This window comes from Brassica napus, chromosome C4 (genome assembly GCF_020379485.1).
Source record: "Brassica napus cultivar Da-Ae chromosome C4, Da-Ae, whole genome shotgun sequence".
In the NCBI taxonomy this organism is placed as follows: Eukaryota; Viridiplantae; Streptophyta; class Magnoliopsida; order Brassicales; family Brassicaceae; genus Brassica; species Brassica napus.
Window position 1 is genome coordinate 28,135,334 of NC_063447.1, and position 70,613 is coordinate 28,205,946.

General features: G+C 42.5%; 3 protein-coding genes and 2 non-coding genes across 7 annotated transcripts; 4 read left to right on the forward strand and 1 right to left on the reverse strand.

Moving 5' to 3' along the window:
- The first annotated feature begins 22,225 nt into the window (after positions 1-22,225).
- LOC125586516 lies at positions 22,226-22,332 on the forward strand. The gene has a single exon (XR_007323048.1). It is a non-coding gene; the product is annotated as a small nucleolar RNA R71 (small nucleolar RNA).
- A 9,833-nt stretch (positions 22,333-32,165) lies between these two features.
- On the reverse strand, positions 32,166-34,217 carry LOC125585962. Its single transcript, XM_048755704.1, has 2 exons — positions 34,055-34,217; positions 32,166-33,106 (listed from the first exon to the last, which is right to left on the reverse strand). Exons 1-2 carry the CDS (start codon positions 34,215-34,217, stop codon positions 32,166-32,168), a joined length of 1,104 nt encoding a protein of 367 aa, XP_048611661.1.
- Positions 34,218-40,442: 6,225 nt separating this feature from the next.
- Positions 40,443-42,410, forward strand: LOC106444134 (nuclear pore complex protein NUP98A). 3 transcript variants are annotated; one of them, XM_013885655.3, is made up of 3 exons: positions 40,443-40,659; positions 40,941-41,625; positions 41,708-42,410. In XM_013885655.3, the coding sequence occupies exons 2-3, from the start codon at positions 41,538-41,540 to the stop codon at positions 42,193-42,195; spliced, it is 576 nt and encodes a 191-aa protein (XP_013741109.2). In that variant the 5' UTR covers positions 40,443-40,659; positions 40,941-41,537; the 3' UTR covers positions 42,196-42,410. The 3 variants fall into 3 exon arrangements, with proteins under 3 accessions (XP_013741109.2, XP_013741108.2, XP_048609761.1); XM_013885654.3 differs by having other exon boundaries at positions 40,453-40,654; XM_048753804.1 differs by lacking the exon at positions 40,443-40,659 and adding an exon at positions 40,803-40,858.
- A 1,376-nt stretch (positions 42,411-43,786) lies between these two features.
- Positions 43,787-44,365, forward strand: LOC106444135 (cysteine-rich repeat secretory protein 9-like). Its single transcript, XM_048755705.1, has one exon. The coding sequence runs from the start codon at positions 43,787-43,789 to the stop codon at positions 44,363-44,365; it is 579 nt and encodes a 192-aa protein (XP_048611662.1).
- Positions 44,366-57,945: 13,580 nt separating this feature from the next.
- LOC125586591 lies at positions 57,946-58,052 on the forward strand. The gene has a single exon (XR_007323128.1). It is a non-coding gene; the product is annotated as a small nucleolar RNA R71 (small nucleolar RNA).
- The last annotated feature ends 12,561 nt before the right edge of the window (positions 58,053-70,613 follow it).

Sequence of the window (70,613 nt, forward strand, 5' to 3'; positions counted from 1 at the left end):
GATCGTATTATCATACAGGGTTTCCTTTAGATCCGGAGATCGTATCGGGACCCTGGTGTATTTGGACTCTGAGGTCGTGTGGGGCCCCAGAGGTCCTTTAGGGATGTAACGACCCCGATGCGCCCTAGGCTGCACAAGGGTTCTATCCTTTTTTTTTTCTAGAATCGCATTAGGCCTTTGTGGCCATGTTGGAACCTGGAGGTTTGGATCTGGAGATCGCTGGTTGGAACCCACAGGTTCTTTGAAGTTGTAATGACCCCGATGCGCCCTAGGCTGCACAGAGATTCTAACTTCTTTTTATCTTTGGAACCCTAAGGCCACATAGGAACCCGAAGGTTCTTCCTTAGATCCCGAGATTCTTTTGATTGGAACTCGGAGGCTATGGGGGAACCCGGAGGTTCTTCCTTAGATTTTATGCGTAGGACCCGGAATCGTTTGGGGAACCTTAGGTTTTCTCTTTAGATTGGGGGCTAGCATAAGGACCCGGAGTTCCTTGGGAACCCGGAATGTTTTGTTTTTCGCAGGGACCGTACTCCGCCTTCCTAGGCAAGACTACTACCGGTACCTGTTTGGATTTTGCATTCTACCACTCGGAAGCTGGCCACTATCAAGTTCCTATGCTGTATTCTACTTCTGCAGGAAGTCACTGACAGGCTTAGAGGGTGCTGGTGTGGGTGTTATGACCCAAGTGCCAGGCTTACGCTGTTTTCCACGTCTGGAGAAGCAAGATTTAGATTGCTCCCTGTATTTCACAGTACTTTTGCAATGAATATATACCATGTGTTCCCTGTATTGTGTAGCTCGTAGCGTTTTAATACAGGTTCTTTTCACGTTGGTACTCTGGGGACCCCAATGCGCCTTAGGCTGCACAGGGGTTTTAGGTAGTTTTTAGAGCATACTCAGGCTTGCGCATACCCATTCCTGCTTTATGTCTCATACCCGTTTTGATTCTTTGTGGGCGTGCCACTATGGTCGTGCCACTTTTGTGAGTGTTGGCCAGGATTGGAGGTCTCTGGAGACCTGATCCAGCTCGTATGCCCCTTTAAGTATAACTAGATTTTGACCCCCGCGCCCGCGCGAGTGTATTTTATAAAAAATATGATGCTACTTATTTTTTATGTCATTATTTAAGGTTGGGCACAAAACTCGAATTCGAAGAAACTGATTTCAATCCAAATAAGTAGTACCAAATTCGAACCGAAATTGATTAAATATCTGAATTATTCAAAATTTTGGTATTTGAAGAACTGAAACCTAATCCGATCCGAACAACCGAAGTATTTTGGGTATCTGAAATAGATTTATATACTTATATATATTAATTATTTTTAGATTTAATATATATAGAAACATCCAGAATATATATGATACTTTTAAGTTCGTTTAAATACTTGAAAATATATACAAATAATCAAACGTAAATATCTAAAATAGTTAAAATATACTCAAAACTCCAAAATACTTAAATAATTATTAATTCTCTATCCAAATATTTAAACCAAATCAATTTATATGTTAAGTTAAGTACTCTGACATATGTTATTCAAATTTATATGTAATATATTCTATTGTTTATAGATTTTTTAAAAATTAAAGCATATAATAAATTTTAAAATTTTTAAAATAATTTAAATTGGTTATCCAAATCTGAATCGAATCCTCAAAGATCTAAACCGAACACGAAATCCCAAACAGACCCGAAAACGAACCCGAACGTCCACCCCTAATCACTATTATATATCCTATATGTGTCATAATATGTTACAAAAATATGTGTTATCATATAATTAATCGTATTTTATACGTACCATTAAATAAGTAATCTTATAATTGATAATATTTTATACGTACAATACTATAAATAATCACATATATTATATTTTTAAATTTCTATGTGAAATATAAAAAACATAATTTAAGTTGGTGTTTGAAATTGGGCTTTGTATTGTATTTTTCTTATATATATATTGAAAACATTTTTACAATGGTTATTGGAAAATATGTTAGTAAAAATCAAATTTTGAATATATGTATATTTTTGAATGAATTTTTGATATAAATCAATTTTAAATTATTATTTTAATTTGAATAATATCATGTAACATAAGCCCATTACTTTTTAATATAATGTAATGAACTTCTAATATTTTTAGTAACATAAACCCATTACTTTTTTTTTCCTAACTTACTGCTATCCATGTTTCCAAACATCACTAATTTTTTAACTACTATCTAAGTTGCCAAACAAAAGCTTAAAGTACTTATACTTTAATAAGATAGATGATTTCCTCTCTGCTTTTATAGTCGGAACTATTTTATTATTGGCTTTGTCCGGAGACGTTTAGCATACATAGGAGTAGGAAATCATAATGCTTAAATAGTATATAGTAGTATAGAAATCGTGATCTGGAGACCATATTAAAATTGATAGGCTTTGAGGTGCAGGGCGTTCCAGCAGTTGGGTTATATTTTACCTTTGCTATCTTGCAGCCTGTAGGCGCCTGCTCTCCGCACATCGATGACCTTATAGGATCCTTCCCACCCTGGGGTGAGTTTCCCCGTCGTTTTTTCTGCTCGTCGTAGAACCCAGTCCCCTTGCTGGAAGGTTCTGGTTCTGACTTTCTTGTTATACGTCCTGGCGACGTCTTGCTGGTAGGACCAGTTTCTCAGTCGAGCGGCCTCTCTTTTTTCGTCGATCAGGTCGAGGCTTAGCGCCATCAGCTCGTTATTCTCCTCCTGAGAGGTAGATCCGGAGACCGTTGTTCTTACGTGCATCTCTGTAGGTACAATGGCCTCAGAGCCGTAGACTAGCGAGTAGGGGGTTTCCCCTGTTGCTGTTTTGGGAGTGGTCCGGTAGGCCCACAGGATTCCGTGTAGTTCTTCCGCCCACTTCCCGTGAGAGCCCTCCAGTCGCTTTCTAAGCATGTTGACCACTGTTTTGTTCGTGGACTCGGCTTGTCCGTTAGACTAGGGGTGTCGGGGTGTGGCGAAAGTTAGTTTTATGCCCCAGTCCTTGCAGAACTCCTTAAAGTTGTGGCTCGTGAACTGGGGTCCATTGTCGGTGACGATCTCGTGGGGGACCCCGAAGCCAGTGATTACGTAGGTCCACAGGAATTTGCGGATCTGGAGATCTGTTATGCGGCTGAGCGCTTCTGCTTCGACCCACTTGGAGAAGTAGTCAGTGACTATCAGAAGGAAGCCCTTCTGCCCCGGCGCCATAGGGAATTTTCCTACTATATCCATGCCCCACTTTCTGAAGGGCCATGGTGAGCTTATGGACTTGAGGTTCTCCGGGGGAAGCTTGGAGACTGGAGCGTGCCTTTGGGATTGGTCGCAGTGTTTGGCTTGTCTGTCGGCGTCGGCGGCCATCGTGGGCCAGTAGTAACCAGCCCTTCTGGCTCTGAGCACCAGGCTTCGCCCACTAGAGTGGGATCCACAATCTCCTTCATGTAGTTCTACAAGGATTCTAGCGGCCTCTCGGGGTGGGACACACCTCAGTGTAGAACCTAAAATCTACACTAAGTATTTGATAGTGATCGGGGTTTGATCTAGGGAAGACAAATGATGTAGGCAACAATATCTTTAAAATACAACGATGTTAAACAGTTTCCAGTAGGTAAAAATGGACTTTATTGATGAATAAGATCGAATACAATGAGTTGAACTAGATCGAGTGATACAAATGAGATCCGTAAAGAAAGAATCTAAGATTGGGATGTGAACAAGGTCGATGTAAGTGTGTAGCTCTCTCTAGGGTTTTCAACGTGTACCTCTTCGTGTCTCCTCTCCTTTCTTTACACTAAGTCGACTTCGTGATCTCCGTAACTGCTCCGCGATCTCCGGGACTACTCCGCGATCTCCGGGACCTCGGAGTCTTCGTTTGCGAGCTCGATATGTTTGCTATGGCCTTCAGTTCCTTACCGCCCATATCTTTGATCGCGGCCCATTAGTGTACTGACTGAAATTGGGTCCAACATTTTTCCGCCAGTCTCTTTTGATTTGATCGAAAAGAATAAAGAGGCGGTTAGTTATCAATTTGGGTTTTGTCGTTTGATAACCGATGCGATTTTGGTTTGATGGTTCTCGGAAAACTGTTGTTTGACGTGAAAATTTCATTCTCTCTTTTCCCTTTTTTTCCTTAAAACGTGTAATGGCTATATCAGCCGCCGCTAGGGCAAAACCTAGGTCATCATTATCTTTCTCGGGGATGCTGATAGAGCCGTTAGGATGGTTATAAATACGTGAGGTTTTACGTTTCCACTTCAATTCTTTTTTGCATCTTTCGTTTTACTTCTGGTCTTAAGATTTCCCTATCACCGAGCTTGAGATGTCTTCATCGTTTAGTTTTCCTCGTCCGACGACTACAACCGATGATCTCGAGGATCTTTATAAGACGTACGGGGTTGATTGCACCGTCGTTCTCGATTTGGCCGGTGATATCACTCAAATTACCCTAAGAAGTGAATTACTCTCTCAAATAAGAGGTTCAGATATAGTACTTAGGGATCGAATCCACAGAGACTCTAAGATTACTCAATAGATTATGGTCTAAAACTAAATCTAGATTGAATGGTTTATGGGTTTTAAAGCTGTAAATTGGTTGGTGAGCAAGTTTATTACTCGATTGATTATTTTGAGTTTGTTAACAGTTGGTTGAAGTAGCTAGATTCAGGTATATTCTTAGGTATGATAAATAATACTTAATTTGGGAAATTAGGAGTTTATTAATATTAATTATTCTTGAATTCCAACTAAGGTATAATCTTTTTGATTATCAAATCTGGATCTCGGACCTCAACTCTCGTTATTTTGGTCGCAAGAAAGTGTCGATCGATAATTCTTTGTGAATATCGATCGATACACCTTTAAAAATATCGATCGACAGGGCTATCGCTTTGTCGATCGATACTTCTTCCAGAAAGCTTTACGAACGGGTTTGATTTGTATTCTCTAACTCACTAGACCAACTCTCGTCTGTATCTAGTCAGTTAGATCATTCTAGTTATTTCCAGGTATTGAGTCAAGCAATGGCTTGATCCCAATTAATCCTAGGATCTAAGTTTAAAGGTTGATCACTCCTAAACTTAGCTTTAATGCATAACTAGATGATTGAACTATATTTCTAAACATCCTAACAATTGTTGTGTCAGTATTACATTTATCAACCTATTTGAGAAACCTAAATCTAACAGTAAAGACTACTCAGACATATTCACGTAACACATGGCTATGATGGTCTGAATAATACTTAAATAAATTAAATAGCAAAAGTAACAGAAATAATGAAAGCAAGGGAGTTCAAGATCTTCTCTGTTTTGCGGTAGATGATCTATCTCTCCAATCCTAAGCTCTCCTCTTTCAATGGTGGCTTCGTGCCTCCTCCAAACTAGGTCTCAAAGGTCTCTAGGCAAGTCTGCCTCTAAAACAATACAAAACCCTAATAAATAGCCTAACAGGGACTAATGATGTAATTATTGAGACTTTTGTGAAACTTGAAATCTTCTAATTTGTCATTAACTCTCTGATGGCTTCATAATCGATCGATTCGAGGGACTTGACATCGATCGATATTTGGTGGTGACTATCGGTCGATATTGAGCTGCGACCGTCGACCATCTCTTGCTTCCAGCGAAACTCAAAAGATCTCTAAATAGCTCCAAATACATCATTTCCTTGCAAATAATACCTGGACCTGTAAATACTCTAAATAGACTCTATATAATAATAAATGTATCTTAAAACACTTATAAACCATGGCTAATAGTAGGTAAAATCTATGGTCTATCATCCGGCGCAACTGAGACTCCCGAAACTGTACGGGAAGGTTATTGCGGAGCCTATCTTTCTTTCTTTCACTCCTGTGGTCTTATCTTCCCGGTCCTGGAGCCGATACTTGAGATTCTGGCGGAGCTTGGGTTATCGCTTACTCATATCCTCCCGAACTTTCTTAGGTATCTTATCGCCTTCTTGGTTAGGGCTAGGTAGGTAGGTCTTTCTTTTGGCCTTAGTGAGTTCCGACAACTCGTTCTGGTGAAGCGGAACCAGCAGAACCCTGGTACTTTCCTTGTGTCTCCGTGCCCAGGTCGCCACTTCATCGAGGACTGATGTTAAGAGTTTTCAAGGCTCTTAATCAAATGTTATAGTATAAAAGATGTCAAACCAGTTCTAAGTGATTCTAAAGCAAAGAGAATGCAAGACCATGCTTAATCTAAATGCTATCAATTGGTGAGATGATTTTTGAACTAGAATACTACTAAAATGCAATAAAGAACAAAGCTTTCCTTTCTTATGAAATAGAAGAACTCATGGGTTAAGGAAATTGACTTTGGGTGATCAAGTTTCAATCTAAAGGTGGTACCTTTCAATCAATCTATCAACCTTAGACCTAGACACAATCCTAAACAAACTCTATCTCTAGATGAATGCTCATTCACTAAGATAACTCAAGCATCAAATTTCTTTGGTTGAATATTATCTAAGCAATCATTAATTTCAAGTCCATTAGCCATCTTAACACCTTTAACATCAAATCTCTTTGGTAAAGAATGTTAAAAGCTTAGGAGAGTTGGTTCAGGCATTTCATCAAACACCTTTCGGGTATGAAATGCCTAGAGCTCAACTTTAGAGAGGTCAACTCTAAAATTGCAATAAAGCACTCTACTAGCAAGGAACAAGATGGATTTATACTAAAACACCTTAGATCTAGCTTAATCACCCTTAGTCTCCCTAACCCATGAATCCAAAGATGACTGACTACTCACTAATGTTCATGATAAACCCAAGAATCAATGATGATTTGGTGTTAATCATGATTGGTGTTCAATATAACTAAGCAATCACACAAGATAATGATCAATATTAGATCTTTTACCTAAAGGTTCTTTGTGATTAGATAGAAAAAAAATATTTCTTCTAACATTAGGTTTAGAGAGTATTTATATGACTTCTAAAACCTAATGGGCTCAGTCAACAACCTGAAAGGCCCAAATAAAACATAAATTATTGATTAGAAGAAAATACACGCCGCGGGTACAGCAGGTCGCTCCGCCAGGTCGCTCCACATCTGGAGTGGGTTAGTCACCTCGCTCCGCAACGTCGCTCCAATATGTTTGCTTCACGTCTTCAAATCGCGTGCGGGTCCATGACGTCGCTCCACCAGGTCGCTCCACATCTGGAGCGGGTTAATAACCCCGCTGCGGGACGTCGCTCTAAACGCCATCTTCACGTCTTCAACTCACGCGCGGGTTCATGACGTCGCTCCACCTGGTCGCTCCACTTCTCGAAAGTTGTCGACGAGAGGTTGAGCTTGGAGCGGGTGACTCACCCCGGTGCAAGAGGTCGCGCTGTCTTCGTTTCATCTAGAGCAGGTGTCGTAGGTCGCTCTCGTAACCCGCTCCGGTGCTCTACTCGATCAAACAACATTTTTCCACTCCCTTTTTCATCCCAAATGCTTACTGTTGGGGTCAAAATCGGTCACGAAGGAATGGATGTCCGAAAGTCCTCAGAAAAACCAAATTTCGGTCAAAACTTCAAAAGCCGAGAAAACAAATAGCCGAAACGGATCGCCCGGCGAGCTCGACCATGACACGAGCCAGCTCGCCCGGCGAGCACGACCGTGTTACCAGTCGGCTCGCCGGCGAGCTCGGCCGCAACACAATCCAGCTCGCCCGGCGAGCACGGCCGTGTTGCCGGTCGACTCGCCGGCGAGCTCAGCCATGACACGAGCCAGCTCGCTCGGCGAGCACGTCCGTGTTACCGGTCGACTCGCCGGCGAACTCGGCCGCGACACGAGCCAGCTCGCCCGGCGAGCACGGCCGTGTTACCGGTCGACTCGCCGGTGAGCTCGGCCGTGACACGAGCCAGCTCGCCCGGCGAGCACGACCGTGTTGCCGGTCTGCTCGCCCGGCGAGCGCGGCCAATTCTCCGTGGACCATTCCGAACCCGGTTCTATCCCATTACCATGCATCTTCGTCCGAAGTTTCCGTAACTCAGTCTTCGGGTCCGTGGATACGATACCAATGTTCCGTCTAAAAAACATCGTCGAACGTATTCGGGAAGTTGGGATGGTTATGTCTCTCGACCGGTTTCCTATTCTTCGTAGTAGAGCAGGTTACGGTTAACTTAACACCAACTGCCTCGGCTATGCGAAGAAACAGGGTTCCGTTGGAAGAACCATGCCTATACCAACGGCTACTTCGCGAGTAAAATCGTAAAAACGCTTAAGTCTCGATACGGCCCAAAGAGGGTCCGAATTGCGGACAACGGCCCATCTATGGTCCCAAAAGACTTGAGCCCAAAGACTATTATGACGATTTATCTCATCCGCGGGAAGAGATAAATGTCAAAGTTCCGAAGATAATCACAAAGAAGAAGGAAATATGGAAAAAGCCCGCTTCGCGACAAATCCGGCCCAAGAAGAGGTAAACCGACCTGAGGAGTATATAAGGAGGACCTAGGACGAAGAGGGAGCACAAGAGAGGAGACCACATCAGAGCAGCTTAGCACTTAGAGAAATTTAGGCTTCTTTTTCCGTTTTTACTAATCGAGCTGCGACTCAACTAGTTTAGATTTAGGTCGCTAGACTAGCGAACGTACCGACAGCTCTTGTAGCCTAGGTCTTTATTTGTTGTTCATGCTCAAACGCGAATTCAGAAATAAGATCCTCTTATTCTCTTTTTCTGCTTATTTTCATTTTATTCTTTCATATTGATCGTATCGTGTGTGGCCCAGCAGATAACCAGGACCTTCAGGGAAGGCTAGGTTAACTTGGCTTTCCTCCGATTAACAAAACTCGACGGTGTGAATTTCGGTTCCCACAGTTTGGCGCTAGAAGGAGGGGGGGGGGCACGGATCTATCTCTCTCGCAACCACACACGCTCAGTCCGATATGACGACCAACGCTGACAAAGACCCGCAAACGCACGACGGGACTCCCGTCGATGCCAACGCTGATAAACGTATCAACGGTCACTGCCGACAACGCGATACTAGACCAGATGAAGGAAATGTTCGCCTCCGCTCAGAAAAGTCGGACGAACAAGGAAAACTCGTGGCCTCTCTTGCAAAACAAGTGGAAACCTTAACGGCGAAGGCCAGGAGCAAAGCCCCGCGCGGGACCACAAGAGCCCCCAGCGGTAGAAGGCTTGATTTCGAGACTCCGGGCAATCAAGCTGCACACGCGGACAAGGCTTCCTCAGGACAAAACCCTGATGAAACTCTCCAGCCAGGTGCACAGGCAACTGCATAGAACCTTCCACCTCCTACCGGGAGCAACGAAGGAGAAGAAATCGAGCGCATTGACCTGGATATAAGCGACCAGTCCGATCACTCGGACGACGATGCTGACATCCACCCAAGAAGAACGCGAAGCCAGTCCGCTCGGCAGGACGCGTCCTTCGAAAGACCCATGGCCGAGGAAGAAGAAAACCTCTATTGGGTAGAACAGGAGGAGCTGGCCGAAAAGCAGGCCAGGATCCACCGCAGCCAACACAGACAAGCTCACAAGGCTGCCAGAAATCCTGATGAGATCCACGATCTCCGCGAGTACATCGCAAAAACCGCAGCGGAGGTGAAAGCGGTGAAATCACAAATCCACCACGCGACAAGCGCTGCGCCCGAGATCGACAGACTTCTCGAGGAAGCACGCAAAACCCCGTTCACTGCCCGGATTACTGCGACCAACGTCTCGGACCCAGGGAAGATCAAAATTCCCATCTACAATGGCACCACCGACCCGAAAGCGTATCTGCAGTCTTTCCAGATCGCGATGGGGAGGTGCAAACTCAAGGAACGCAAACGAGACGCTGGCTACTGCCTTCTCTTCGTCGAAAACCTCAAAGGAGCCGCGCTCGAATGGTTTTCTCGCCTAAAAAGAAATTCCATCGGAAGTTTCCGCCAACTTGCTTCAGAGTTTCTCAAACAGTATTCCATGTTCATGGACAGAGAAACCTCGGACGTCGATCTCTGGAGCCTGACTCAAAGAGAAGACGAGCCACTTCGCGAGTTTATGAACAGATTCAAGCTAGTAATGGCAAGAGTCACCGGGATCAGCGACAAAGTGGCGATCGATGCTCTGAAGAAAACTCTCTGGTACCGGTCGAAATTCCGGCAATGGATATCCCACGAAAAACCGAGAACGATTCAGGATGCTCTTCATAAGGAAACAGACTTCATCGTAATGGAAGAGGAGATGAAAATCCTTTCCCAGAAGTACAACCCGCAGAAGACGCCCACGAAAAAGAAAAGCTCTCGAAACGACAAGTATGTCCACCACGAGGGAGAAGACGTCCAGGGCGAGCACAACTACACTATCAATTCCGAACAAAGAAAGACCTCCAGAAACACCTGGACCAGGAACCAGTACAAGGATAACTCCTACTGCGAGTTCCACCAGACCAAAGGTCATTCCACTACGAACTGCAAAGTTCTCGGCGCAAGGCTAGCCGTAAAACTCCTCGCTGGCGACCTCTCGAAGGTCACTAGCATAAAAGACCTCATCCTGGATTCCGACCGCCCTCCCAGGACTGATAAAGAGTCTCCCGAGAGGGACGCACGCGCAAACCAGTCTGGCGAGAAACGCGGAAGAAGGCAGGATGACCTTGGAGACAATAGTACCCGCCGGAGGATAAACATGATCATCGGAGAATCACAATTCTACCGCGACTCTGTTTCATCCATCAAAGCCTACGGAAGAAAGGCGGAAACAAGTTCTAACTGGACGACTTGGTCCCTGACCGACAACGCTCCAAACGATACAATTGTTTTCGAGGAGGAGGAAACCGTCGGACTCGATAAACCTCACTGCGACCCGCTGGTCATCGACTTGGTGATTTGAGACCTCGAAGTGGGAAGAATCCTCATCGACACAGGCAGCACGGTCAATTTCATTTTCCGCGACACTCTCCGGAGAATGAACATCGAACTCGGGGAAGTCGTCCCGGAACCAAAACCACTGACCGGTTTTTCGGGCACAACATCAATGACCCTCGGATCGATCAAACTTCCGGTCATGGTAAGGGAAGTCACGAAAATCGTTGACTTCGCCGTAGTCGATAACCCGGCCATCTATAATGTTATCATGGGAACCCTATGGATCAACGCAATGAAGGCGGTACCGTCGACTTACCACCTTAGCATCAAGTTCCCAACACCAAACGGAACAGCAGTAATCTGGGGATGCCAGAAACAATCTAGGCTCTGCTTTTTGGCCGAGCATAAGCTACGACAAACTCGGAACACCCCTGCGGTTAGCTCGAAGCGAGTCAAAAAAACTCAGAGTACTCCCGAAGGTTCCACAAAGAGTGATTCGGAATCACTCGCCCAGGCAACGGCTCCGGACAGTGACGCGATCCCGGAGTCCATCTCCCTACCAGCAGAAAACCTGACTCACAGAACGGCCGCCGATTTAACTAAAGCCTCAACTGCCGAAGTAACAGAAACGGCCCTATCCAGCGAGTAGGAACGCCCGCAACAACAAAGCAGAACTACGAGATGGCTTGATCCTCGAAAGAGGTACGTAGGCAGCTTGTCCTATTGACAAGTTCAGCTATCCCCCTCTCCAAAAAGGGGGGGGGGAGTGGGTACGTATACTCGTATACTCCCACAAAGTTCGGAATATCCACACATGTACTCGATATTTTCGAAACTTTTCCAATAAAACTCATTTTATTTCGGTCTCCCTATTCACTTGCAATAAGACACAACAATCGGAAATTAACCTGAGAAACACCCAAGACAAGGGTCTCCAAACACGCATACCTTTCAAGCAGTCCTTGGATGGGAACTAACTTTAACAACATCACTGCGTTTCAATGGTCAAGCAAGACTAAATACATCTTCTCTAAAAGCGAAGATCGTAACTTTCTCACTATAAAGGATATACCTTTCGGAAAAAGCGAGACGTCGTAAATATTTTCGAGAGATATTATTCAAACACACAGTCCGTCCGCGACTCTAAAAAAACAAATTGCCCGGTTCGATTGGCCCCGACGGACAAACCCAAAACGTTCTCAAAAAAGAACTCGTAGTCTAACCTTTCGTAAAAGCAAAGGTTCTCTTACATCCGACGAGGATACCATAGCGCGCTATACAAGAAATCCGAAATTTTGGTCAGCACTCCAGACGGTCTCTGGAGAGTGCTCGGTTCGTTCCATACAAGCCATATAAGCCGGCGCCAAGTCGCGGACTTTAAATCGGAAAAACCAGGTGGAAATCGCCCACAGGCAAAACGAGAGCCGATCAGTCGTCGCACAGCCTTAGAGCCGAAAGTAAACCTAGGTCTTGCCCTAAACCCAGTCCTACTGGTCCAGTAACATCTCAAGACATGATACGAGATCTTAAAAACATGTCCCGTCGTCTATATCTTGTACGCTCACGAAACTTCGCGAAACTCCTAAACGTTTCCAAACGCCCTCGTTCAGTAAGAGCAAACGAACAAGACGATAAACTAAGAGTTAAGATACGAAGTGACTACTCGTATCTTTCCCTCACACTTGGCAGAAGTATAAACTAAAACGCACATAATGTCAATAATTCATCATATATATAGAAGCCACAAAAAACGGCTAGGACCCAAAGCCACCAAAAGGCCGGTCTCAAACACATAGTTCACATAACCTCGCAAGGCCATAACACACATAAATCAAATACGGCCACACTCGGCCTAGATACATCAAACCTCGAAATAAAACTAAGAGAAATAATCCCAACAATCCTCAAAGCTCAAAGTCGAAGAACCCGGACATGGAGACCCCGGACGAGCTCGTAGGCTGCTCCACCTCTCCGTCCGCGACTCCGGCACCTTCATGACCAACACCGGTTCCAGCTTCCGCTGTGTCCTCCGAGACCTCGTTGGAATCCCAAAGCTGTCGGGCCCTTCCTTCGATCGGAGGAACCAAGGATTCGGCATGGGCACACCCGTTCATAAGACCCGACATCTCAGCGACCTCACGGGCCTCTTAGGAATCGGAATGTCTTGGGAAGGCGGAGGCAAGCCGCAAAGAGCTTTGTAGTACGCATCCTTTGCTTCTTCCTCAACTTCAAACTCTTCTTTTGGGGCAATCACCTCATTGGCAGAAGAGTCACCCGAAGATGAGTGTGAGGAAGAATTCCTCTTTGAAGATCATTTTCTTGAAGACATTTTCTTTGAGCAAAGAGAGATCTTGGAGAAAAAATTTCTATCTTGGAGAAATCTTTTCTTAAGGGAAGAAGTGAGTAAAGAATTTGATAAACTTACTTCCCTTACTTATACAATTTTTTTTTTATTATTCACCTTCAATCTTTCGACAAACGATTACGTCTAATTCCACCTAGAACAGACCATACCGCAAGCTTGGACCTAACACCCAGGTCCACGGATGCTAGCTAGCTGGGGGGCTAACTGTTGGGGTCAAAATCGGTCACGACGGAATCGATGTCCGAAAGTCCTCAGAAAAACCGAATTTTGGTCAAAACTTCAAAAGCCGAGAAAACGAATAGCCGAAACGGATCGCCCGGCGAGCTCGACCATGACACGAGCCAGCTCGCCCGGCGAGCACGACCGTGTTGCCAGTTGGCTCGCCGGCGAGCTCGGCCGCGACACGGGCCAGCTCGCCCGGCGAGCACGGCCGTGTTGCCGGTCGACTCGCCGGCGAGCTCAGCCGTGACACGAGCCAGCTCGCCGGGCGAGCACGACCGTGTTGCCGGTCGACTCGCCGGCAAACTCGGCCGCGACACGAGCCAGCTCGCCCGGCGAGCACGACCGTGTTGCCGGTCGCCTCGCCGGCGAGCTCGGCCGCGACACGAGCCAGCTCGCCCGGCGAGCACGACCGTGTTGCCGGTCGGCTCGCCGGCGAGCTCGTCCGTGGCACGGATCAGATCGCCCGGCGAGCGCGGCCAATTCTCTGTGGACCATTCCAAACCCGGTCCCATCCCATAACCATGCATCTTCGTCCGAAGTTTCCGTAACTCAGTCTTCGAGTCCGTGGATACGACACCAATGTTCCGTCTAAAAAACATCGTCGAAAGTATTCGGGAAGTTGGGAAGGTTATGTCTCTCTAACGGTTTCCTATTCTTCGTAGTAGAGCAGGTTACGGTTAACTTAACACCAACTGCCTCGGCTATGCGAAGAAACAGGGTTCCGTTGGAAGAACCATGCCTATACCAACGGCTACTTCGCGAGTAAAATCGTAAAAACGCTTAAGTCTCGATACGGCCCAAAGAGGGTCCGAATTTCGGACAACGGCCCATCTATGGTCCCAAAAGACTTGAGCCCAAAGACTGGTATGACGGTTTATGTCATCCGCGGAAAGAGATAAATATCAAATTTCCGAAGATAATCACAAAGAAGAAGGAAATATGGAAAAAGCCCGCTTCTCGACAAATCCGGCCCAAGAAGAGGTAAACCGACCTAAGTAGGAGAATATAAGGAGGACCTAGGACGAAGAGGGAGCACAAGAGAGGAGACCACATTAGAGCAGCTTAGCACTTAGAGCAATTTAGGCATCTTTTTCCGTTTTTACTAATCGAGCTACGACTCAACTAGTTTAGATTTAGGTCGCTAGACTAGCGAACGTACCGACAGCTCTTGTAGCCTAGGTCTTTACTTGTTGTTCACGCTCAAACGCGAATTCGGAAATAAGGTCCTCTTATTCTTTTTTTTCTGCTTATTTTCATTTTATTCTTTCATATTGATCGTGTCGTGTGTGGCCCAGCAGATAACCGGGACCTTCAGGGAAGGCTAGGTTAACTTGGCTTTCCTCCGATTAACAAAACTCGACGGTGTGAATTTCGGTTCCCACACTTACAAGTATCTCCAAGAACTCCAATGGACACTCCAACACCTGATAAAGACTTATGCAATGCAAAAAGGAAACTAAAATGCATAATCCCTAATCTAAATGATGAAAACATGCGAGAAGGAAGAGTTAAAACAATGCAAATGTGCAAGATATCAACTCTCCCACACTAGTCTTTTACTTGTCCACAAGTAAACTTTCAAGAGCAAAAAGGGAGAGAGGTTTGGAAATGGGAACTCATAACCAAAAGGACACTTTCTAGCCATCAACCTAACATCCTAAGGAAAACATAGCAAATAGAATGAGCAACTTTCTTAGTGCACTCTAGTTTCTCAAGGCCTATTAAGACTCTTTTATCTCTACACAAGGCACATTGTCATCCAACCAACATGTTCTTTTGCCAACTCTCAAATTAATTCACACACACACACAAGGTGAATTCTTGCAAATGGATATTTGATCTCAATCATTTGGTTTGGTGAGAAAGAGTGGTTTAATGTGAAGAAAAATGGGTTTCAATTGCATCATTTATAGTGGCTCACACTCAAGATTATGAGCAAGATCATTATGCAAAATTTATCTAAGAAAATGAGCAATTCATGCATACAATGCTTGTTCTCATCATTCTACCCTTAGAAACCTTTTCTAAGTAGCTTTAAGTTCTACCCTTTTTTTCTTTCTTTCCCAAACCCAAAATACTCCCACTTTCATATCTCACCCAATGAACAACTCTCTTTTTATTTTGACTCAACCAACTAGGAACCTTCTTTTCACTTTTTAGCTCTAACTCTTTTTCTTTGCCCTTCCCCACTATCTTATTGAGACTTTCTTTCTTTCTTTTTTTTTTTCTTTTTTTTATAGGGGGAATGTCTCAAATGACATAATCTAGAGCTTTCTTTCTTTCTTTTGGTCCCTAGGGTTTTTTCTTTTTCGCTTACATTCTCTTGTCCATCTTTCTCAACTTTCTCAAATCCCAAACCCAAGACATTAAACCTTTAGAGCACATAAACCCACTCACCATCCTAGATGCTAGCTCAAATTAGGTTCCTATGCTAGCCAAAGATGAGAACAGCCCCATTGTCGCTCCTAATACTCTCAAGATTTTGCACATGACATGCTATCAATAAAAGGCCTCACTCAAGCAAATTAATGTTGGCTTCAAAGAATGGTGAGGGTTAATGGGTATGGAGTGCCATTTGGGTTAACAAAGATTGGTACAAAGGAGAAAGATAACCCAAATGTGTATAATATCCATGATCAAGTATGCAAATGCCCATATGCAAGAGAGATTAAGTTCATTAAGCCTAGTTCATTTGGAGTTGGTTTCAAGAACAATGCCAATCATCAAACAAGCAACAGGTTTCAAGAAGAGTTTTCAAGGCTCGAAGCTTGCAAGCTTTTTCAAGAGATGCTTAAGCTACTTGATATGTTTGGCTACGATGCTAGATTGAGTTCTAGACATGTGTCCTTTACAAGGTATTTCAATCCTAGTTCCCTATGCAAATGAATGCAACCTATATGATCCTAGATATCTATTTTTTGGATTTTTTTCCTATGCAAATAGGTGTATGCTCTAGACTCAATCTTAAAAATGCAACTACATGCTTCTTTTTGTTGTTTTTGAAATTTTTCATTTTTTTTTAGATTTTCTATGCAAATATGTATCTACAATGCATGACATAAAACACTTTAAAATGATTAAATACTTGGTACCTCCCCCACACTTGAATCACACAGTCTCTGTGTGTCGAAAAGAAGAAGAGATACCGAAAAGAAAGTTAAATGAAAGCTAAACTGGTATATACAATGGTGAGGTAATGGAGTACCTGTCTAAGCGTTCGGGTAAAAGGCCGAGGCCTCATTGCCGGTGTCATCGGGGAAGGTAGTGAAGTATGCTTGAGGCTCGCTGGCAACCTCCTCCTTGTCGGTCTCTTCATCGGTTGAGGCAAGGGAAGAAGACTTATTCCCGGAGTTGGATTTAGGAGCTTTTGGGTTTCGTGCCAGACGCAAGAGCTGGCGGGCAGTTAGAGGATGTCCAAGGGCCAAAGAAGGGTTTGTGACAGGGTCAAAGTGTTCGGGTTTCGGATCAAGAAATCATACCTGGGCTGTCGTGGAGCGGCTTCGGTACCTCGCTGCCATACCCCGCTCCAACGTCGTTTATATTTTGGATTTTTGACGCGCAAGTTTCAAACCCCGCTGCCACACCCCGCGCTGAATCGTCGTCCGGGTCTTCGAATCGTGGCGCGACGTCCAGACCCCGCTGCATCACCCCGTGCCAACTTAGGCTTTTATTTTTTCGTTTTGACGCGCGGTTTCATCACCTCGCAGCACTTAGCTCGCTCCAAGCAAGCTCGAGCTATCGACACGCAGAGCGACCTCCAGACCTCGCTGCAACACCCCGCTCCGAATGTTTTTTTTTTTTTTCTTTTTTATATATCCTAGTGAAGTATGTACAAGGATATACATGAGACTTCCTCCCAAGTGAGCTTGTTTTAAGTCTCTAGCTTGACTTTGTCTACTTTGAGACTAGGCTGGAGCAGGATCAGAGAGTGGGGCTGATGTCCCATTCTCCTTGGGTGTTGTGGCCATGTACTGCTTGACCCTCTGTCCATTAACTGTTAAATTATTTCCTTGCTTGTCCCAAAGCACAATTACTCCATAAGGCTTCACTTCCTTAACCTCAAATGGACCAGACCAGCTTGACTTGAGCTTCCCTGGAATCAGCTTCAGCCTAGAGTTGTAGAGAAGAACTTGATCCCCAGCCTTGAACTCTCTCTTGAGGATGTGCTTGTCATGAAAGGCCTTGGTTTTCTCTTTGTAGATCCTTGAGTTCTCAAAAGCGTCCATCCTTATCTCATCAAGCTCATGTAACTGAAAGAGTCTCTTCTCCTTTGCACTCTTGATGTCAAAGTTCAGCAGCTTCACAGCCCACAATGCCTTGTATTCAAGCTCAACTGGTAGATGGCAAGCCTTTCCATAGACAAGGTTGAAAGGGGTAGTGCCTAAATGAGTCTTGCAAGCTGTTCTATATGCCCAAAGTGCATCATCAAGCTTGTCAGACCAATCCTTCCTCTTAGTTCCCACAATCTTCTCCAATATTCCCTTGATTTCCCTGTTGGAGATCTCTACTTGACCACTTGTTTGAGGGTGATAAGGTGTTGCCACCTTGTGTTTCACTCCCTTCTTCTTGAGAAGACCTTCAAACAGCTTGTTGATGAAGTGTGATCCTCCATCACTTATAACCACTCTTGGAACTCCAAATCTTGGGAAAATTATGCTCTTGAACATCTTTAACACCTCTTGAGTCATTTGTAGGACTTGCCACTGCTTCAACCCATTTGGACACATAATCCACAGCCACAAGGATGTACTTATTGCCATAAGAAGAAGGAAAAGGTCCCATGAATTCTATTCCCCATACATCAAACACCTCCACCTCAAGAATTGGATTTTGAGGCATCTCATTTCTCTTGATGATGTTTCCTCTCCTTTGGCAAGAATCACACTTGGAAACAAAGTCTTGTGTGTCCTTGAACATATTTGGCCACCAAAACCCAGCTTGTAACACCTTTGAAACGGTCTTGAAGGTAGCAAAGTGGCCTCCATAGGTAGATCCATGGCAATGTGTAAGGATTCCTTCAATTTCTTCATTAGCTACCACTCTTCTATAGAGCTGATCCTTGCAAAGAATGTAGAGGTATGGCTCATCCCAATAGTATCTCTTCACATCTTTGTAGAACTTCTTCTTTTCATAGCCCACAAGATCCAATGGGTCTTTTCCAGTAGCTAAGTAGTTAACCAAATCTGCATACCAAAGATCCTTCTCTTCAGTTGCCTTTACCTCTTCAAGCTTCTTGCCAGTCTTGCAAACCTTTACCACTGCTCTGATAGCCATGATCTGCTCCTCTGGAAGTCCATCGTCAATAGGGATATCACACTCAATTCTCATTCTGGACAAATGATCAGCTACACCATTCTCAACTCCCGACTTGTCTTTGATCTCTAGATCAAACTCTTGAAGTAGCAGGATCCATCTCAAAAGTCTTGGTTTTGCATCCTTCTTTGCTAGAAGATGCCTCAAAGCTGCATGGTCTGTGTACACAATGACCTTGGAACCCACAAGGTAACTTCTGAACTTCTCAAAGGCAAAGACTATGGCCAACAACTCCTTCTCTGTTGTGGCATATCTCATCTGAGCATCATCCAAAGTTCTGCTCGCATAATATTTCACGTGGGTCTTCTTGTCTTTCCTTTGTCCTAAGACAGCTCCAACAACATAATCACTAGCATCACACATAATCTCAAAAGGGAGATCCCAATCAGGTGGCTGGACAATAGGAGCACTAACAAGTTCGCTTTTCAGCTTCTTGAAGGCTTTGTGACATTCTACATCAAAGCTGAAAGTAGCTTCCTTGCACAGCAGCCTGGTCAAAGGTCTAGTGATCGTAGAGAAGTCTTTGATGAATCTTCTGTAGAATCCAGCATGACCAAGAAAATTTCTGATGTCCTTCACTGTCTTTGGTAGAGGTAGACTAACCATCACTTCAATCTTAGCCTTGTCTACCTCAATCCCCTTCTTTGAAATCTTGTGCGCCAGCACAATCCCTTCCTTAACCATGAACTGACACTTCTCCCAGTTCAGCACAAGGTTGGTGTCTTCACATCTCTGTAGGACCTTGCACAAATTTGACAAACAAGCAGAAAACGAAGATCTTTAGACAGAGAAGTCATCCATGAAAACCTCCACAACATCCTCTATAAGATCAGAGAAGATAGACATCATGCACATTTAGAAGGTGGCTGGAGCATTACATAGCCCAAATGACATCCTTCGATAAGCAAAGGTACCATAAGGGCATGTGAATGTTGTCTTCTCTTGATCATTTGGATGTATGGGTATTTGGAAAAACCCTGAATACCCATCAAGAAAACAATAATAGGGATGATTTGCAAGTCTCTCTAGCATTTGATCAATGAATGGCAATGAAAAATGATCCTTTCTAGATGCTGAGTTAAGTTTTCTATAGTCTATGCACATCCTATGTCCCGTTATTGTTCTTGTTGGAATTAGTTCATTCTTATTATTTTTAACCACAGTTATTCCACCCTTCTTTGGAACAACATGCACAGGAGACACCCATTTGCTATCTGAAATAGGATAGATTACGCCTGCATCTAGGAGTTTTAGAATCTCTTTCTTAACAACATCTTTCAAGTTGGGGTTCAACCTTCTTTGATGCTCTATAGAAGTCATTGATTCATCCTCAAGATGTATCCTATGCATGCACAAAGAGGGTAATATCCCCTTAATATCATCAAGTGAGTAACCTATTGCTTTTCTAAACCTCCTAAGTTCATTCAAAAGTTTAGACAACTCAAGTTCATTAAGTTCACTACTCACTATGACAGGTTAAGTCTCATTAGGGCCAAAAAAAGCATACCTTACACCTTGGGGCATAGGTTTAAGCTCCACTTTAGGCGCCTTGAGTTCACTCCAGTCCTCTTGATGACTGTCTTCTTTTTGAGTAGCTGAGGCAGCATGGTGAATCTCATGTGTAAGCTCCTCATTCTGATCTTCACCACCAATCCCCTTGTGAGAATCCAGCATCTTCACATAGGCATCACTTTCCTTGTTCTCAACCACTTGGACCTCTCTTGCAATTGTCAAAGCATGCTGTAGAGGGTCTTCAAGTGCCAATTTCTCTAGAAGCTCATCAGCTAGAGCATCCATTTCATCTATGTAGAAAACTTGGTTCTGGATGGTTGGCCTCTTCATCACTTCATTGATGTCAAAGTGGAGGATGTTCCCTTTTCCAAGATGAAGATCAATCTCCCCTTCTCTGACATTTACAATAGCTCCTGCTATGGCTAAGAATGGTCTTCCAAGGATCAAAGGGTCTTTGGCTTCCTCACCCATCTCCAACACAACAAAATCATTAAGGATCTCAAAGTTACCAACCATCACAGGAAGGTCTTCTAGGATACCAATAGGAATCTTCACTGATCTATCAGCCAACACCAAAGAGAGTCTACACTTCTTGTTGAGTAAATCCAAGCTTCTTTGCAATAGACAAAGGCATCAAGCTGACACTAGCTCCAAGATCGCATAAACACCGCTCAAACAGCATGGGTCCTAGAGCACAAGGTAAGGTGAAACATCTTGGATCCTCTAGCTTCCTTGGAACATCTAACCTCTGGATAATGGCGCTGCACTCGTGGGTAAGGATCATCATGCCCTCCATCTCTTTCTTCTTTGCAGCCACAACATCTTTCAAGAATTTGCTGTACTGAGGGACCAACATAAAAGCATCAATGATGGGCATTGTGACCTGAACTTCACTCATTTGTTTCTCAAAGAGTGCTTTGTACTTTTCTAATAACTGTCTTTTGAATCTTCCAGGGAATGGTAGCTTTGGCTAATAGGGAGGAGGAACAAAAGAGGATTCCTTTTTTGGAGTAGTAATTTCACCGTGTTTCACTGTCCTCTTCTCTTCTCCAACCTTTCCTTTACCCTTAGCTTATCAACCTTCTCATCTACAATCACTACTTCATCATCAATGTTGATGGCTACGTCCCCACCTTGTTTCTCACCATCCGTGGTGAGAACTCTTGGAGGCAACTCTCTACCACTCCGTAGGGTGATGCCTTCATTGTTTCCTTGGGGTTTTACTCTGGCTTCCCAGGTAATGATCCTTGTTGGCAACTTGGCTGAGAGTTCATAGAAGCAAACTGGTTCTCCAAACTTCGGATCTTGTTGTTGATCTCATTGTAGCTTCCATCAATCTTGGAGTGAATGTTCTTGAACTCATAGCCTATTCTTTTCTCATTCTTTGCTTGAAAGTTCAAGAGTTTCTTGAACATTGCATCCACACTTGTATCTGAAGCTGGAGCTCGTGAAGAACTTCTTTGAGCTTGAGTAGACTGATTGCCGTGATTGCTGAAACCAGGAGGGATGTTTTGCCTAGGCTGATAGCTCCCTTGCTGAGTGTTTTGCTTTGGCTGGTATCCTCCTTGCTGGTTGTTAGAGTAAGACCTTTGCTGGTAGTTGTTGTACTGAAAGTTAGGTTCCTTCCTGTACCAAGTACCATTGTTGTTGATGAAGCATAGCTCTTCTTGGCCTTCCAAACCATCAACCTCATTGACCTTAGGAGGAACCTCTTGACTAGGACCACCCACAAAGTTCATCTGCTCCTGTTTAGCTTGGTTGGAAAGAAGCAAATCCATCTTCTCTTGCAAGGACTTGATCTCTTTATTTGTCTCCTGATCATCACTTCTGTTGACCCTATCATGCTCCTCACTGTAGACTGAGTCACTCTTGGCCATGTTCACTAGTTCCTCTGCCTCTTCCTCAGTTCTCCCCAAGAAGAAACCATTGCTGGCAGTATCAAGCATGTTTCTGTACTGTGGTAGAGCTCCTCTATAGAAGGTGATAAGCAAACTCTCCTTGCTGAAACCATGATGAGGGCATTGAGAACAGTAGCCCTTGAACCTCTCCCATGCTTCACTGAAGCTCTCTAGACCCTTCTATTGAAACCCAGAGATTTCATTCCTGATCTTAGCTGTTCTTGAAGTAGAGAAGAACTTGTCTAGGAAAGCTCTCTTACACTCTTCCCAAGTAGTGACAGTGTCACTTGGGAGAGTCTTCTCCCACTGGTGTGCCTTGTCTCCCAAAGAGAAAGGTAACAACTTCAACTAAAAAGCATCTTCAGAAACACCATTTGTCGTGGACAAGCCACAATATTTATCAAACTTGTACAAGTGATCAAAAGGGTCTATAGCAGCAAGGCCATGATACTTGTTGTTCTCTATGGTGTTGAGCAGCCCTGACTTGATCTCAAAGTTGTTGTTCTCCACTGGTGGCGCTCTGAATCCCAACCTATGACCATTAATGTGAGATTGATCATAGGCTCCAATGGCACGAGCTTGGCGCGGTGGATGTTATGGCTGGCGCTGTGGTCTAAGGTGATCAGCTCTTGGATCAATGCCCCCTAGGGCATCACCATCTTGTGGCAGATTCTCCATATCAAACCCCAACCTTTGCAAGTGAGCCTGTTTCTCTACTTCTCTTCTCTGTCTTGCAATCTCCCTCTCAAGTGCTCTAATGTCTTCCACTCGTGGAACTAGGTTTGTTGCACCTCTGCTTCTTGTGATCATACACTTGAAAAGCAAAGGGAGAAGAAGAAGGAGAAGCAATAACACAATTAAACAAAAAATGACTTAGTCTCAAGCACGTGACTAAATCTCAATGTCACAATCAACTTAGAATTTGGCAACGGCGCCAATTTGATGTTAAGAGTTTTCAAGGCTCTTAATCAAATGTTATAGAATAAAGGATGTCAAACCAGTTCTAAGTGATTCTAAAGCAAAGGGAATGCAAAACAATGCTTAATCTAAATGCTATCAATTGGTGAGATGATTTTTGAACTAGAATACTACTAAAATGCAATAAAGAACAAAGCTTTCCTTTCTTATGAAATGGAAGAACTCATGGGCTAAGGGAATTGACCTTGGGTGATCAAGTTTCAATCTAAAGGTGGTACCTTTCAATCAATCTATCACTACAAGAAAACACAAGTTTAACGAGGAAAATTAACGAGGAAAAACAATCCTCGTAAAAATACGTCGATTTTGCGAGGAAATTACGTGGAAAAATAAAAGCATCGTTATTTCCTCGTAACGTTACGACAAAAAAGTTTCGTCGTAAAGATGATGTAAATTGACGTGGTTTTTACGAGGAAACACTATTTCCTCGTAAATACGACGTAAACTTTGTGAGTTCTTTAGAATTAGTTTACGTGTACTTAACGAGGTAATTTTAAATCCACCACCAAGTTAGCTTCCTTCCATACCCTCGGATGAGAGATTCGGCTATAAATTGGTTAGCCGTGATCAAAGTTACACCTCGAGGACGAATCGTCAGTGGAGAAGAACCACCATTGAAAAAAGAACAGATAAATGAAGTCGAGGAACCTGAACAAGAAATTGATGACATCCTTCTCATTGATCCGCATAATCACGAGTACGAAGATCTTACCGACGATGCCACAGACAAAGCTGTTGAAGACGAGTTTAATGAAAATGATGATGTTTCTAGTGATGACGAGAATGTTGATGTATCCGATTGATGTATTTGATTTTGTGTAGTTTTTTTTATGAATTAGATAATGTGGGAGTTTGTTTTATGAATAAGGTAATGTGAGAGTTTGTTTTAATTATGAATAAGGACTTGTGGTTTGGAATGGAAAGAATTGATTGAGGTGAAAGAATAGATTGAGGTTAAAGGGTAGATGGGTTTGGGGTTTGGAATATATGAAGTAGAAGATAAAGAAGATGGGGTTTGGGGTTTGGGCTTTCGGATTTTAGGGATTTAAACGTAATACTCGTTAATTCCTTGTAAAATAGCGTGGAACTTACGGCGAAATGTAAAATAAAGAACGCGGGCCATGCTAATTCCACGTAAGCCAAAATCGTCGTAAAGAAGTCGTAAAGACACGAGGAAATTACGACGAAATTAAAAAAAATAAAGAAAGCGGGGCACGCTAATTCCACGTAAGGCAAAATCGTCGTAAACGAGTTGTAAGCCAACGAGGAAATTATGACGAAATTATAAAAAACTAGAAAAAAAGAAGAGAAGAAAGATACTTGAATCACATGTGGCGAGACTTACGTTAGTCTCACCCACATGAGTTCCAATATCTTCTTCTCCTCTTTTTCTTTCAAATATTTCTAATTTGAAAAACATTTTGGTGAAAAGCGGGACTCGCTAATTCCTCATAGTATAAAAACTAGAAAAAAAAGAAAAGAAGAAAGATTATGGAATCACATGTGGCGAGACTTACGTACGTAAGTCTCGCCCACATGAGTTCCAATATCTTCTTCTCCTCTATTTTTTTCAAATATTTCTAATTTGGGAATGTGGGAATTGTGATTTAGAATGGAAATAAAGATGGGGTTTGGAATATATGAAGTACAAAATAAGGAATATCGGGTTTGGGGTTTCTGATTTTAGGGATTTAAACATAACACTCGTTAATTCCTCGTAAAGCGACGTCGAACTTACGACGCGGGCCTCGTAAAAGACTCGTAAGAAAGCGATGAAATATAACGATGATGAAATCGTCGTAAATACCACGTATGACGAAATCGTCGTAAATACCTCGCAGTGTAAAAACTAGAAAAACAGAAAAAGGAGAAAGATACCAGATTCACATGTGGCAAGACTTCCAACAATTAGAATGGTAAGTCTCGCCCACATGAATTCTAATATCTTCTTCTTTTCCTTTTTTTCAAATATTTATAATTTGAATAGGATTTTTCTGAGGAGTGTGATTTGAGATAGGGTGTGATTTGGGAGTTTGTGTGTGGGTTGAGAAGGAGAGTTACGGGTATATTTATAGGGAAGCTTTCCTCGGTAATTCCACGTAAGCGAAATCGTCGTAATGTCCTCGTACCTAAAAAACACGGGCCTTTGTAATTCCTCGTAACTTCCTCGTATGATAAAACGCGGGCCTTTGTAATCTCTCGCTGTTTCGTCGTAAAAAAAAACACGGGCCTCTGTAATTCGTCGTAAAATTACGAGGAATTTGCGACGGTGTGTAATCTTATATATACCCCCGAGCGCTCACTCTTTCTTTCCTCTCTACTTCCTCTCCACTTCCTCTCCACTTCCTCCCTGTTTCGTTGCAATGGTAAGCCTCTCTAATTCCTCTCTAATTTGGTTAGTTTAGGTAGATTAGGTGGTTAGTATAGGGAATTTAGATAGGTTTACGGATCTTATGTTATTTAGTGTTGATTAGGTGGATAATGTTGGAAAATATACTGTTGACGAAAATTTAAAAAATTAATTTTTTTTCTCAGGTTCGAAAAGGTAGACTTACTGCCCATTACAGAGAGATGTTCGGTGAGCCGGGTAGTCGTTTAGACCCGTCGTCTTCTTCAGCGCCCGGTTCTTCGGGTCAGGAGACTGTCCCCGAGACTCAGTACACTCAGAGAGTATATTTTCTAAAATTTTAATTTTTTTTTATTATTCATTTAATTTAACTTTAAATTTTTACTAACAAAATTTATTTATCTTTTTAAGGTTGTCCCTAAAAAAAAGGGACGGACGTTGAGGATTGGTTCCGTCAACGATGTTCCGAGAGTGACATCGTCTTATGGTCAGCGACGGGATGATGAAGTCTCTCAGCTGCGTAGGGAGTCCGATGAGTTGCGTAGAGAGTCTGCTGAGCTACGTCACGAGTTGAGCTCGACGCGATCTCGTATGGGTGGACTCGAGGGCTTCTTGGACGTTGTAGCGGCCACAAATCCGGAATGGGAGACCTTGTTGAGGACCATGCGACAACGAAATCCTATTCCAGGCGAGTCAACATCCTACACACATGCCGAGGCGGATGTAACGGCGAGAAGTGATGAATTCTACCGGCGATTAACGACCCTTAGTTCTTTTTAATTTCGGTTCTTGTATTATGAATTCAAACTTATTTATATATAAAATATTTTGGTTTTCATTTTTTTAGAATTTTAATTTTATTAATAATTTAAATAATTTAAATTATTTTTTAATTATATTTTTTTTATATTTCTGTAAAATAACGAAACAAAGTAAATTCGTAGCTAATTTTGTGACTTCTTTACGTCGAAGCTTAACGAGGTTTTTACGAGGAAAGGTTTACAAGTAAATGACGTGGAAAGTTCACGTGGTCTTTACGAGGAAAGCTATCAAGGTATTTACGTTTACTTTACGAGTATTTACTTTCAAGTTATTTACGTGCGTTTTACGAGGAACGGCTTTCGAGGTATTTACGAGGAAATTTAGCGACGTCCTTACGTGGAAGCTTTACGTGGTCTTTACGACGAAATATTCTTCTTCGCTTTTACGGCGAAATTATTTCCTCGCTATGTTACGACGAATTAGCGAGGATATATGCGTTACGACAAACGTATAATGACGAAACGGGTTTCCTCGCTAATTAGTCGTAACACTGATTTTACGACGAAATCACGAGTAAAACTGCCCTCGTAAAACTTGTGTTTTCTTGTAGTGTATCAACCTTAGACCTAGACACAATCCTAAACAAACTCTATCTCTAGATGAATGCTCATTCACTAAGATAACTCAAGCATCAAATTTCTTTGGTTGAATATTATCTAAGCAATCATTAATTTCAAGTCCATTAGCCATCTTAACACCTTTAACATCAAATCTCTTTGGTAAAGAATGTTAAAAGCTTAGGAGAGTTGGTTCAGGCATTTCATCAAACACATTTCGGGTATGAAATGCCTAGAGCTCAACTTTAGAGAGGCCAACTCTAAAATTGCAATAAAGCACTCTACTAGCAAGGAACAAGATGGATCTATACTAAAACACCTTAGATCTAGCTTAATCACCCTTAGTATCCCTAACCCATGTATCCAAAGATGACTACTCACTAATCTTCATGATAAACCCAAGAATAAATAATGATTTGGTGTTAATCATGATTGGTGATCAATATAACTAAGCAATCACACAAATTAATGATCAAGATTAGATCTTTTACCTAAAGATTCTTTGTGATTAGATAGAAAAAAAAAAGATTTCTTCTAACCTTAGGTTTAGAGAGTATTTATATGACTTCTAAAACCTAATGAGCTCAGTCAACAACCTGAAAGGCCCAAATAAAACATAATTTATCGATCAGAAGAAAATACACGCCGCGGGTACAGCAGGTCGCTCCGCCAGGTCGCTCCGCCAGGTCGCTCCACATCTGGAGCGGGTTAGGCACCTCGCTCTGCAATGTCGCTCCAATATGTTTGCTTCACGTCTTCAAATCGCGCGCGGGTCCATGACATCGCTCCACCAGGTCGCTCCACATCTGGAGCGGGTTAATAACCCCGCTGCGGGACGTCGCTCTAAACACCATCTTCACGTCTTCAAGTCGCGCGCGGGTTCATGACGTTGCTCCACCAGGTCGCTCCACTTCTCAAAAGTTGTCGACGAGAGGTTGAGCTCGGAGCAGGTGTCTCACCCCGGTGCAAGAGGTCGCGCTGTCTTCGTTTCATATGGAGCGGGTGTCGTAGGTCGCTCCCGTAACCCGCTCCGGTGCTCTGCTCACTCAAACAACATTTTTCCACTCCCTTTTTGATCCCAAATGCTTACAAGTATCTCCAAGAACTCCAATGGACACTCCAACACCTGATAAAGACTTATGCAATGCAAAAAGGAAACTAAAATGCATAATCCCTAATCTAAATGATCAAAACATGCGAGAATGAAGAGTTAAAACATGCGAGAATGAAGAGTTAAAACAATGCAAATGTGCAAGATATCAAGGACATCCCCTATCGCGATGAGAAGTGGTGCAAACAATTTTTCGTTTTCAAGATGGATCGAGCATCTATGGGTGAATTCGACTTCTCTCGGCTTCCTCGGAGTTGGGCCGAGAATATCGGTAAGTTTTCTTTTGTCTATGTGTCGATTTTTCTCTTTGGGAAATAGGTGACTTGACTTTTCATTTTTCTTTGATCGATTCAGCTCCTTCTGGAAGCTCTTCAATGTCAGACGGGATTCGTGGTTTGATCGGGATTCTTCGGAGAGATCGTTCGAACTGGTCTTCGTTCGACCAAACTCGGATTCGAACCGTCTTTGCTATGCCGGAAGGGACCAACACGGCCCCTCTGGTTGGGGGTTTTAAGGACGAGGCCGAACACTCCCAGGAAATCATAGCGACTCCTTCCGTTCAGGCCCAGTCTTCGGATCGATTAACTAGACAACACGTGAGGAGGTCATCATTCCGCACTTCCGGGTCTGCATCGAGGGACCGAGCTTCTGGAAAATCTCCCTTGATCTCGATTCATGACTTCGACGATGAGAACTCTTCGGAAGAGAGACGATCTCCCATCTCGTCCTAGGTTTGTTCCTGAGGGAGATGGTTCTTTGTTTGCGGCCCAAGGTGACCTAATTTCCCTCGCTGGTCGCATGAGGTCTGCAGGCTGCCGTCTTCTATCTCTTGCTTCCTCAGCCGAGAAGGAAGCTTATGCCAAGGTTGCGGTGGCGAGCTTTAAGGTTCGTTTCCCACCTTCTTTTCTTTGAAAATTTGCTTCGAGGTTCTTATTTGCTTATCTTGATTTCGTCTAAGGTGATGGAAGCTTTCAATGAATACGTTGTGGTGATGGAAGATCACGTCGTGGCTTCTCAGAACGAAAAGGAAATCGAGAGTATTGGTTCTGAGATCAAGAGGCTATCGAAGGAGCTCGAAGCCACCAAGCGAGAAGGGAAGAAGGATGCCGAAAAGATCGAGGCTTTGATTGAGGATTGGAAGAGAATTCACTAGGAGAACGAGGCTCTTATGACCCAGATGGGTTCTCAGAAGGCAAGAATCGCGGCCCTCGAGGTCGAGAGAGATCGGGAAATTCGTCGTGCTTCTCGCGTTGCTCGCCGTGATATCCTTGAATCCTTGAAGGACAAGTGGACGACCAAGAAAAAGGGAGTGTCTGCTGAGATTCAACTGCACGAAGTGATCGCCAACATCGATCTTCTGAACGAGCTCAAGGATGGGGGTCTGACTGTGGACGCAGAGCTTGCTCGTTTAAAGGAGATGGAATGAGATTGTGAGGATCTCGTTGCTTCAGCTGCCGTGTCGGATTGGTCGATCTCCGAGCTCGATCTTCCTGAAGTCTCAGACGATTCAGTGGATCAAGTCAGGGGTTCGTCTGTCCCCGATGATTCTGCTTCTAGTTAAATTTTTCTTTTCTTTTATTTTGTTTGATATCTTTTTGTTTTCCGCGATCTTTGATCATGATATCTTGGATATTCTTAATGGATAAGCATAATCTTTCGGGATATCTTTGTTTCCTTAGCCTTCGAGATTCTCTTTGTTTGGGTCGTTGTGATACAGTGAGGCCTTGATCCTTATAAAGCTTCACCTTGTTTTAGGATTTACCATAGTGTTTCGTTTAATTTTGTTTTTGCTTGCTAAAGGAACATGGCTTCGAGAAGATCAAACCCTCGCGACTCTGATAGGGTGCAAAATCGAACTGGTAGTGCTAATGTTGAACGCATTCGATCCGGAGATGTGAGCGAAGTTCTCACAGAAGTTCTTCGTGAGGAGACCCGACTTCCGCGGACTTCAACCCAAGAGGCCAAGGACCTCGAGGGTGAAAAATCTATTGCTCGTGTTAAGTCGAGTAGCCCAACAGGTTCGGAGGGGCGTGACCGCCCCCCGAAGAAGGCGAAAACGAATGGTTCGGACCATCGTCTCGGTGTTTCGGGTGAAGCGGCTGTTGCTAAACTGTTTCATTGGCAGTTCTCACACTCCAAGGATTGCCCTATTACGGAAGATCCGGACAGTGTTGCTCACTTGGTGAGGCATTTCAAACCTGCTGGGTGTCCGCTTCCTTCTTTGCGAAATATGACGGAACGCGAGGCTTATGTGAAGATGGATGTGGCTCATGCTAAGGTTGTTATTTTTGACACTCGATCCTTGTTGAATCTTTGGTTCGTTTTATCTGTGCTGATTTCAATGTTCCAGGCCATGGAGGCTAACAACGAGTTTGCGGCGACTTTGGAAAAGCGCCTGCAGGACGTCCCGCGCTCTGGCGAGCTTTACAAGATAAAGAAGGTCGTTCGAGAGCTAAAGCGTGGTCTGAAGATGGCTCAAGATCGAGAGCGTGCCAATGCCGCTCAACTGGCCACTTCTGAGAAATTGGGGAATCAGGCTGCTTCGCTCGAGGCTTGTCTGCGAGTTGTGAGTAACGAGAGGAAATCGGCCCTCGAGCAAGTTTCCTTTTTGGAAGCAAAGGTTGAATCCTCTGCTAATAAATTCTCTGATGACCTTCGTCGCGCAACTTATGACGCTAAAAAGGCTCTGGCGGACAGCTACTTGGATGTGTTGGTATCTCTGAAGGAGAAGTGGGAGAAGAAGAAGGCCGCAACTGATTGTGAAACTTGTCTTAGGGAGGTCATGGTGAATATAGATCTCTTGAAAGAGATCATGAACAACAATCTTTTGGCTTCGGACGAGCTGTTGCGCCTTCGAACGAAGGAGGTTGAGCTCGGGTCCTTTAATAAAGAAGGAGTCGTGAGTCCCGGTTTATTTGTTGCTATTTTTATGTTTATGAGAGGCCGATCTTTTGGGGCCGTGAGTCATTATGTTGTAGATACTTTTATCGACGGTTTTGATGTAACAAAAAATTTTGTTAGCTAGTTTCGTCGCGCTTGTTGGCGGAGTTGGCCGCAACCTAGGACTTGATCAGGGTACTGGTTTTTGGTCGACTGTCGTAGTTTTACGATAGGAGATCCGATATGCTCTAACTGCAATGTCTAAGAACTGTATTTATTAAGGTGTCGGATTCTGGTTTGTTACAGATTTAAAAAGGAAAGCAGCTTAATATTGTTGTGCCATTGTCCCTCGGGTGTTGTGTTATGCTTACTTCGAGCTTTGAAGTTGGTCGGTGACTGGACTCGTGTCGTGAGTTGCCTACGTACCCTCATTGAGGGATCAAGTCATAACGTAGTTCTATTATTTCCCCATGGACTGGGTCTGTTGTTCGATGGTTCGTGTACATGGGTACGTCTGTTGTTGGTTTTGGCTGCTTGATTTAGGAGTGTTGCTCGATGTCCTTGAAGCTTGCTAGGTAGCATATCCTGGAGCTCTTCTGGCTTCCTCTGATAGTCTCGACTCCTTTCGGGGTTGGAAATTTCAGGCATTGGTGATATATTGAGGGAACTGCCCTCATGCTATATAGCCAAGGCCTCCCAAGGATTGCGTTGAACGGGGCTGGACGGTCTATCACGATGAATTCTACGATTTTCCTTACTTCCCCAGCGGTTACCGGGAGCTCGATCAATCCGAGGGAGTAGGTGGTTTCTCCTGCGAACCCAATGAGGGGAGTTCGCTCTTGCTTTAGGAGTGCTTTGGTGAATCCCATTCTTTTGAACGCGTCGTAGAAGAGGACATTGGTCGAGCTTCCGGTGTCGATCATTACTCGAGATAGTTCGCAACCGCCGACGTCGAGTCGTATTACGAGGGTCTGCGGTCTGCAGTCTCATTTTCGTCGAAGGTGATTTCGTAGTCGGGGCCTGATATGGGCTATCTCACTCCTACTTTGTTTTCAGCTCTCCGTTGGTACGCTTTGATCGAGTTGACAGAATTGCAGAACTTGGAACCTCCGTAAATGAAGTCGATTCGTTTTTTGCCTTTGCCGTGGGCCGGAAAATTTCATTTCTTGGTTGGTGCTGGTCGGTAGTGCCTATGTCCCCCAGACAGATTGCGATTAAGGGTCTGCATTCTGTCTTTTTTATGAATTTGTAGGGCAGTCGGTTTTTCCAGTAGCTCGCGAATTTTGGTCATTTTGTTCTTTCGCTTGAAGTTGGGGATTTTTTCGCAAGGAGACTTTATGTTTGGGTTGTACTAAGTGATACTGGGAGGAAGAGTAGCTTCATCGGGGTTTTCCAATGTGTGGATCGCTACCGTGATCTCGAAGCGCATTTTCCCTTCGGTCTGGCTCTTGATTTCGTCGGTTGCGTTGTTGTTTGGCCCCCACGAAATCATATTGACTCTTTTCTTCGGAGCTGGGGGTGGAGAGCTCGGTGATTCCTGCTCGGTCTCCCAGCCTCTTTTGTTTGTCGAGACTTTGGCCTTTCGGTTGGATTTTGAAGTCACTGGCTCTTCCTCTTCTTCTCCGGTTTCTTCAGTGGTTTTCTTATTTTCGTTCTGACTGCGAAGCGCGGCCCGACATTCTTTGGTTGAATGGCCTTTGCGGTCATGGAAGACACAATATTTGCTGAAGTCGTATGTCGAAGATTTTTGTGGTGAGTTGTTTATTTCATATGAATATTGTCCTTTGATCGCTGGCTCCTTAGGAGCAGTAGACTTTCTAGTCGCATTATTCTTGTTCGCGCTATACTGTTCTTTTAAGGCTGCGACCTCCTCTTCGTGGGTGGCGAAGTAAGAGGCTCGGTGTAGGGCGTCATCCAACGAGATAGGTGCTCGTACTGCTAGTTCTTCCCTGAATTTGGATGAGAACCATACGCCATTCTTCAATGCTGCTAGGGCGACGACCTCGTTCGGATGCGAAATCTTGGCCTTGATTTCTCGGAACTTGTTTATGTACGCTCTCAACGGCTCGGAAGGTGCTTGCTTGAGATTCCAAAGATCTGCCTCGGTAACTCTTGTCTCTATGAATACTGGATACTGTTTGAGGAAAGTAGATACCAACTGAGTGAAATTGTCAATCGAGTCTTCTTCTAGTCCAGCGAACCATTCGAGGGCGGCCCCCGTGAGGTTCTCGGCGAAGAAGCGGCAGTAAACTGCCACTTTTTCGTCGTCGGTGAGGTGTGCTCTCGATATTTCTAGACAGAAGGCTCATACATGGGCCTTTGGGTCTGTGTTTCCTACATATTCGTGGAATTTTAATTTCCCAATGTGATGCAGCCTTACGCTGGCGATTCTGTTTGTAAATAGAGTCCTTTTGGCTTCTTCGATGACCATGTCTATATCTGGGGCAGAGCTCGTTGCCATATGTACGATCCCATGTATCCTCTTGAGCTCGGCATCGTTCCTCTCGATATAATTCTGGAATGCTCCGGTTTCACTCGGGATCTCTAGGTCTTCCCATTGGGGATCGATATTGACGGGACCGCGAAGATCGTGCCTTCGAGCTTATATTGTTGAGTTATCGAATCCCACTTGGTGGAAGGTCCTCGTGGCGGATGGAGTTCGATTCTTGGGGATCGAATGGTTCGGCGGCGGGATCCGTTATCTTGGTTCCCCCTGCCTTTCCGTTGATCCGTTCTGGAATTGGATCGGAGTACTTCGTGGACGTTGCAGTCCAGTCTCGATTTCGTCCAATCCGCTATAGCTTAAGCTTCGGTGGGTCATGCCCTGCGGCGGGGGTCGTTGTGAGTTTTCTCCCATGAAGCGTCTGGATCGAGCGCTTGGGATCTCCGGGGTACCAAACAGACCGGCGTTTTGGGGGTTCGACGTCCATCGTAACGGATCGAGGGGCGTTTGATTTCTTTCTCGAACGTTTGCAGCTCGACGCTCTGCGAGTTCCCTCTCAGCCTGGTCTAGTCGATTAGTGATCCTTTGGTTACGAATTTCGTCAATTAGAGACGAGAGCATTCCTCGAAGTTCGGTCATTTCTTCTCGAGTTTGTGCTAGAGGGGTCGGCGAAATTGGTCTGGATTGAGATCGGGTTAGGTAATCGGCGGATTGTCTGTCCCCGGGATGGTTCCAGACTCGAGCTCCGACTCGTTCTGGGATCGACGTCTAATTGATCGGGAGAGATCGATCTTGACTTGAAGCCCAAATCGGAGGGATTCGTTGCATCTGGGTTGTTCCGGTTGCGTCATTGGCTCCCGTTAACCCAGTTGGTGTCGCTTCGGTCCCCGAGTCGGATCTGATAGGATCGATGTCGTTGACTCTTGAGGGTGTGGTTCCGACGGTTTGGTTGGGTACCATAATCGCGCTTAGGAAACTTAGATCGGTTTCTTATCAAAGATGTTTTTCGTTTATCTTCCCCATAGTCGGCGCCAAAATGTAGAACCTAAAATCTACACTAAGTATTTGATAGTGATCGGGGTTTGATCTAGGGAAGACAAATGATGTAGGCAACGATATCTTTAAAATACAACGATGTTAAACAGTTAAACAGTTTCCAGTAGGTAAAAATGGACTTTATAGATGAATAAGATCGAATACAATGAGTTGAACTAGATCGAGTGATACAAATGAGATCCGTAAAGAAAGAATCTAAGATTGTCATGTGAACAAGGTCGATGTAAGTGTGTAGCTCTCTCTAGGGTTTTCAACGTGTGCCTCTTCGTGACTCTTCTCCTTTCTTTATAGTAAGTTGACTTCGTGCTCTCCGTAACTGCTCCGCGATCTCCGGGACTACTCCGCGATCTCCGGGACCTCGGAGTCTTCATCTGCGAGCTCGATATGTTTGCTATGGGCTTCAGTTCCTTACATCCCATATCTTTGATCGCGGCCCATTAATGTACTGACTGAAATTGGGTCCAACACTCAAGTATGGGCCAGAGAAAGATCTCCGGTACAACTTCTCCTGGGAGATACAATACCTCGCGACTTGCTTCTTGATCTTTCTGGCCTAGCTACGGTCTTCCGGGAGGATGTTGGCCTCCAGGTACCGGATTAAGGGGGTCATCCAGGTTTCGCCTTCTTCGACGGTGGAGACCTCCTCTGACGGGGGTTCCTCCAGGTTAGCTGGCCATTGAAGCACGAGCAAGGGGATATTCATCTGGCTATTTGTTTCAAGGGCGGACCCTAGATTAGCCAGGGCGTCAACTTTTGAATTCTGTTCCCGGGGGATTTGAGTGAGCTTGCAGCTCTTGAACTTCTTGATTAGTCGCTGAGCGACCGCCAGATACTGGATCATGCTGTCGTCTTTTGCTTGGTACTCCTCCTGTACCTGGTTGATTATCAGCTGGGAGTCGCCGAAAACCTGGATGTTCTCTGCCCCCATTTGATGGGCGAGGGTTAGGCCTGTGATTAGGGCCTCATACTCGCTTTCGTTGTTGGTTGCTTTGAAGTTGCATCTCACGATCCTTGAGGTTGTGTTCCCTATTGCCGAGGTAAGCACTATCCCTACTCCAGATCCTCTGACATTGCTGGATCCATCAACCTGTAGGATCCATTCTCCCTCTTCCTTAATTTCGCCTCGGAGGCGTACCTCCTGCTCCAGAGCTGGGAGCAAGGCAGGGGAGAACTCAGCCACGAAGTCTGCTAGGACCTGCGACTTTATAGCTGTGGCGGGTCAAAATATTACGTCGTACTCCCCTAGTTCCATGGCCCATTTGGCTAGGCGTCCGGAGACTACTGGTTTGTGGAGGACCAACTTTACAGGGAAGGAGGTAACAACCATGATTGGATGAGCCTGGAAGTAGGATCGGAGCTTGCGAGCGGCGACTATCAAGGCTAAGGCCAGCTTTTCTAGGTGGCTATAGCGGGTCTCCACATCTAGGAGAGCCTTGCTTACGTAATAGATTGGTAGCTGCTTGTTTCCCTCCTAGCGAACTAAGACGGCGCTCACGGCGTGTTCGGAGACCGCTAGATATAGCAGCAGGACTTCACCGAGTAGTGGCTTGAACAGGAGAGGAGAAGTGGTGAGATACGATTTTAGCTCTTGGAGAGCGGATTCGTATTCTCCCGTCCACTGGAAAACCTTCGGATTCTTGAGAGTTCCAAAAAAGGCGTGAGATTTGTCGGAGAGTCTGGAGATGAACCTGCTCAAGGCTGCCATCCTTCCCGTTAGCTTTTGAACCTCCTTGACATTCTTTGGGGAATGGATTGAGTGAATGGCCATGATCTGCTCTGTGTTGGCCTCGACGCCCTGGTGGGTTACGATGTACCCGAGGAACTTGCCAGAACTGGCCCCAAATGAGCATTTAGCCGGGTTGAGCTTCATGTTATATTTCCTGAGGGTGGAGAAGGCTTGCTGCAGGTGAGATATGTGGTCTTCCACTTCCAGGGATTTGACCAGTATGTCATCGATGTAGACCTCCATGGTTCTCCCGATTTGGTCCGCGAACATCATGTTTACCAGCCGTTGATAGGTTGATCCTGCGTTCTTTAGGCCGAAGGACATCACCTTGTAGCAGTAGATCCCTCTGGACGTCATGAAGGATGTTTTCTCATGGTCTTCCGGATGCATAAGTATCTGATTGTAGCCGGAGAACGCGTCCATGAAGCCCATCAGCTGGTGCCCCGCGGTGGCGTCCACCAGCTAGTCGATATGACGTAGCGGGAAGGGGTCCTTTGGACAGGACTTCTTGAGGTCCGTGAAGTCGATGCAGACTCTCCACTTCCCATTCTTTTTCTTGACCACGACGACATTGGCTAGCCACTCTGGGTACTACACCTCACAAATGAACCCCACGCTGAGTAGGCTCTTGACTTCATCGTTGATGATCGCGTCTCTCTCGGGGGCAAACTTCCGTCTCTTTTGTCTGACGGGTTGATGTAGGGGGTCCACCTGCAGCTTGTGCATGATGACCTCTGGATCGATCCTAGGCATATCTGCGTGGGACCAAGCGAAGCAGTCAGAGTTAGACCTGAGGAAGTCTATCAGTCTTCTTCTCAATCCTGCGGTTAGCTTGGAGCTGATCTTGAGATGTCGGGTCTGATCTCCTTCGGTTAATGGCATGTCGTCCATTTCCTCTACCTCAGGTTCCTCGGTGTGATGGTCGGAGGTTTGCTCTGTAATTGCTATGAGACCTTGGTCTTTCCCTTCAGAGTGGTCTGATAGCAAGAGCGGGAATATTCCTGATCCCTTCTGATCGCCTTTATGCCCCAGGGTGTAGGGAATTTCACCATTTGGTGAAGAGTCGAGGGGACGGCGGCCCCCATTCCGTGGATCCAGGGCCGTCCTAGGATCATGTTGTAAGACGAATCGCAATCAACCACGAGGAACTTGGTTGACATGTTGATTCCTTCGGCGTATACGGGGAGGTAACCCTCCCCGACGGTTTGCTTGACTTCCCCGCTGAACCCTATAAAGGGGGTTATCCTCCGAGTTAGAGCGCCTTCCTCCAGCCCCAGATCCTTGTATGCGGCCTGGAAGATGATGTTGCTGAAGGTTCCATTATCTATCAGTATCCGTTTTACCAGGCAGTTCGCTATAGTGAGTGAAATAACCAAGGCGTCGTGATGCGGAGTGAGAATTCTCTCCTGCTCCTTGACCGTGAAGCTTATCTCGTCTGTTCCTAGGAGCAGGCGTTTTGGCATGGCTGCCTCTAGGCCGTGCTTGGTGTTCCAGGTGCTTTTCTTCACAGCTGCATGGCTTATGCCGCTGATTTCCAAACCGCCCGAAATGAAATGGATCACTCGGTCCTGTTGCGGTGGCGAGACGGGAGCAGCTTCAATGGGCTTACCCGTTGTCTCCTTGCTTAGATGGCTCTTGGCCTTCTCGGAAAGGAACTCCCTGAGGTGCCCTTTCCTAAGCAGCTCATTGTCCTCGATCTTTAGTGTGACGCAGTCCTCCGTTGTGTGACCGTGGTCTCGATGGAAGTCGCACCAGAAGCCAGGGTTCCAGAAAGAGTCAGGGGCTTTCATCTTCTGAGGCCACTTAACCTGCTGGCCCATCTACCTCAGAACATTGACCAGCTCCGGCCTTGAGACGGAGAGGTGAGAGATGTCTGGCCACGTGGACACTGCCATCCCTTTTGCCTTCTCGATCGGCCGGTTCTTGTACCTGCCCCAGTTTCGGTTTCTGGAGTCCCTGGCTGGTCTTTGAGAGGGTTTCTCGTCTTGCTCGGTTGGTCTGGTCTGATCGTCTTGGGATCTTGCTTTTGTTGCGCTTTGGCACGGCTGGCGACGTCTTCCTCCCATTTGACCTGCGCCCAGGCTCGAGATAGGACATCTTCCATGGTTTTGCACTGATATTTGGTCAGCTCCTTGTAGAGGTCTCCGTCGGAGAGCAGACCTCTCTTGAAAGCAGAGATAGCAGTGGGGATACTGCATTCGGGGATAGCCACCTTCTCTTGATTGAAGTGGGCTATATAGCCTCGCAGGGGTTCCGCTCGGTGCTGGAGGATTTCGTAGAGGCTGTCGGAGGTTTTCTCCAGGTCCCTACTGCTGGTGAATTTCTCCACGAACTTGTCGCTGAGAACCGCGAAGGAGGCTATGGACCTGGAGGGTAAGTTGATATACCATTGCAGAGCAGATCCGGTCAGAGTGGAGCCGAAACCTTTTCACATGGTAGCTTCGTGTGACCCCTTTGGGGGTGCTACGGCGAGCATCCTTTGTCTGTATTGGGCGACGTGGTCGTCCGGATCAGTGGTGCCGTCATACGCCTTTATGCTGGGGAAAGAGAACTTCCTGGGCATCTCGATCAAGGTGATCTCATCCGTGAAGGGAGTATCGGCGTAGGAGTCGGGGTTGCTCTTCCGGATGGGGGGAGCTACCCCCGGGAGTCTCTCTACCATGGACTGCATGGCATCGAGCCTATCGGAGAACATCTGGTAAAGGTGAGCGATCATAGGACACTCCGCTCTCGCTGCTCCGTCTGATGCTTCCTTATCAAGCTCGGGCTCCGAGTCGATGTCCTCCACGTCGTAGGTCTGAGCATCCATGGCCTTTTCTCGCGTAGATGCGTCTCCTCCCAGCGCCGTAGTTGGGAGATTCGCGCCTGCCCCGGGGTTAGGTGTTTCCAGAGTCGGCATGGGGCGAACCTGAGTCCGGAATCGACGCTTCTTGTTGCTCGCCGCGTTAAGGGCTTGGTTCTCATCTCGGAGGGTAAGATTCTCCGATTCGAGCTGGCTGACCTTCTCGGCGCTCTGCTCCAGTTGCTTGGAGTGTTCGTCGAGCTTTTCCTTCAGGATCTTGAACTCCGAGGACAGCTCGGGGTTGGTCTCTTCCCGTGTTCTATGTAACCTGGTTACTTGACCTTGCAGATCATCGATTTGTCTTTGGAGTTTAGCTTCTCTCTGGGTAGCTTCAGGTAGCTCGTCATGCTCGTCCACCGCCATTATCACGTAGTTTAGATTACTCCCCTCCTTCTGGCGCCAAACTGTTAGGGGATTTTTGTGTAAGATCTTTGTGAGTACCACGGAACGATGGACAAGGCTTAGTATTTATGCTGAGTTCGTATAAGTTTGAGAGAAATAGACTTGAAGAGATGTTTTATTGAGTAAACAAGCCGGAACTGCAACGATTGGTGTATAAACCCTAGTTCTAGCCGTCTAACTCTAATCCACAAGTCTCAAAGTGTCGATCTCTTGCTTTAAAGTTAAGGTTTCCTTTATATAGTCTTCCTAAGGCGGGCCTTAGTCGGTTGGAGCAGGTTAAACTCTTCCATATTCGGAAATATGGAAGATTCTCCCTATCGGAAGTTTTCCATTTCCCCGGGGGGAAGGGGCGGTCCTGGGGACCGGACCCGGAATACTTCGTAGCGGGGAACCGGGGTTCCTTCTAGCGGGGATCCTGGGAACCGGGGTTCCTTCCAGCGGGGATCCAGAGGCTGGTGTCCTGCTTGGGGTCTGGAGGAATTCAATACCTGAGTATTTTTCCCCAACAGGATCGTATCCACTATTTGTGGTATTATCATCTGTTCATTCAATATTTGTGCCTCAGTCCACAGTGTTGATTTTGTTTCTGCCAATTTATGCGTATCCATAGGATCCATATCCAGATTACTGAAAACTTTATTATTCCTAGTTTTCCAGATGTCCATAGTATCCGTGCAAACTGATGATCTTTCATCTGCGGGAAAACTCTCCAGGAAAGAGGATCCATGTTTGTGAAGAGAGAACTTGTTGGAAAAATATCTGGATTTGGTGGTATCTTCGAGAGAGTCCAAACCTGAATGGCTGGAAGACATTCAAAAAACACATGGTTTATCGATTCCTCGTGGGCTCCACATCTTACACAACAAATATCCTATTGTATTCCCCTCGCTTGTAAATTCTTCTTCGCTACTATACACCTTATCACTAATTGCCCTAGGAAATGTTAAATTGTTGCTTAATTACTTAATTACTTAATTAAGGTTAAACTGTTGCTCAAAAAAAAAAAATTAAGGTTAAACTTTCACTAAATTTAATTGATGGAGGTTCCCGTCCATAAGTAACAAACACATAGATACACTTAATTAAGCTATTTTAAATAAATTTTAAAATATTATAATCTCTCTGATTAATAATACCGTAGAAACTGTCCGGCGTCAAAACAACGCCTGGAAGAAAGAAAGGAAAAAAAGAAAAGCTGAAGAAGCGTAGAAACGACGTGGGCAAGTCACAAGAGCCCTTACCTATATAAACTGAAACGAGAGAGAGAGATCCGTTTCTCATATCTTTACAATCTCTCCACAAAAAAACCTAAAGGCCAAAGCTTGCTTTCAGTTTCTTTCAGAATCGAAACGCGCCATCGTTGTTGCTTCAGTAAGGTTCCTCTTTGATCTCTTACTATGTCCTTTGATACTTGATTTGGGTTTGCAGAATTTGATTTATTTTCCTCGAAAAGTTGTGATCCTTATTGAATACTAATCGCTGTTCATTCGTAATTAAAGTTGTGATCTTTGATTTGGGTTAGATGATGATGATGTTTCGTAATTAGGGCTCGGAGTTTTTTAAGACTCGCGTTGCGTACGTTGCACGCTTTCAGCAGATTCGCTATAGTTTATCTGTTGATGTTTGAACTTATCGATTTTAATTTATTTTCTTGCAGTTGTTATCAGTTTGAAGATCGAAAAAGAAGAATGAGGATTAGTTTTCCTGAGGCAGAGCTATGCGGTAGCGACACTTGGTGTCGAGCAAGTAACCGAACCGACCAATTGTGATTGACTCATCCGTTCCAGCTCAAAGTTCCGGAACAGAGCCTTCACTCACTCCTCCTGTCACCAAATCGGTTAATCCAGAACCAGGGCATTCTGTTGACTCAACCATCTTAAGTGGCGGAGTAGTCAATTCAACGGATGCTCATGCCGATGCACCAGTTCAAACTTGTTCACCACCAACCTTATTCAGTTTCCCTCCTCTTGGCCCTACCGGTTCATTGCCAGGTCCTGTTTTTGGTTGTTCATCTCCCTCTGTTTCTTCCGGATTCTCGTCAAGGCAAGCCAACATTTTCGGTTCTGGTGCTTCCACATCCTCAACAGGAGGAGATTGCGCTTCAAGCACTACCCCTAAATATCCATTCGGAACAAGCCCACTAGCTACTACTACACCAGCTTCTGGTCGTGGTTCGTTTTTTACTGAACAAGGTAGTAGGTATCCTCGTTATGCACCTACACCAGATCTTGATTCTTCTGGAGGTCAAGGCAAGATGATCATCTCCATCTCTGCCTCCAACTCTCATCGACATAAAAGTCATGAAAAATTGAGGTGGGAAGATTACATAAAAGGAGACAAAGGTAACTCAAAAATCTTTAATACATAATGTATACCATTTTCTGTACTAAGATCTCTCTCTAATTGACTACTCTCATGTTCCAGGTGGGTTACCTGCTGCTCATACATCTCCCTTTAACTCATCAATGGTATCTCCAAGCACACCTGATCATCTTCAGAGGACAACTGTTGGTCCAACGCATGGAAACCCGACTGGTTTTCCTTTTGGCTACACCATCCCCACTGCTGTTCAGAGACCCCATGAACCCGCTGGTGTTTCTGGATGCACAGCGTGTGGAGCCACTAGTAGCTCCTCTCCTTCTGGTCACTTGGGCTTGAACGGTACCACCACAAATCCTCCATCATCTATTCCCGGGCTGTTCTTTTGTACCTATGGTTCTTGTCCTTTGCTGTTTGGCACACCAAATCCTGCAGCTTATGGTACAACGACAACAACAACTCCAGCAGCTCAGCCCTATGGTATGATGTTTGGTACATCAAATCTTGCAGCTCAAGGTATAACTCCAGCAGTTCAAGTTTATCCTGTTCATGGTTTAATTCTTCTCCCATTCGGCGCCATGAGTCTGCAGTAATTGCTCGTCGCTTTGTATCAAACTTGTGTCTTTTATCTTGTAGGTCTTTGTTTTGCTTAAGAGTCATAAACAAAGTTTCGTCCATCTTTATGATTTTTCCTTAGTAAAGATTCAGCTATCACGGATGTAAAACAACATTATTTTACATTTTTCTTCTTTGTATTCGTAAAACATCATTATTTTTGAGTTTATTAAACAAGAAAGAACTAAATGGCTAGAAACAGAATTACATTCAGCTCTTCTTTTTCTTTGTTATCTCTTACTAAGCCATGCCTCAACATAAACACATGTTGCTGTGCATACGGAGAACTTTACAAAAACAAACTGCAATCTCAGATCTATCCCAACCGCACAATCGTTCTGAGCCCCGACTCGGTCCTTGAGATGTTATGTAAAGGAGACATCAACGCAATATCTTGTTCGAACAGCAACAATCGAGACTGCTACAAACTATAGTTAGTTTTGACGAAGAATTTTTCATCAAGTAATAAAAAAGTAAAATGAAGTCCGAGAAAAATAATTTTCTTTTTTTTTTTTTTTGAAAAAAGAGAAAAATAATTTTCCTGAAGCTTTTTATTCTTGTCAACGCAAGCTCCTGTCCAAGCTAATTGATCTAACACTTCCACATCCTTTAGCTTCGGCGGTTCTCAGACCATCTCCTTCATAATTTACTCTAAAAATAGAGTGGAAAATAGAGTAAAAATAAAAAATCACTCCATTGGGGATGGAGACGCCGTAATGCATTTGCTGCTCCCATGCCACTTAGATTTGGGTTAATGCAAGCTCTCGTCCAAGCTACTTTTAGTTCTACTTACACTTCGACATCGTTTGGGGACGTAACTAAATTGGTGAACTGCCTCTCTCTCTCAGTTTACCAAAACCCTAGTTTCGAAGCTTTACCATTCAGGTACCGATCTACTCCATTTTCTTCTCGTTCTTCTTTTTCGTACGCCTCATAATGCTTTTGATTTGTGTCTTTCATAACAAAATTAGTCAAAAAAAAAAAAAAAAACTAAATTGGTGAAACATATTAAACCTCTTTTTTCTTTTTACATTTTATTTTAGTAAATATTAGTTTGAAACTATTATAGAAGAACCTACGAAGTATAAAGAGAAAGCCAATGAGTCTTTACTTTATTAAAACTCTACGTCGTTACTTTCTTTATTCATTTGTTTCTGCTTATCTTTTTTTTTTTGGTTATAAACTGGTTATAATAAATACAAAAAAAAAAGGCAAGAATCATACCCTTTTTGCAAACTGTAAAACCCTGTTCTGATCTCTCAGCGAATCTTTTCCCTCTACACCTCGTACTTGTCTTCCACAAATCGTAGGACTAAGTCTCTGTTTTGTTTCATTGACTAATTAAACTAATGCGTCAACTTGATTATTTTTACTTGGTGAAGAATGATAGCTACCAATAATTGATTAAAACAAAATATTAGTTATACATATTCTTCCTCTGAATTAGTACATCATCATTATTTAGATATTATTTTGAATACATTCATTCTACTATAAAGTCTATGTCTCCTCTGTTTAGTATCGCCTCACATAGAACACAACAACAAAGAACATATACACACAAACAAAATGGCAAGAATCATAATGACATTCTCTACTCCTCTGTTTTTCTTCCTCCTCTCTATCCTCTTTCACCAAACCATGTCTCAACCTGAACACATGTCTACTTTCTGCAATCCTGTCGAAAACTTTACACAAACCAGTTCATACGAAGCAAACCGCGACATTTTACTCTCCTCTCTCCGCACCAGGTCCTTACTAGGAACCTATTCTAACGTCACAGTCGGTCGTAGTCCCAACACAGTCCATGGCATGTTCCTCTGCACAGGCGACACCACCGTAGCAACTTGCTCAGACTGCGTCCAGACCGCAACGACCGAGATCGCTACAAACTGTAGTCTTAACAAAGGAGCGTATATATACTACGAAGAGTGTATGGTTCGATACTCCAGTGTTTCCTTCTTCTCTGTTCTTGAGGTCAGACCAAACATCGTTCTTTACTCTCTTCGCTCTGCTCCAGACTCGAATACGTTCAACGAAACACTAGCTGATAAATTCAACGAGCTCATTCTCAACGTATCTTCGTCCTCTTTGGTTCCATATTTCGTGGACGATCAAGAACGTGTGACTCAATCAGAGGGTATGTAACACCCCAAAACCCAAGCCCACAAAGATTTTGAAGAAAGGCCCGCTCTGCGACCCATCTTGATTAAAATCCCTAGGGTTTCTTTGCCTCTCATATAAATACAAAGCTTCCACCCCTTAGACTTCCATCAGAAAGTTTAGAAGCGAAGCCCTGCAGAGAATCCCCGAAGATCGGAAGCCCTAGCCGTCGACTCTTTCTCTCTCTTCCGCGCCGCCTCTCTCCTCTTTCTCTCTCTTCGCCGCGTTCCTCCTCTCTCTCTCTCTCTCTCCTCGCCGTGCCTCTTTCTCTCTCTCGGCCGCGTCTCTCTCTCCTTGCCGTGAGCAGCCGCGAGTGGTGGTGGTGGCCGCGTGGTGTCATAGATCTCAGATCCTGCTTCTCTTACTCCTTATTCTCAGATCCAGATCTAGGCTAAGGTGAGGTGTTCTACCCAGATCTCTTTCATGCTCTTTTGTATTGTTGAATGAGTTGCTAGGATTGATTAGATCATGTTTGTTGTTAGGATGATAGACCATATTGCATTGGAACCCTCATACTGATTTAAGATTCTAAATAAACTGGTGTGTTGATGATTGATTGGTTGAAGATCTGTGGTTGTGATTGAGAGCTAGGATGGTTAGAAAGAAATGAACGTAGGATCATAAGAGAAATGTTAACCGGTCTGTTTAGATGAATGATAGGATATCTATGAATGAATTTTAGATGGATTGAGTGTGACACCGAGAACGGGTGGCGTCAAAGAAAAAAAGGAAAGTAAGAAAGAGTCTAAGGGTTTAAGGAAATAAAAGAAAAAAGAAAAGTTAAATGATTGAAATACGAACCACCGAGGAACTGGTGGGGAGTATGGGAAATGAATAGAAATGGAATACGAACCACCGAGGGACTGGTGGGGAGTATGGGAAAACGCGGCGGCCGTAGCGTTCAAAAACGGCAGGTTAAGAATAGAGGGGCCGGTAAGATTGAGTCACGCCGAGTCTTGGCGGGAAGGGGTCGTAATACACTGCAAAGGGTATAGACTACATCCAAGGGAACCGGATGCCGAGTGTACCAGGGCAGGCGGCTCCACAGGAACGCAGCAAGAAAAGGGGAGGGTTGGTCCGCTTGAGCTGTGTAGGTCCTAGAGTTTTAGGATGAATGGAGTCTTAAAATAATAAACCGAATTTTGTGAATGGAGTGATGACTGAGTTCATCACATTGCTTGATTTCGTGTAATGAAACTTAAATAACTAATTAAGAATTGGGTGTAGTGACTAGTTGGTTCTCGTTTCGCATTGAGCAGTATAAAAGCTCATGGGGGAGACTGGTCTAGAATCGCTTCACTGAGTATTCATACTCACCCCTCTTTTTTCCTCTTCCTTTTTGCAGAACTATAAGTGGAAATGTCAATGGTAAGAAAGGAAACGCACCTGAAACTCATGGGACCAGAAACGGGACACACGGAGATGTCGGGAAAGTAGACATGTGTGTCCTAAACCCCGCGCCCAGGAACCCCGGTTGGAAAGGGGGAAGGGGCGGGTGTTTCAATTGGTATCAGAGCCAGGTTAAGGTCCCTTAATACTAACTTAAGGGATCAGCGTTTCCGATATTGCCCATTTCCCTTATGGTTCTGATAGACCGTCATAGCTAACGTTGAAGGAAAATTCGAACAGCTCAGAGTCTCCGGTCAAGATCAGGTCAACAAAAAGTTCTCGTACCGCAGTGTAGTGGAGTTTCTGAGGTTCAGGAATGGGCAACAAGGAGTTGTAAGGCAAGTATACAGAGGGATTAGTCGCCTAGCACGGCAAGTTAAGGGGGAATGGAAAGTCGGACCTACGAGCTGAAGGAAACATCTCGCCGGCGACACCGCCCCATACCGGGCCGGGAAGGCCGGGGAAGAGAGACGGACGCAAGGCCGAGGCGTGCGCGACTTCACGGAGGAATTAAATTCTGCAAAGAAATGGACTCCTGGCATTCCGATATAACAGTCAAACTCGTTTCCACATATATAAAAAAAATATGGGTGCGGGTCCCACCACCATGGCGTGGGCCCGCTGATGAGGAAGAGGCGAACCAGGGCGGCCAAGGGACTACCGGCGAGGCAGTAGGAGAAAGTCGATTTCAGATTGTGAGAACTAAGCTAAGGATCATCTTGGGGTGAAAAGGATGATGGAGGGTCATCTTGGGGTAAAAAAGATGACGGAGAGTTATCTTGGAGCAGAATGCGAAATGCTAATAAGGATACGGGATCTTCATAGGGATGTCTTCACCAGTGCATCACGAGCTCGGAGAAAGACGCATGCGCTATGGACCAAAAGGGACAAGGGCGTACGCCCGCAAGCCCTACTGTGACGCTTGGGGTGACTTGGTACATGCACTCTTCCCAGACGAAGAGGAAATGGAGTTCGCGGAGCAGCCAAACGCCCCCATCCAAGAGACGACCGTGAGGCATCGGGTTTTGATGCCCCATTTTCAGTGGGCAGCCGAGTACAGGCGATTGTACCAGGGTCAGGGGACTTTCCAGTTTGCACCTGAAGTTGACATGACACCGGCCACAAAGGGCCGAGGGCGCCCAAGGACGACGGGGCCGACCAGGGAAGGTCCGGGACCGATCAGGATGGAGGACAGTGTACCAACGAGGAAACGTGGGCGTCCAAGGAAGATTCCGAGCATTGATGCAGAGAGCCTGAGGAACATAACCGGAGTATGTCGGCGTGGAACAGTGATGCAGGCCAGGCAAGGACCGCGCTCAGTCCGGGAGTACACAGAGGAATTCCTGGAGTCAGCCAAAAGATGCAAGCCCAAGACAGCGGAGGATTGGTGCCGGTGGTACAAGGCAGGACTCCGCGAAGAAATTCGGGGAAAGCTGATTGGTGTGTTGGAACCATGGGAATTCGCCTTGGTGAACCGGATGGCCGCTCAGGCAATGGAGGCTGAACGGACACTTACTCATCGGGTCGTCGCCATCTCGAGCTCTGAGGAGGACGTAGAGGTGGAAGAGGATCCATCGGAGGACTCAGAGTGGGAAGAGGAGTCGGCGTCGTCGACGGGGAGTGGCCGCGTGGCTGGTCCTAAGCCGGAAGGGGAGCAGAAGTCTTCAGTTCGAAGTGGCTAGTTGTGATTCCTGAATCAGCTAGTAAGAGTAGGACACGGTTTTCTTCATTTCCTATTGTTCTTTTTAGCTTTTCATTTCTTGTTATAAGGATTTTCGCGGATTTTGGCGATACCTTGAGACCTATCTATTTATTGTAGTCCTACTCCGTTTCATTTATTAAATTCATTGTTGGTTTTAAATGAACTTGAGCAAGTAAGATGCCTTTTGTGTGCTTCCCTTGATTGTGTTTGAAAACTTTCCCTGGGTTTTGAGATGTTAAGATTTAAAGCCTGAAGATTGGAATTCGGGGCGAATTCTGATTAACAGGGGGAGAATTGTAACACCCCAAAACCCAAGCCCACAAAGATTTTGAGGAAAGGCCCGCTCTGCGGCCCATCTTGATTAAAATCCCTAGGGTTTCCTTGCCTCTCCTATAAATACAAAGCCTCCACCCCTTAGACTTCCATCAGAAAGTTTAGAAGCGAAGCCCTGCAGAGAATCCCCGAAGATCGGAAGCCCTAGCCGTCGACTCTTTCTCTCTCTTCCGCGCCGCCTCTCTCCTCTTTCTCTCTCTTTGCCGCGTTCCTCCTCTCTCTCTCTCTCTCCTCGCCGTGCCTCTTTCTCTCTCTCGGCCGCGTCTCTCTCTCCTTGCCGTGAGCAGCCGCGAGTGGTGGTGGTGGCCGCGTGGTGTCATAGATCTCAGATCCTGCTTCTCTTACTCCTTATTCTCAGATCCAGATCTAGGCTAAGGTGAGGTGTTCTACCCAGATCTCTTTCATGCTCTTTTGTATTGTTGAATGAGTTGCTAGGATTGATTAGATCATGTTTGTTGTTAGGATGATAGACCATATTGCATTGGAACCCTCATACTGATTTAAGATTCTAAATAAACTGGTGTGTTGATGATTGATTGGTTGAAGATCTGTGGTTGTGATTGAGAGCTAGGATGGTTAGAAAGAAATGAACGTAGGATCATAAGAGAAATGTTAACCGGTCTGTTTAGATGAATGATAGGATATCTATGAATGAATTTTAGATGGATTGAGTGTGACACCGAGAACGGGTGGCGTCAAAGAAAAAAAGGAAAGTAAGAAAGAGTCTAAGGGTTTAAGGAAATAAAAGAAAAAGAAAAGTTAAATGATTGAAATACGAACCACCGAGGAACTGGTGGGGAGTATGGGAAATGAATAGAAATGGAATACGAACCACCGAGGGACTGGTGGGGAGTATGGGAAAACGCGGCGGCCGTAGCGTTCAAAAACGGCAGGTTAAGAATAGAGGGGCCGGTAAGATTGAGTCACGCCGAGTCTTGGCGGGAAGGGGTCGTAATACACTGCAAAGGGTATAGACTACATCCAAGGGAACCGGATGCCGAGTGTACCAGGGCAGGCGGCTCCACAGGAACGCAGCAAGAAAAGGGGAGGGTTGGTCCGCTTGAGCTGTGTAGGTCCTAGAGTTTTAGGATGAATGGAGTCTTAAAATAATAAACCGAATTATGTGAATGGAGTGATGACTGAGTTCATCACATTGCTTGATTTCGTGTAATGAAACTTAAATAACTAATTAAGAATTGGGTGTAGTGACTAGTTGGTTCTCGTTTCGCATTGAGCAGTATAAAAGCTCATGGGGGAGACTGGTCTAGAATCGCTTCACTGAGTATTCATACTCACCCTTCTTTTTCCCTCTTCTTTTTTGCAGAACTATAAGTGGAAATGTCAATGGTAAGAAAGGAAACGCACCTGAAACTCATGGGACCAGAAACGGGACACACGGAGATGTCGGGAAAGTAGACATGTGTGTCCTAAACCCCGCGCCCAGGAACCCCGGTTGGAAAGGGGGAAGGGGCGGGTGTTTCAGGGTTCGTATGAGTTAGAGTCAATGGTTCAGTGTAGTCCTGGTCTTGATCGGTTCAACTGTACCGTTTGTCTCAGATTTGCGCTCTTAAGAGTTTCAACTTGTTGCGGTCTACCAAGTTCGGCTCTGATCTTTACACCTAAATGTCTTTTGAGGTATCAAACCCGCCTCCACCGCCACCGGCTCTATTTGTCCCGCCTCCTACTATATCGCAACCGCCACCGCCGTTGCGACCACAGGACGTTCCAAGTCCTAGCGGGTCGTTTTCTTTTAACGTTATAAAAGGTGATCATAATTTTGTATAATCAATTTTTATGTTTAGTTTAATCACATGATCATCCCATTTTGTTAAGAAATAAAATTTATGATATTTAAATAATATATTATTGATAAGGGTTGGCTCTAATTTTATGTTTTTTTTTTGTAGCAGGAAAAGAAATATTTGGGAGAATTGCTATAACAATGGCAGCTTTGGTGTTTACACTTGTGGATTTGTGAACACATTTGATGATTTTGGATTCAAATTATTTGTATTTCCTTTAATATTTGTCATCTGTTATGTTCTTAAGATCCAAAATCACAAAGGATGTGAATATGGTTAAAAGAAAAAAATCATGTTGATTTTGATATTTGTATGGATTGATCATAAAAGAAAAGAATTGGAGTTTGATACATATCAAATTATAATTATTTTTCCCTTATATCTTTTTGCTAACTCTGCATTTATCCCTAAGTGTCTAGATTTTTTTTAAAAAAAACAAATATCAGTACTCAATCGACTGATCTAACAAAAATTCGCTGGTAGATTCACAACGAATATATCACAAAATCTTAGATTGCAATTGTACGCTATGCATCTATAAAACATTATACATCAAATCAAGTGCTTCTAGTTCCATGCATCAATGCAAACTGTTAAAATGAAGTTTTTACCAAAAACAAATTACACGGTAGTCGATTTACGAGTTTACTTTGTTATACTACCTCTAATATAAAGCTTCTTCGGTATAAAGCCCAGAATTTTATTCGTAGTTTATCCGGAAGAATAAAATTTTATTCAGTATAAAGTATTTGGTTCTCTCAGGCTACACCGAAGTTTGCATTCATGACTTGGATTGCAATGCGGAATCGACTATCAACAATAGATCGTGTTGCCCGCTGGAACCAGGGTACTGACACCACCTGTGTTCTCTTTAAAAGCACTTCCGAAACCAGGAACCACCTTTTCTTTGAATGCTCCTTCTCCACTCAGGTCTGGGATCATCTTGCCAAAGGAATCTTGCAAAGCTCATACACCACTGATTGGGCTGCAATTGTTGGTTTGATCTCTGACTTGACGATGGACAAGAAAAAAACTCTTTTGTCTCCGTTATGTATTCTAAGCCACCATGTACGCGTTGCGGCGAGAACGTAACAAGCACTGTCATGGGGAACTAGGCCTGCCTCTGCAAGTCTTGATCAAGCTCACCCGATAAAGCCATCCGCAACAAGCTTAGTCTGGTGCAGTCTAAAGGTTTAAAGGGTCTGGAAGATCTCTTGCAATACTGGTGTTCGACGAGACTGTAAATATTCTTAGGAGGTGATAGGAGGTGTTAGGAAGTTTTGAAGCTCTAAAGGAATATGAGTAGAAGTAGTTTCTTTTTTTATTTCAAACAAAGACACACTTGATATACAAAGGTTCTTTTGATGAATAATAAATTTAACATTCATTAAAAAAAGGCTTTATATTAGCAGCAGTATATCAGAGTCAACCCTCGACTTTTCATGAAACTGAAATTCAAATTATGAACAAAATTGACAATGCCTCATTGTACAAGCGCAACATATACATAAGTACTGGCATAACTCGGTCAAATTATAATTGTTATATGTTTTCATTGTTAATGCATATCTCCTTCATTTGGGTAGAGTATTACCTATTGTTAGTATTATAGTTTATAGGAAAAATGATTGCTGCCTACACGAAATATTGGCCATCACATGGCTAACCATGCAAACTAAACTAATATATACATAGCCACACGAAGTATATGTTATGCATGACAACATCTCTCAGCTTTATGATGTTATGTAGTTAACATCCCGAGTTTAATTTCATTCATCCAAAAACTGATGGGGGTGTTAGAGATCGTTTAAATATCTTGTTTCAACAATTAAAATATGATTGATCCGACTATAATTTAATTACAATTAGATTTTGACCCACATTTTTAAAATGTAAGAATATTTTTAACAAAATGTAATTTACAAAATCAATATTTTTAATATTTTTTTATAAGTAGTGTTTTAACATTTTTATTTTAGTGTATTTAAAAACTATATAATTGTATTATTTTTTATTTATATTAATTTGATTTGTTATGAACTTTTAATAAGTAATGTTTTAACATTTTTATTTTAGTTTATTTTAAAACTATATAATTGTATTATTTTTATATTTATTAATCTGCTTTGTTTTTTAATTATATTAATCTTTTTCTTATGAACTTTTAATAATAAAAATTGTAATTCGTTTGATTAATTGTGTGATATATACTTCTTTGATAATTTTTTAATCATGAAACTTACTTTCTGTCAATTTATTAACCTTAACATTTTATTTGCTTAAAACTTATGTGTTGTCAACTTAAATCAAACATAATCTTGCGTATATAATTATAAATTATATACTTTTAAGAATAAAAATAATCAAAGAATAGGAATCTAATGTGAAAGTTTTACTAAGTTTAAATGAATGGAATTTTTGTTTATGAAAAAATATATAAAATAATTCATTAACTTAATAATTTCATATTAACAAATAAAATATTAGAGTCAATAAATTAACATCAAAGAAGTTTTATAATAATTTTTTTTATCAAATAAGTATATATCACACAGTTAATCAAACGAATTACAGAAATTTTATTAAAAGTTCATACCAAAACAGATTAAAAGAATTAAAAAACTAAATTAAATAATATCTTCTGTAATTTTTATATTTAATAAAAATAAAAATAATATAATTATATTGTTTTCAAATACACTAAATAAAAATGTTAAAACACTACTTATCAAAATTTATAGAACATATTGATTTTGTAAATTAGATTTTGTTAAAAAATATTTTTACGCTTATATAACACTTTAGGTAAATTTCCGTCAGGTACGTAACATTCCAATTGATAAAACGAGAGATTTAAACGGTCTCCGACATACACATCATTTTTTGGATGAATGAAATAATAGATGCGATATTGCCGTCGATTCCAGGAAGATGGTGTTTTACAGATGGCTCGTGGAAAGAGGGGGTTAGTTTTTCAAGACAAGGTTGGCTCAGTACTTTGGAAGGTTTTGATGGATTGTTGGGGGCGAGGAATGTTAGGGCTAGTCTCTCGCCTCTTCATGCGGAGTTGGAAGCGTTGCTATGGGCGATGGAATGAATGAGGAATTTACGTCAATTCCAGGTTACGTTTGCAACCGATTGTTCTCAATTGGTGAAGATGGTTTTGGAACCAGAAGAATGACCAGCTTTTGCAAATTATTTAGAAGATATCAAGATCCTAAAAGAGAGCTTCAGCCGATCAGAGATTATCTATGTACCACAGACGCAAAATTCAAAGGTCGATAGTCTAGCACGCAGTGCTAGAAAGCAACTGTCTTTTGTTGTTCACATGGATGCAGATCACCCGGTTTGGTTTAGAGAGTCAGTATAGTTGATGACAAAAAAAAAAAAAAATTAAACTCGTAATGTTAACTACATAACATCATAAAGTTGAGAGATGTTGTCATGCATAATATATACTTCATTGATGTTAGGAGTTTTCAAGGCCCCTAAGACAAATGTTGTAGTATAGTGATTGTCGAACCAGTTCTGAGGGATATCAAAGCACTGAGAATGCAAGTACTCACTTAATCTAAGTGCAACCAATGATTTAGATGGGTTTTAAACTACTACTAATACTAGAAAGCAATAACAAAATGATATTTTCTTGACTAAGGGAAAAGAGAACTCATGGGCATAGGGATTAGACCTTGGGTGATCAAGTATCGAACTAAAGATGGCAAATGATCAATCAAACTATCAACCTTAAGCCTAGACACAATTCTAAGCAAGCTCTATGTCTAGATAAATGCTCATTTGCTAACATATCTCAAACATCAAATGTCTTTGGTTGAATAATATGAAAGCAATCATTACTAACAAGTCTATTAGCTATCTTAGCACCTTTAACAACAAATGTCTTTGGCAAAGTATACTAAAAGCCTAGGAGAGTTGTCTCAGGCATTTCATCAAACACCTTTCGGGTGGGAAATGCCTATTGATCAACTTTTGAGTGGCCAACTCAGAAGATGCATTAGGAATACTCTACTAGCAAGGAACAAGAATGATCTACACTAAAACATCCTAGAACTAACCTAATCACCCTTAATCTCCCTAACCCATGAATTCAAAAGGTGATTACTCACTAATCTCCATGATTCCTCTTAAACCCATATTGGATTTCAGATTAATCATGTAGAGAAATAGATAAGAAATCAACAATAACACAAGAACATAACAATCAAAATCCAAGAGATGAACTTCTCAAGAGAGTTTTTGTGTATTTCTCAATAGATCAAAAGATAATCTCTCTGGTGGCTACCAAAGATGTTTAAAACATAGGTTTTAGAAATGTAAAACGTCCAAAATAAATTGCAAAAAGGTCCTTGAGAAGTCATGATTTTCGGCAGCAAAATAACGCGGAGCGACTTGCAGGTGTCGCTCCGGAAGGTCGCTCCAGGGCCGATTTTTGGTGTCTCCGGGCGAGAGGTCCCGAGCGACTTTGGTGTGTCGCTCCAACGAGTCGCTCTGGATCGGGAGCGACCTTGATAGGTCGCTCTGAGAGGTCGCTCCAGGGTCATCTAAGACTGTTCGGAGTGACGAGAACGCGAGCGACTTCATGGCGTCGCTTTAGGAGGTCGCTCCGAGAGGTGTGTGAGATGCGAGCGACCTCGGCGCGTCGCTCTGGGCAAGTCGCTTCACGGGGTGAGTATGGCGAGCGACTTCACGGGGTCGCTCCAGCTAGGTCGCTCTGAGAGGTGCTTTGGAGCGACCTCATGACGTCGCTGCGGAACCTCGCTCCCCTGCTCTGCTCGTCCAATGATCACATATATCACCTCCTTTGAGCTCCAAATGCATCCAAATGTCCCTAAGAACTCCATGTGGCACTCCAGTACCTAATAGAGACTCATGTATGCAAAATGCAACCTAAACATGGCTAAATCCTAATCTATATGATGAAAATGCACATGGATGAATGGATAAAACAATGCAAATATGCAAGATATCAACTCCCCCAAACTTGTTCTTTTACTTGTCCACAAGTGAACTTTCTAGAACTCATAGGGAGAGAGGTTTGAAGGTGGGAGCTCATAGCCAAAAGAAACACATAAAGCACTCAAATCAACATCTAAATTCAGCATTAGTACATCCTCTCTTATTATACTCTAGCTTCTCTAGGCCTATTCAACTCTTTTCATCCCTACACTCATCATCATGCATTCACACATGCAAATCAGCCAACTCTCAAGTCATTAAGCATAGCATCAAGTGAATTCTTGCAAATGGTCAGTTGGTCCAAGTCATTGGGTTGGGTAAGGGAAGGCTTTTATTCAAGTGATTCAAGAGGTTCGAAACATAAAATCTTTAAGGTGGTTTACTCTCGAAACAAGTAGCCTTGACATTGCACATAATATATCTAAGAAAGGGATCAACTCATGCATACAATGCTCAATCTCCATTGTTCTACCCTTTTCCCAAACATACAATTACACAATCATTCTCAAATGTCAAACCCAACTCACATCTCTCACCAAAAGATCCTAAGAACATTAACTCCTTCTCTTTGAAATCTACAAGGGATTTTTCACAACCTCAAAACATTACTTAGCTCCTAACAACTTTGCTAGCCCCCTTTTTCTTTCTTTTTCTTTTTTTTTTTTTTTTTTTTTTTTTTTTTTTTTTTTTTTTTTTAAATGGGGGCCAAGACTTTTCATAACTTGAGCTAGAGGTTTTTTTTTTACTTATCCCAGTAAGACAATTCACTTAAACACAAAGAGTTATTTCTTTTCCTTTTTCATTGCTCCCTAATCATAATCACAGCTCTCACCCCCCCCCACCTATAGCTAGACAATAGAGTGCCCAATCTAGCAAGAATGAAGATCAAGCATTGTCGTTCCCGATACTCTCAACATTATGCACATGTAAGACTTTCCGAAGAAGGCCTCACTCATCAAACAATGAAAGCTTAAAAGGAGGGAAAGGTTTTGGGAGTGGTCTACCACTAGAGTTTGTCAGAATAAGATTGGCATAAAGGATGTGACAACTCAGGTGTGTATAGCCATGACTCAGTACACAAGGGACCATGAGCAAGAAGCATTAAGTTCGTTCAGTTCAAATAAGGTTGTAGTTGGCTTCAAAGACTGAGTTTCAGCAATCAACAAGTTTCAGGAAGAGTCTTCAAGGCTCGAAGCATACAAGTGTTTTTGAGAGGTGCATAAGCTATTCAGGTGCAAAGTAATGTTCTTTACAAGGCATTTCAAATCATTGCTCCCAATGCAAGTAAATGCAACCTATATGCTCTAGACTCTCCTAGAAATGCCAATGATGCAAACTAAATGAATTTTTTTTTTTTTTTTTTTAATGCAAATATATATGTATAATGCAATGCATGAGACTCAAAATCATCAAAGCAAACGTGATCAAATACTTGGTACCTCCCCCAAACTTAAATGACACAGTCTCTGTGTTGTCAAGGAGAGAGAGATACCCAAAAAGAGAAAACTAATATGCAAAAACGAAATGGTATATACAAGGGAAAGTAGTGGGTTACCTTCTATGGAGAATGAGTAGAGGGAGATGCTCCCTCCTCGTCGTCCTCAGGTGGTAACTCTTCAAGGTGCTCATCAGTAAGAGTGCCCATCTCTTCAATGTAGAAGGCTTGCCCGAACACAGTTGGTTTCTTCATTTTCTCCTTGATGTCAAAGTGGAGAACATGCCCTTTACCCAAATGGAGATCAATCGTGCCCTCTTTCACCTTAACAATTGCTCCTGCTGTAGCTAAGAATGGCCTTCCAAGAATCAATGGGTCCTGAGCCTCCTCACCCATCTCAAGCACCACAAAATCTGTAGGTATCTCATATTTTCCAATCTTCACAGGTAGGTCCTCTAAGATGCCCACAGGGTACTTCACTGAACGATCAGCTAACACCAGAGAGAGTTTACACTTCTTGTACTGAGTGAATCCAAGCTTCTTTGCAACAGACAAAGGCATCACGCTGACACTAGCTCCCAAATCGCAGAGACATTTCTCAAATACCATAGGTCCAAGAGCACAAGGTAGTGTGAAGCATCCTGGATCCTCTAACTTCTCTGGAACATCAAGCCTTTGGATGATGGCACTGCACTCATGGGTAAGAATCATCATGCTTTCCATTTCCTTCTTCTTTGCAGCTACAACATCTTTCAGGAACTTGTTGTATTGAGGAATCAACATGAAAGCATCGATGATGGGCATTGCAACCTGAGCTTCACTCATTTGCTTGTCAAACAAAGCCTTGTACTTCTCTAGCAGCTGCCTCTTGAATCTACCAGGGAATGGTAGTTTGGGTTCATAGGGAGGAGGAACAAAAGAATTCTCACTTGCTGGAGCAAGAACTTCACCATCTTTCACTGTTTTCTTCGCTTCCCCAACCTTTCCTTTACCCTTGGCTTCCACAATCTTCTCCAAGATTTCATCATTGATTTTCTCATCAACAATCACCACTTCATCATCTAAGTTGATGGCCACCTCTTCACCTAGTTTCTCAGCATCCCTGGTGAGGGTTGTAGGAGGTAACTGCTTACCACTCCTAAGGGTGATAGCTTTGGCCTCCTTGGGGTTTTGGTCAGATTTTCCAGGTAGAGATCCTTGCTGGCGAGTCTGGTGAGTGTTCATGGAAGCAAACTGATTCTCTAAATTCTTGACTGTAGAAGCAAGATGTGAGAACTTGTTGTTGAGCTCATTGTAGCTCCCATCAATCTTGGAATGAAGGTTTTTCAACTCATATCCAACATGCTTCTCACTTCTAGTCTGAGACTCCAAGATTTGTTTCAGCAGGGTGTCAGTGCTGCTCTCTTGAGGAGCAGAGGAACCAGATGAGGGGTTTTGATGAGGTTGATAGCTGCCTTGCTGGTTGTTTCGAGGCGGATAACCACTCTGTTGGTTGTTGGGGTAGGATTTCTGTTGGTAGTTGTTGTACTGAAAGTTGGGCTCTTTTTTGTACCAGCTACCATTGTTGTTGATGAAACACAGCTCTTCCTGACCTTCCAAACCCTCAACCTCATGGACAACAGGTGGTGTATCTTGGCTTGGGTTACCAACAAAGTGCAGCTGCTCTTGTGTGGCTTTATCAGCAAGGAGGATGTCTATCTTATCCTGTAGAGCTTTCAACTCCTTCCTCGTCTGCTTATCATCTGTTCGACTGCTTCTGTCGTGGTCTCCACTGTAGACTGCATCACTCTTTACCATGTTGTCAACCAGCTCCTCTGCATCTTCCTCAGTTCTCCCCAAGAAGAACCCATTGCTAGCTGTATCCAGTCTGGCCCTGTACTTAGGAAGAGCACCACGGTAGAATGTGCTCAGCAAGCTCTCCTTAGAGAAACCATGGTGTGGGCATTGAGCTTGGTAGCCCTTGAATCTCTCCCAGGCTTCACTGAATCCTTCCAAGTTCTTCTGTTGGAAACTGGAGATCTCATTTCTCAGCTTAGCAGTTCTTGAGGATGAGAAGAATTTCTCCAAGAATGCTCTCTTGCACTCATCCCAAGTGGTGATAGAGTGGCTGGGTAGAGACTTCTCCCACTGACGTGCCTTATCCCCCAAAGAGAAAGGGAATAGCTTGAGCTTTAAGGCATCTTCGGACACACCATTGGTTTTTGACAACCCACAGTAGCTGTCGAACCTATCCAAGTGATCAAATGGGTCCTCCAGAGCCAAGCCATGATACTTGTTGTTCTCGATCACGTTGAGGAGTCCTGACTTGACCTCAAAGTTGTTGGCTGCCACAGCTGGTGCTCGGATTCCGAATCTGTGACCATGTATGTTGGGGCGGTCGTAAGTGCCAATGGGTCGAGCTGCCCGCGGTTGGTGTTCTGCCCCTTGCGGTGGATCTGCCATATCAATATCCAAGTGGGCCTGGTGTTCTTCTTCTCTTCTAGCTCTAGCACACTCCCTCTCAAAAGCTCTGATGTCTGCTACTATTGGAACTAGGTTTGATGGACCCCTGCTCCTCAAGTTCATACACCTGAAAGTGAAAGGTAGGTGAAGAAGAAGAATCAGTAACAAAACAAAATTAAAATGACTTAGTCTCAAGCAAGTGACTAAATCTCAATGTTTAAATCTACTCAGAATTTGGCAACGGCGCCAATTTGATGTTAGGAGTTTTCAAGGCTCCTAAGACAAATGTTGTAGTATAGTGATTGTCGAACCAGTTCTGAGGGATATCAAAGCACTGAGAATGCAAGTACTCACTTAATCTAAGTGCAACCAATGATTTAGATGGGTTTTAAACTACTACTAAAACTAGAAAGCAATAACAAAATGATACTTTCTTGACTAAGGGAAAAGAGAACTCATGGGCATAGGGATTAGACCTTGGGTGATCAAGTATCGAACTAAGGATGGCAAATGATCAATCAAACTATCAACCTTAAGCCTAGACACAATTCTAAGCAAGCTCTATGTCTAGATAAATGCTCATTTGCTAACATATCTCAAACATCAAATGTCTTTGGTTGAATAATATGAAAGCAATCATTACTAACAAGTCTATTAGCTATCTTAGCACCTTTAACAACAAATGTCTTTGGCAAAGTATACTAAAAGCCTAGGAGAGTTGTCTCAGGCATTTCATCAAACACCTTTCGGGTGGGAAATGCCTATTGATCAACTTTTGAGTGGCCAACTCAGAAGATGCATTAGGAATACTCTACTAGCAAGGAACAAGAATGATCTACACTAAAACATCCTAGAACTAACCTAATCACCCTTAATCTCCCTAACCCATGAATTCAAAAGGTGATTACTCACTAATCTCCATGATTCCTCTTAAACCCATATTGGATTTCAGATTAATCATGTAGAGAAATAGATAAGAAATCAACAATAACACAAGAACATAACAATCAAAATCCAAGAGATGAACTTCTCAAGAGAGTTTTTGTGTATTTCTCAATAGATCAAAAGATAATCTCTCTGGTGGCTACCAAAGATGTTTAAAACATAGGTTTTAGAAATGTAAAACGTCCAAAATAAATTGCAAAAAGGTCCTTGAGAAGTCATGATTTTCGGCAGCAAAATAACGCGGAGCGACTTGCAGGTGTCGCTCCGGAAGGTCGCTCCAGGGCCGATTTTTGGTGTCTCCGGGCGAGAGGTCCCGAGCGACTTTGGTGTGTCGCTCCAACGAGTCGCTCTGGATCGGGAGCGACCTTGATAGGTCGCTCTGAGAGGTCGCTCCAGGGTCATCTAAGACTGTTCGGAGTGACGAGAACGCGAGCGACTTCATGGCGTCGCTTTAGGAGGTCGCTCCGAGAGGTGTGTGAGATGCGAGCGACCTCGGCGCGTCGCTCTGGGCAAGTCGCTTCACGGGGTGAGTATGGCGAGCGACTTCACGGGGTCGCTCCAGCTAGGTCGCTCTGAGAGGTGCTTTGGAGCGACCTCATGACGTCGCTGCGGAACCTCGCTCCCCTGCTCTGCTCGTCCAATGATCACATATATCACCTCCTTTGAGCTCCAAATGCATCCAAATGTCCCTAAGAACTCCATGTGGCACTCCAGTACCTAATAGAGACTCATGTATGCAAAATGCAACCTAAACATGTCTAAATCCTAATCTCTATGATGAAAATGCACATGGATGAATAGATAAAACAATGCAAATATGCAAGATATCATTCATGTAGCTAAGTATACATTTGTTAAGTTTGCATGGTTAGCCATGTGATGGCTACTACTTCACGTAGTCAGCAATCATTTTTCCTAGTTTATATCCCAGTTGAAGTATCTTAAGGTTGGTATATGTCAACACATTTTAGTTGCGCAAACTAATCATCATTGAAAATTCGACAGAGGAACTCTAGCAGTATTTTGAACTCCACAAAATGTCAAACCTTTTTAAAATTTCGAGATAACACCCAAAAAAGGAAGTTTCAAGTTTCAGTGTAAGAGACTTGATGATGAAAGGACACCATTTAAGCGTTTTTTTGCTTCTGTCAGAACAAGAAGAGGATCAAATTGAAAACTATGGATTTGTTGTTTGTTGCGTATCTTTCATCGCTTTTTTTTTTTGCATCAAGCACATCCTTAATACGAAATACCTAAATATTTAAAATACTTGACCAGAATTTGATCGAGTAACCGAATACCCAGGTCTGTCAGAGCCGGCTCTTGGGCCAAACCAAGAAAGCATGGATTTCTTGTCAATTTATTATTAAAAAAATTCAATTTTTTTTTCAAAATTTCCTTTCGTCTAGTAGTATAATCTCAAAGTTACAAACTTTCCCTGTCAACCTAGGATTGAGTCTTCCATAATGCACATTCTTATTCAACAAAATTACTTAATGCTTTTATATTTTATTTTTTTTGGATTTTGGTTTGTATGACTATGGGCATATCAAATGGTCGATTGTCCTCCAAAATTGTAGAGAACTAATCCATAATTTTCTTCACACGCTAACAAAGCTAAATATTGTGGTAACCCTATGTTTTGTGTTAGTTGCATGTGGTTTAAAGAACAAGTAAATAAAGATGATGTTTCATGTTCAGAAATTTGGATTCAACTCTTAATGATGAAATTATCTGACTATTCACCTGATACAAGAATGTTTTTTTTTAACATAAAAAAAGTCATTCTATTACTCAAGTTTGATGTGGTTTTGGTAACCAGACCAGAATAGAACAACCAACAAAATAAAAATTCCTATGAAAAGAACGGGTCGTCCTAGCTAAGAAGTCTGCAATTTTGTTTTGTCCTCAAGGAGTATAGCAATTCTTGAAAGCTTGAAATCTTCTCTTCAGTTCTTGAATCTTCTCCAACTCGGTCAAGAAGTTTGGCCAAGCAAGCGTGAGGGTCCTCTATCATTGCTATCAAACCTTTGCAGTCCGTCCAAAAATGTTGACATGTTGAATGATGCAACATATTTTCCATTGTCTAGTGTGAGCTTCCAACTCAGTATGCAAAGCAGTTTCCCTTCGCCATTGATATCGTGTGTACATAAGTTGAGTTAGTCTAGTGTTATCTTGCCACATCCAGCCAAACCCACTAAAGACCGATGTATAGGTCCAAGAACCATCTACTAAAAATATATTCTCATAGCGTATGGCTTGAGATGTTTGTGCTTGCTTTGAGATCAAAGCAGTAGGTGCGTCATTAGCCGTGAACCATGCTTGACATTCTGCTTCTGCATATCTTATCAGCTCCAACGGGTCTTTATCAATTCTTCTAAATAATTTATCATTTTTTGCTTTCTAGATATACCAAATTATCCATGGATAAGGGTCTCTGTCCATCTCTGGGTGATGCAATCTTGATCAACAGCAAATACAAAGACAAGAAGGTTTGGTTTAGATCAAAAGGAACATAAACTGTTGCACAACCAATGGGAGTTCTTATTAACTTTACTGGGCTCATTCATGAAGTTTTTTCTTATGTTTTTTTTTTTAAAAGATTGTTTTTACTTCAGATATATCCGAACTGAATCGATATAATCCGAATCCAAACGGTATATGGTTATTTTATGGGTTTTAAGATGTATTACAAATTAGAGCCGAATCCAAAATGTAATTATCCGAATCCGAACCGTACTTATTAAATATTAGAATGAGATCTACGAGAATAAATCCGAAAACTCAAAATATCATAAATACCCGATCCGAGTTCGAACAGGTACCTAAAACGTCAATGTTCCTCTTTTTTTTATTCGATTGGCTTCACGCCTAGTTGATCTATCAGATCTTTTGGAGATTCATATCCTTTGGGCTTCATAACTAGGTGTTCAATGTCGCTTTTGACTCAACCACTTTGGCTCACTTTCGAGAGTGTGATTCTTAATTGCCGGCTTAGAGAGCTATAGGGTTCCTAAGGTGATTCCTCATTGTTCTAGGAGGAAGTGTGTTTCAGTGACTTGACCCCTGTTAAGCAACTTCCATAGGTTCTAAAGTTAGTGGTTTGTATTAGATATAGAAATCATATCAATCACTAACATTCGTAATCTCATATTAATGTCGTGTATATTTAATTTCCATACTTGGTAATTTCATTTTAGGGCTTGGTGATTTGGTATTAAGCGTTTCCTATTCATTTTAGTACGATTTTGTAAGACATTTGGATTCGATCCTTGGGAATGAGATTTACATTGGCCTTTTTAACTGTTTCTTGTTGATGAAGGCAATCTGAATTCATGCCGTCTCGTTTAACCAAAATAAGGGTGTTACAAGTGGTATCAGAGCCTGGTTAGAGCACCCGGTCTTAACCCGGGAGGCTGTAGGGGAAGCGCTATTTGTCCAGTTTCTATCAGAGTATAGATTAAGATCTTTAAAAACTTTCGGATTTCTAAAGTTGTTTTGGTTTTTCAAGAAGAACAAATGGGGATTTCAAAAGTTAGAGATTAGAGCACCATCGAGACCACTTCTTCACATTAAACTCATTTGTTGTTGTTCTTATACATGAAATGATCTTATCTTAAGTTTTTGTTAACCGTTTGTCCCCAAAAAGATAGATACCGCAGGGATCGAGTTAATGAGGTTTACTGAAACGTATGAGGATGTCCCCATCGTCATAGAAGACATTGAGCTTAAAGGAAATCCAGTGGAGATGGAGTTAAACTACTACGAGGTGATCTTAGGAATGGATTGGTTGACTTATCATAAGGCTGTAATAGATTGTCCTAAGGCGGTACGGGAATCCCGATCATATCGATGATGCAAGCGGAAGAGTTATTAGGGAAAGAAAGTGAAGCTTATCTCGCCACTATCAACATCAAGGGATCAGACAAGAAAGTGAAGCTTATTTTTACAGTATTCTAAAAAATAAAAGAGAATTTTGCTTCAATATTTATATTTATTAATTTATTCTACCATCTATAACTTTAAAAATATACCTTTTTTATTTTTGACAATATACCACTACAAAAATTATTTATAAAACTAAGCGATTATCTTAAAATTAATTTTTTATTACAACACATCATTGAAAAAACAATATACTAAATATAGTATTTAACTGTGAAAGTTATACTATATAATTTTATTTTGTTAAAAAAATAAAATATATAAAATAAGAGGTTGTTTTGTAAGGAAAAAAATCTCTGAAAGTAGATCAAATAAATGTGTTATTCTACATTTAACGTATTATTACTGTTCATATATCTTTATTTAATGGAAGATGTAACACACCATTGAAAGTGTACAATTTTTACTCTATAAATAAGAATTAGAAGGAAAATAGAATACCATTAAATATGTTCTAAGCCATATATATATAATAGAGAAATTAGTGCTCCTACCAAAGAAAGATAGTGTATTTAGCAAAATACCAAAATCAATTGTGTTCCACTATTCGCGTGAAATTGAAGACCATTATTATACCCCTATTTCCAATCCTTCTCCAACTTGCTAGATTGTCTGACATAATCTTCAAGAAAGATTTGATGTTAACCTAAAACCTGAGTCTAAACTCTACCATATTCTACGCCATATCTCTCGAAGCCGATTTGGTTTTACACCCAAAAGATAAATTTTCACTCTTTATATTAGATGGCTTTTCTCTTTCTAAATCTCCTTCCATTTCAAATGTTTTTAATTTGATAAAGGGCTTATCCATTTCAAACGTTTATTGGTTTCTTTTATATCAACACAAAGGTTTGAGGATTGTTATGAAGCTTATGAAGAAAGGAACAGATCATCACAATCAGGAGAAGAAAGATCATGAGATAGGCTTTTTTAGTCTCGATGTTGAAGCTATGGTAGCTGAAATAGAGAAGCTCGTTGTGACAAAGACAAGGGAAAACCAAGAAAATGATAAAGAGATTAGTGTAAGTAAATGAATGGATTCAATGTTCATTGGTTAGATCCAAAAAAAGTAAAGGCAGCCATGGAAGAGCTTGAAGAGGGACTCGAAGGATTGTTCAAGGTGATGATACAAGCTAGGGTCTCTCGGGCTCTGCATCTCCGGTAAAGCTCTCCATCTATGTGTCTCCGGTGAAGCTTTTTGCCGCTGCGTCTCCGGTGAAGCTTTCCGTCTGCGTCTCTGTCCGATATATATATATATATATCATATAATATGTGTTGTATAGATACATACCTACATGTTAAACAACAATCTTATTTAAACCACATGTTATTCTTTGGTTTGATGTATAAGCGAAGATCTCGTCCATTAACCGTGTAAATATTTTATTAACGGTATAACAACCTGACATTACCAACAAATCCAATTTTAATCTCAAGTAGCTCATTTTTTAAATGTGTAAGTATTATGTTAGCTGTGTAACAATTTGACATGTACCAACGAACACATATATCTAAAAATTATGTGTATGGTTATAACTATGATCCTGATTTTTACGAAGAATGTGATATACAGAATTTAAACAAGTTTTATCCCAAATAACTTATTTCTTAACCATGTAACTATTATATTAACTGTCTAACAACTTGATATTATCAACAAATCAGTTTTTATCCCAAGTAAATTATTTTTTAACCGTGTATATATTATATTAACTGTCCAAAAATTTGACATTTTCATACGTAAACGTTATTAGTAAGCTCATTTAATGTCATAACTATGATCTTGACTTCTTATTATATCAAATAAAATCATGTATCAGCTTTGTAGTATGTTTAGCATAGCCAGCCAGCTATTTAACTTACCCAGCTAAATAATCATTTAACAATCCAGCTATTTAAAATCATTGAATACTGAAGAATGCTAAACTATATATTTTGTTTAATACCAGTTTAACTTGCTAAGATATTTTACCGCGGTAATCATAAAATTAAAGATTGTCCACTTATTAATTCGAATCAATAAAAAAATAGCCATATATAATCTTATGCATATATTTGAATTAAGTTAAGCATCATTACCTAAATGTTAAAATCTAACAGTGTGCTCATATATTTATATGAATTCTTGTATTAGCCTCTTAATTTTATTGTTAGCCCGTTAAAATATTTGATAACATATACATAAATGTATTAGAAATCAGTTTACCGGTCAATATTTACAACCGACGAGTAATTCTAACAATATCCGGTTAAGATGAACTTTAATACATTATCGTTTAGCGTGAACGGACAAGTTTAACAAGATACACAACTGTATAAGAAATCAGTTTTGTAGATAATTTGTTTACACTTACGTGGAGGTATAGGGGTAGGGTTGCGAATAAGTGTGTTTGTATAAGGATTAAGATAACCACACTAAGAAATACTACACCTGAAACCCTTAATAATAAACGCTTAACCCAATCAATAAATCCAATGCACTGAACCCTAAACCCTAAACCCAAATTACTAGATCCTAAACCCAATAGGAACCCCGGAACCCAACGCTAGTGACTAAACCGTAAACAGTAAACCTAAAATATTAAACCCTAAATCCAAAATATTAAATCCTAAATCCAATAGGAACCCGAGAACCCAAAACCTAATGTCTAATCCCTATTGTATTTAGGGTTTAGTCTTTTGGGTTTTGGGTTTAGGGATTAGACATTAGGGTTTGGGTTCAGGGGTTCCTATTGGTTTTAGGGTTTAGTATTTTTTGTTTATGGGGTTTGGTGACTAGGGTTTATGTTCTAGGGTTACTATTGGGTTTAGGATTTAATGACTATGGTTTGGTTCTAGGCTTCCTATTGGGTTTAGGGTTTAGGGTTTAGTATTCAGGGCATTGGATTTTTTGCAAAATTAACTAGATACATAACTGTATAAGAAATCAGTTTTGTAGATATTTTATTTACACTTACGTGGAGGTATAGGGATAGGGTTGGGAATAAATGTGTTGGTATAAGGATTAAGATAACCACACCAAAAACTACTACACCCGAAACCCTTAATAATAAACGCTTAACCCAAACAATAAATCTAATGTCCTGAACCATAAATCTTAAACCCTAAACTCAATAGGCACCCCGGAACCCAACCCTAGTGACTAAACCATAAACAATAAACCTAAAATACTAAACCCTAAAATACTAAACCCTAAATACGTGGAATGAGAAATACGTCGTAATCATTACATCGACATTACAACGAAATATGTTACCGTTATATTTAGGTGAAAACGTGTATTCAGTGTGCTTTACCTTACCTAATTTCATCGTAAAGTCGTTGTAAATATTATGTTAAAACCATGTAAAATCCATGTAAAATATTCCTTGTAAAATCGTTGTTATATTTCAACTACCCAACTCGAAAATTTCTCTATATATATGTCATTTCCCACAACTCTCTTCCTCACAACACACAAACGGAAAAAAAAAATCCGAAAAAAAAATCAGAAAAAAAAAAATTTCAAAAATAAATCTAAGAAAAAAATGGCCGGTGGCGGTAGTATTTACGAGTTACGGAGTTGGATGTATTTGCACAAAGATTCCGACGGGAGGGTGACGAACGCATTTCTGAGCGGGCTAGAGACATTCATGCACCAGGCGGGCTGTACACCGATCACACAGGAAAGCGGTAAGATGTTCTGCCACTGTCGGAAATGCAAGAATTCAAAATTTGCACGTAGTGAAACTGTATGGAAGCATTTAGTAAACAAAGGATTTACACCACAGTACTACATTTGGTATCAACATGGAGAGGGTTATGGGGGAAATGAAGCTAGTAGTAGTAATAATAATTTTGAGGATGGTCATCATAGTGAAGAACCGAATCATTTGCATAATGAATATAATTATCATCAAGATCATGAGCAGATGGTAGATCATGATAGGGTTCAAGATATGATTAGTGATGCATTTTTAGAAACAACTACAACAATAGCTGATGGAACTGGAAATGTAGAAGAACCTAATTTGGATGCAAAAAAGTTTTATGAAATGCTAGATGCTGCAAATCAACCAATCTACACTGGTTGTAGAGAAGGTCTCTCTAAATTGTCTCTAGCAGCTAGGATGATGAATATTAAAACGGATCATAATTTACCTGAGAATTGCATGGATGCATGGGCGGAGTTGTTTAAAGAGTATTTGCCAGAAGACAACGTGTCTGCTGAATCTTATTATGAGATTCAGAAATTGGTTTATAGTCTTGGGTTGCCTTCGGAGATGATTGATGTTTGCATCGACAACTGCATGATCTACTGGAAAGAAGATGACAAGTTATAAGAGTGTCGATTCTGCAAAAAACCACGATTCAAACCGCAAGGCCGTGGGAGGAATAGGGTACCATACCAAAGGATGTGGTACCTACCAATTACAGAGAGATTGAAAAGATTATATCAATCTGAGAGGACAGCTGCGTCGATGAGGTGGCATGCGGAACATGTCCAGAGAGATGGTGAGGTTGCACATCCATCAGACGCAAGAGCATGGAAACATTTCAACAAGGTACACGCAGATTTTGCTACAAATATTCGGAATGTCTATCTTGGGTTATGCACCGATGGATTTAGTCCATTTGGAATGTCTGGTAGATAATATTCTTTGTGGCCAGTCATTCTTACAATTTACCGCCGGATATGTGCATGGAACAAGAATTTCTATTTTTGACCATATTAATCCCTGGGCCGAAACATCCAAAACGGTCTCTTGATGTTTTTCTTCAACCGTTGATAGAAGAGCTAAAGCAATTGTGGTCAGAAGGGGTGAGGACGTACGATTGTTCCTTGAAAAACAATTTTACGATGCGAGCAGTTCTGCTGTGGACGATAAGTGATTTCCCTGCTTATGGGATGTTGTCTGGCTGGACAACACATGGAAGATTATCTTGTCCATATTGTCTTGGATCGACGGATGCTTTTCAACTGAAGAATGGTAGGAAGAGTTGTTGGTTTGATTGTCATCGTCGCTTTCTTCCACTTGCCCATCCATACAGAAGAAATAAGACATTGTTTCGGCACAAAAAAATTGTGTGCCTGATGGGTATGGTGTGTCTCACAATTGGCATAAGAAGAGTATATTTTGGGAGCTACCCTATTGGAAGGATCTTCTCTTACGCCACAATCTGGGTGTCATGCATATTGAGAAGAACTTTTTTGAGAACATCATGAATACATTACTTAACGTCCCTGGGAAGACAAAAGATAACAAAAAGTCAAGGATGGACTTACCTGATATTTGCTCAAGAAGTGAGTTACATATCAAGAGCAATGGAAACGTTCCTATTCCCATCTCCCGGTTGTCATCAGAAGCCAAAACAACCTTGTTTGACTGGGTTGCATCAGAAGTTAAGTTTCCTGATGGTTATGTTTCAAATCTGTCAAGATGTGTTGAACGAGGTCAAAAGTTCTCCGGAATGAAGAGTCATGATTGTCATGTGTTTATGCAACGACTACTTCCATTTGCTTTTGCCGAACTCTTTCCAGCAAATGTCCATGAAGCACTTGCAGGTAATTATAATTTTATAATATATATACATATGTTATGAAATGTTATTAATTTGATTACTTTTGCAATATACAGCCATCAGCGCTTTTTTCAGAGATCTTAGCACACGTACGTTCAAGGAAGAAGTCATCGAACAACTTCATCATAACATTCCGATCATATTGTGCAACCTGGAGAAGATATTTCCTCCTTCATTTTTTGACGTCATGGAGCATCTAGTTGTCCACCTACCGTATGAAGCATTGCTTCGTGGACCTGTTCACAACGGATGGATGTATCCGTATGAGCGACAGATGAAACATTTGAAGGGGAAAGCAAGAAATCTTGCAAAGGTGGAAGGTTCAATAGTTGCGGGGAGTTTGACAGCCGAAACATCTAACTTCACATCATACTACTTTGCTCCAACTGTTCGTACGAGAAAAAGAGTTCCTAGAAGATATGATGATGGTGGAGTACCGACATCATATCCAATTGATGGTGTTCCTGACATTTTCTGCGAAATTGCACGGTTTGGTGGTAAAACGAAAGAAGTATGGTGGTCATGTGAAGAGGATAAACATAGTGCCCACACTTATATTCTGCTCAACTGCGAGGATGCAGTGACCCGTTACTTTGAAAGGTAAATATTTTTGTGAATGTTAATTATATGAATTGAAGTTAATTATGTATGACTTGATTATTTGTTTAATTTGCAGCATGTTTGTATCTCAAGTTGAAGAAGCAATACCAGGAATATCTGCAACTGATGTGGACACACGTAAAGATAAGCACTTTGTCAAGTGGTTAAAATCACAGGTACGTAATATATCTCATACATTGATTAATTAAGTAAGTGTTTTGATACTTCAATATTAATTAAGAATAACTGCTTTTTGCAGGTTGATTATGACGATCCTTATTATCCCGTATGGTTTCACGAATTGGTTCAAGGTCCAGTTGCAAAGGTCACCACATCACCTATGTATTTCACACGAGGATTTACCTTTCACACATACGAGTATGGGAGACATCGGGCAACGAGTAACTACGGAATATGTGTGAAAGGTGAAACGGACTTTTACGGGATCTTGCAGGAGATTATTGAAGTGGAATTTCCGGGGTTATTGAAGCTAAAATGCGTCCTCTTCAAATGTGAATGGTTCGATCCTGTTGTGAACCGAGGGATTCGGTATAACAAATTTGGTGTTGTGGATGTCAATTTTGGGAGAAGATACAACAAATTTGAGCCTTTCATTTTAGCTTCACAAGCCGAGCAAGTTAGCTTCCTTCCTTATCCTCGGCTTCGAACTTCCGGGATAAACTGGTTAGCTGCTATCAAAATTACACCTCGTGGACGCATTGTCGCTGGAGAAGAACCGCCCTTGCAAGAAGAAGACGCTATCAATGAAGTTGAGGTACCAGAACAACCAACTGATGAAATCCTTTTGATCGACCCGCAAAACTTTCAATATGAAGATATTCCCGAAGATGCGACAGATGAAGCACGTGAAGACGAGTTCGAGAGAAGAGACGATGATGATTGTAATGATAGTGATGAGAACGAAAACGATTTAGAGTGATGTAATATTGATGAGAACGAAAACGATTTAGAGTGATGTAATATATGTAACAAATGTTGTATTTCTCTATTGTAACGTATGTTTAAAGAAATATTGTTTTTTTACCATCTTAATGTATGTGTAACAAATGTTGTTTTATATAATATGTATTTCTTTAGTTT

Coding starts and splice junctions, on each gene's coding strand:
- LOC125585962 (XM_048755704.1), bottom strand. CDS start 34,217: ATGGTACCCAACCAAACCGTCGGAACCACACCCTCAAGAGTCAACGAC. Junction 33,107..34,054: donor CCCTCCGATTTGGGCTTCAA/GTCAAGATCGAT, acceptor CCTTCTGTCTAG/AAATATCGAGAGCACACCTC.
- LOC106444134 (XM_013885655.3), top strand. CDS start 41,538: ATGATCATCTCCATCTCTGCCTCCAACTCTCATCGACATAAAAGTCAT. Junction 41,626..41,707: donor TTACATAAAAGGAGACAAAG/GTAACTCAAAAA, acceptor CTCATGTTCCAG/GTGGGTTACCTGCTGCTCAT.
- LOC106444135 (XM_048755705.1), top strand. CDS start 43,787: ATGGCAAGAATCATAATGACATTCTCTACTCCTCTGTTTTTCTTCCTC.